The sequence below is a fragment of the Salvelinus alpinus genome, chromosome 36 (assembly GCF_045679555.1).
Source record: "Salvelinus alpinus chromosome 36, SLU_Salpinus.1, whole genome shotgun sequence".
Classification (NCBI taxonomy): domain Eukaryota; kingdom Metazoa; phylum Chordata; class Actinopteri; order Salmoniformes; family Salmonidae; genus Salvelinus; species Salvelinus alpinus.
The window spans coordinates 18,593,792-18,655,570 of NC_092121.1; the positions used below are offsets into that span (position 1 = coordinate 18,593,792).

A 61,779-nucleotide genomic window follows, 5' to 3' on the forward strand; every position below is an offset into this window, starting at 1 on the left:
GCTTTGTTGCCAATATGCACAGCCGCGCACAATAATATCACCTTGCTGGTGCTTCTGTCTGCTTCGTCAGTACCTCTGTCAGCCTGACTTGCCCTATTGTCTCTGTCGGCCTACGGCTGCTAGATGCAACTACCGCCAGGCAGCGAGGCTGCATTAACGCCAGCCCTCCGCAGCGGCGGTCCAATCGGAGAGCAGAGCGAAGCAGCAGCGGCGCGACATAAGGGAGGGAGGGGGTCTTGTGTCTCCATGCAGATACCCAACATTCTCTTTCTTTGCGCAAGGGGAATAAACAACAAGTAAAAAACGAGTGGAGCAGATATAATGTAATGTATTTGAGTAATATTTGACCCAGGACGTTTAAATAGCCTACAAATGTGTGTGGAACAGGTGTTGGCATCAGCAGGTGTCAAAATCAAATCAAATTGTATTTGTCACATGCGCTGAATACAACTGGTGTAGACTTTACCATTATTTGCTTGCTTATGAGCCCTTCCCAACGACGCAGAGTTAAAAAATAATATAGAAAATAGAAACACAAGAGGAATCAACTAAAATACATGAGAATGGAGCTACATACAGGGAGTACCAGTACCAGATCAATGTGCAGAGAGTGGGTACATATGTACATGAAGGCAGGGTAAAATGACTCGGCATCAGGATATGGACAGGTGGACAAGTGATTGACAGGTCAGGAGTTTGGACATAGGCTTTTGAAGTGATACCAATTATGGATGCTTTAGTGCAGCAGTCAAAATGGCACTGAAAGCATTCCTATTACATTCTAGACCACCATGTCCCATGGGACAAAGAGTAGCCACAGCATGGCATTTGAATTGTCAATGGCAAGTTCTGAATCAGAATGTCACGCCCTGACCTTAGAGAGACGTTTTATTTCTCTATTTGGTTAGGTCAGGGTGTGATTTGGGGTAGGCATTCTATGTTGTCTATTTCTTTGTTTTTGGCCCGAGTATGGTTCCCAATCAGAGGCAACTGTCTATCGTTGTCTCTGATTGGGAATCATACTTAGGCAGCCCTTTTTCCCACTTTCTGTTGTGGGATCTTGTTTTTGTTAGTTGCTAGTTTAACGCTATTATACGTTACGTGTCGTTTATCTTTCTTGTTTTTTTGGTATTCATTTAATAAATTCAAAATGTACGCCCACCACGCTGCACCTTGGTCTCATTTCGACGACAGCCGTAACACAGAACAAGGCATGCATTTAGATTGTCAAACTTACTCAAGGAATGAATAAGTGATTCAAGGATATTATTTACATAACAAATGTAATTTAAATTCACAGACAGGCAGGTCAAGCAAGGTTGACCCATAGCAGGTCCATGTCAGAGGCAACCGTGCAAGACAAGTGATCATGAGTGTGGAGTGGGAGTAGCCTATAGTGGTGGTCTCAGAGAAGATGTCTCTGAGAGAGTTTGATTCAGGGTGACAGCAGAATTCTACCATGGCAAGGCAGTAAAGTATTCTCACAGAAAGATTACAGTGTACTGCTGACCGTGATCTGCCCTGGCAGCTCTTTCCATCCTCAGTGGTTCTTCGTTACATTGAACCAGTGTAAAGCTGTGACTATGTGGAGTGAGCCAGAGACTAGAGTCTGAGAGTAGGCCACTTCATTGCTGAATAGGCTAGTTCAGAATTTCCGATTTTGCATTGAATCACGTTCTCACAATCAACATTTACCATTATTAGTATATTGCAAATTGCTGGCATGTGAGGGTGGAGAATTGGTGTGCTGTTCATTTGTAGATAGTAATGCATGCATATTTCAAACTATTGTGACAGGTAGGCAATTGCATCCACTCACATTTTTTTTCAAATGCACTAAATCAGGCTGTGAATGTGACCAGAGTACTGGAGAACATGTGCCAGAGGAAACGGCAGTAATTTGTTATATTTCTATGAGTATCCGTTTAGAAATGGACACAGAGGACAGGCTACTCACTACGTGGCTTATTAGAATCCCTTTCCGCTGCACTTCTAACCGGATTGCCTCCAGAACATTTTGGTTTGGTCTGATTCATCCTCATCTGAGCGGGTCCAGACGCAAGACCTGATCACAGCAGTGGATTGGTATTCTTCTGGGTTTGCCTCAAGTGAAAGACGGGATGATTTCTCCAACTGGCAGTCTGGCATAGCGGGACAGTTGTTAACAGGCCCATTAGACATGCACGCGTCAGCAACCGAAAACATACATTGATTTATTTGGAGGCATGGGCTTGAATTATTATTTGTGTCATAACATAGAGAGAGAGAACGAGAGAGAGCGAGAGAGAGAGAGAGAGTGTGTGTGTGTGTGTGTGTGTGTGTGTGTCGGGTGGAGGGGGGGGGGGGGGGTGAAGGGGAAATTACTTTCCATTGTGGCACACTGGTCTCTGAACATCAGAGAGCACTCATGACATAAACATGCAAATTAAATGTGATGAATGGAAATAAATTATATGACACAATAGTAACAGATTGTGTTGACAGTCTGAATGTTCTCTCCATCGATTAGTATAAAGGACTCATTTTCTCCTCGGGTCCTCATCATGACAGTTTACTAAAACCCTCTCGGTGTCCCTCTGTGCAACACAAACAACTAACTTATTGAGCTGTAAAACATACAAATGTGCCTTGGATTCAGAATTCTGTGTGAAAATGTTCCAATGTTGTGGCAGACGGCTGCTGAAATATACCTGTTTTCCTGAGCACCGTTAATTAGATGGCTGTTGGCTGATTATCATGGCTCCCTGTTTAAATGCATTGTTTGATCAATTCCCCTGGAGCTGGAATAATGAGGTCCCAGGGTTCTGCTGTAGAAAGCAGAGCACACACACACACACACACACACACACACACACAGACAGACAGACAGACAGACAGACAGACAGACAGACAGACAGACAGACAGACAGACAGACAGACAGACAGACAGACAGACAGACAGACAGACAGACAGACAGACAGACAGACAGACAGACAGACAGACAGACAGACAGACAGACAGACAGACAGACAGACAGACAGACAGACAGACAGACAGACAGACAGACAGACAGACAGACAGACAGACAGACAGACAGACAGACAGACAGACAGACAGACAGACAGACAGAGATAAAGAGAGAGAGAGAGAGATATTATAGCCATAATACGACATTTTAAATGTCTCTATTCCTTTGGAACTTTGTGTAATGTAAGTGTAATGTTTACTGTTCATTTTATATTGTTTATTTCACTTTTGTTTATTATCTATTTCACTTGCTTTTGCAATGTAAACACGTTCCCATGCCAACAAAGCCTTTCTGTAACGCTCGTCGGAAGGATGAGACCAAGGTGCAGCGTGGTACGTGTTCATGCTCCTTTATTAAAACCGAACACCAAACAGATCAAAAGAAGAACAACGAACGTAACGTCTTGAAGGCTACACAGAGCTAACAAAAAACAACAACCCACGACCTAAAGTGGCAAAACAGGCTGCCTAAGTATGATTACCCATCAGAGACAACGATAGACAGCTGTCCCTGATTGAGAACCATACCCGGCCAAAACATAGAATACCAAAACCTAGAAATAAAAAACATAGAATGCCCACCCAAATCACACCCTGACCAAACCAAATAGAGACATAAAAAGGCTCTCTAAGGTCAGGGCGTGACACTTTTGAATTGAATTGAATGGCGAGAGAGAGAGAGAGAGAGAGAGAGAGAGAGAGAGAGAGAGAGAGAGAGAGAGAGAGAGAGAGAGAGAGAGAGAGAGAGAGAGAGAGAGAGAGAGAGAGAGAGAGAGAGAGAGAGAGAGAGAGAGAGAGAGAGAGAGAGAGAGAGAGAGAGAGAGAGAGAGAGAGAGAGAGGAACACCTGCGGCAGTGGCACAACCTTGGCACCAGCACCAGCCTTCTATAAGTCTCACACACAAACACATAATCTCACACTAGCACACACCTGCTCACACTAGCTCACACTAGCTCACACGATCTCACACAATCTCACACCAGCTCACACAATCTCACACTAGCTCACATTAGCTCACACGATCTCACACTAGCTCACACGATCTCACACAATCTCATACTAGCTCAGACTAGCTCATACTCATCCACACATGCGATCTCAAATGCTGTCTTCACAGACAAAAACATAGGCATTCTCATAGGATATGAGACTTGGACCAGGGAGAAAATGTAACCTAGATATAGAGATGCATCCCGTATCCTCTCATCCATTCCATTTCATTTGGACTGATTTGCATGCCAGACAGACGCTGGCTGCTGTTATTCAGTGTGACTGACTGACATTGACTAGGTTTATTAGAGAGCCAGGCCGTCAAACAGCTGGGGCCCCTTCTTTGAAGGTTACTGTGGCAATCTCCCAGAGTGCTCCACACCCGACATGACATCCCCCTGGGCTGCAGCCCAGTGTCCTAATCTCTACCTCCCTCACTCCCTCGATCATTGCCTCCTAAACAACAACACCACTCAGACCTAGTGTACACTGCCCTTCCTCCTACATCTCTGCTCTGTACAGCCATTTCCTCTGAGATAGCCAGGCCTCATTTCTCTGAGCTGATGTTAATCTGTTGTTGTGTTTTCTGAACACTGTGTTACTCTTTCAGGGCTTTGGAAATGAGCAGAGGAAGATTGATGGGGTTATGTAATTAGGCCCTCTCAAATGGAGAGTTTGCATGGCAAGGGGAATTAGTCAGGGCCAGTGTGGTGGCAGTGTTATCAAAATGCCTAACAGCGACTATGTCAAATCAAATCACATTTTATGTGTCACATGCTTTGTAGACAACAGGTATAGAATAACAGGAAAATGTTTACTTTTGTAACGTCGGGAGAGTGATGGGTGTGGAGTCAGACGCAGAGAGCAGAAGGTAGATGGGAAAAAAACGCTTTAATGTCCTCAAGCACAGTAACAGGTACAAACATGGGTGAAGCACAAAACAGGCGCAACAAACCCAAAACCACTGTTACCAAAATACCGGACAGCAAAAACCCAAAAGTCAGCAAACACCACAAACGTCAAAATAACCACAAGCCCGCACAAACACCAGCGGGCTAAACGAACTTAAATAACACCCATCCCAAAACCCCAACAAGGAACAGGTGAAAACAATTAGACAGACATAAACGAAAAGGAAAAAGGGATCGGTGGCAGCTAGTAGACCGGCGACGACGACCGCCGAGCGCCACCCGAACAGGAAGGGGAGCCACCTTCGGTGGTATTCGTGACAACTTTGATAACAATGCAGAGTTAAAGATAAGATACAACATTTTATACAAAATTGAAATAGGGACACAAGGAATAAATACACAGTTAAAAAATAATACAAATAATGAGTAAAAACACATGGCTATATACAGGGAGTAGAAAATAACATGGCTATATACAGGGAGTAGAAAATAACATGGCTATATACAGGGAGTAGAAAATAACATGGCTATATACAGGGAGTAGAAAATAACACAGCTATATACAGGGAGTAGAAAATAACACGGCTATATACAGGGAGTAGAAAATAACATGGCTATATACAGGGAGTAGACAATAACACAGCTATATACAGGGAGTAGAAAATAACGCGGCTATATACAAGGAGTAGAACATAACACGGCTATATACAGGGAGTAGAACATAACACGGCTATATACAGGGAGTAGAAAATAACACGGCTATATACAGGAAGTAGAAAATAACACGGGTATATACAGGGAGTAGAAAAAAACATGGCTATATACAGGGAGTAGAACATAACTGTCAGGACCCGGTGCGAGAAACAGTCACTAAATCGGCAGAACCAGGAAGATGAGGCAGACACAGCAGTACTAGAGATGGTGGTTTAATAAAAAATAGATATCTTCCAAAATACAAAGAAAATCCACAAAGTGGTAAAAACAGCAAGGGAAAAAACAAACCTTAAAAGACTAATACAAAATACAAAAGAACAAAACCAGAGAACCTCTGGAAAATCCAACAAGAGAAAAATATATGTTCACAACAAGGCTGGGGCTGGGTGCTAACATACAAACACTGAGCAAAGAACTGAGGAACACACAGGGATTAAATACTAACAAGGGAACGACATACAGGTGCAAACAATAATTAGAGCAAGGGAAAAACAAAAGGTACAAAAAAGGTGCAATGGGGACATCTAGTGACAAAAAAACAGAACAGTCCTGGCCAAAACCTGACAATAACACGGCTATATATAGGGAGTAGAAAATAACATGGCTATATACAGGGAGTAGAACATAATGTGTGTCACGTTCCTGACCTTATTTCCTTTGTTTTGTCTTTATTTAGTTGGTCAGGACGTGAGCTGGGTGGGTATAGTCTATGTTCTATGTTTCTAGGTTAGGTTTGTCTTATTGGCCTGATATGGTTCTCAATCAGAGGCAGGTGCTTTACGTTGTCTCTGATTGGGAACCATATTTAGGTTGCCTGTTTTCACTATTGGTTTGTGGGTGATTGTTCCTGTTCGTGCGTTCATGTGTTCTATGTTCACTAGTTCAGGACTGTAGCTTCGTTGGTTTTCGTCTGTTTATTGTTTTTGTTCGTATTGAAAAGTATTCCAATAAATATGGAAACGTACCACGCTGCGCTTTGGTCCTCCTCTCTTTCCACCGACGAAAGTCATTACAATGTGGCTATATACAGGGAGTAGAACATAACATGGCTATATACAGGGAGTAGAACATAACATGGCTATATACAGGGAGTAGAAAATAACATGGCTATATACAGGGAGTAGAACATAACATGGCTATATACAGGGAGTAGAAAATAACACAGCTATATACAGGGAGTAGAAAATAACATGGCTATATACAGGGAGTAGAACATAACATGGCTATATACAGGGAGTATAAAATAACATGGCTATATACAGGGAGTAGAACATAACATGGCTATATACAGGGAGTAGAAAATAACACCGCTATATACAGGGAGTAGAAAATAACATGGCTATATACAGGGAGTAGAACATAACATGGCTATATACAGGGAGTAGAACATAACATGGCTATATACAGGGAGTAGAAAATAACATGGCTATATACAGGGAGTAGAACATAACATGGCTATATACAGGGAGCAGAAAATAACATGGCTATATACAGGGAGTAGAACATAATGTGGTTATATACAGGGAGCAGAAAATAACACGGCTATATACAGGGAGTAGAAAATAACACGGGTATATACAGGGAGTAGAAAAAAACATGGCTATATACAGGGAGTAGAACATAACACGGCTATATACAGGGAGTAGAAAATAACACGGCTATATACAGGGAGTACCAGTACAGAGTCGAGGTGCAGGGGTACAAAGGTTATTGAGGTAGCTTTGTAATGTACATACAGGTAGGCGTAAAGTGACTAGGCAACAGGATAGATAATAGACAGTAGCATCAGCATATGTGGTGAGTGTGAAAGTATGTGTGTGTGTGTGTGGTGTCAGTATGCATGTATGTGCATGTTATGTGTGTGTGGGCGTATGTAGTGTGTGTGTGTGTGTGTCTGTGTAATATTATTAGAGTATTGAGAGGTTAACTGGCAACCTGCCATCATAGAGTTCAACATCAGAACCCTCTTTTTCCACTGAACCATAGAACCGCAGGGATCACCCCAAATCTGATGGGGTCACAAATTACCAGTAACAATCCCCAGCCTCTGGAGGCGCCCATTTCCGCTCTTTTCCACCAAACAGTGACTGTAGTGGGGCCTAAAACAACAATGTTCTGGGCTGTGGTATGTTTGATTAAAGCACCCCACCCAGTACAGTATGTTATGGGAACACAGGAAATCCACTGGATTATGTAACTGGCCTGTTATAATGGTTTCTGTCAGCCTCTCAGGCAGAATCAAATCTATTGATCATACCTGGGCTCTATTGTCCAAACCTCTAATGTGTGTAGAATAAAAGCACAGTCGTGAAAAAGCTTTCCTGTTCACTCTTGTTGTTGAACAGCTGTCGTGTGGCATATGCATTCGAAACAGTGGAGTTAGCAGCCAGCTAGCTGCCCACTGAGGCCGAGGAGAGCTTCACGTGTAGCCGACACTACACTACACTGACGCGTGCAAGTGCACACCAGGAGAGAGATGTAGACCTGGACACTCTGCTGTCTCTTCTTTATGAACAGAACTGTGACGACAGCAGCAGCTGATCATGACGTGCAAACATGCCTTTAATTAGTTAAGGTTATTGTAGTATTCTGGGATCATGGGAGCCAATCACAACAGCTTCATGACTCAACAACAAGGGTATATTATGAATGAAAATATGACTCAGTTTGTTTGTACATTATTGCATTTGTTTTAAAAACACCTTGGATTTATTTGATCCAACGCCATGTCTTTGTGCTGTGTATATGTGCATGTATCTTTCCAAGTGCATGTGTGTGTTACGTGTGTGTGACGTGTGCCCGTGTGTGTGTTAAGAAATACAGCATGTCTCCGACAAACCTGCGCTCATGGGTATTCCCACGACGTGCCGTTCCAATCCTCTGACCGGCGCTCTGATGCATAGCTCACCACACAGAATATTAACATTGTCTTATTATCAAGGAACTGCAGCACCAGCCACCGCCCCTCCCTGTGAAAAGGGGGATTATGGATGCTCGAGCCAGCCAGGGGTAGGAACTAAAGAGGGAGAGAGACTGTATCACCACTGCAGTCCAGCTATTCCCAGTTCATTCCACTCAATAGAGGCTGATGTGTATCTGCCACAGGCTGACCTCCTGTGGCTGCAGAGCCAGGGAGAGGAGAAAGACAATAGGTTTTTAATTATCTCAGTGGAAACCAGCCTTGAACGTTGGGTTTTCACTCTTGCTGTTTGGAGAAACGTGACAGTGATTTAATGACCAGAACCATTCAGAATGTATTCTGAATGGTTCTCTTTCAGCCGACACGTACATTGATGATGCACATCAAAGACACAAGGCAAACTGGCTGTCTTGATAGAAGTTTGGCAGTAACATTTTCTCAGCTAAAGTACTCTCTAAATAACCAGTTGCAAATGTTCAGCAAGTGTGAAATTCAAGTCTGTCTGCAGGCTGCTGCTGCCAGAGTACAAAATATCATGAAATCCTGCATCTCCAAATGTAACCAATAAGATTTCAAATAAACATGACACATAAAGAGCTCTCAACTCATCTCCAGCAGAGCAACTGAACAAGTCAGTGAGTCAGAAAGTCACCTCAATGAACCAATGAACCAATCAGAATATATAATAGACAGGTTCACCTAAGGATTGCACTGACTATGACGCATCTGCAACCAAATATAAACCAGAATTTTAATGCTTTTTGACATGATGACGCACATACAGTGGGGCAAAAAAGTATTTAGTCAGCCACCAATTGTGCAAGTTCTCCCACTTAAAAAGATGAGAGAGGCCTGTAATTTTCATCATAGGTACACTTCAACTATGACAGACAAAATGAGAAAAGAAAATCCAGAAAATCACATTGTAGGATTTTTAATGAATTTATTTGCAAATTATGGTGGAAAATAAGTATTTGGTCAATAACAAAAGTTTATCTCAATACTTTGTTATATACCTTTTGTTGGCAATGACAGAGGTCAAACGTTTTCTGTAAGTCTTCACAAGGTTTTCACACACTGTTGCTGGTATTTTGGCACATTCCTCCATGCAGATCTCCTCTAGAGCAGTGATGTTTTGGGGCTGTTGCTGGGCAACACGGACTTTCAACTCCCTCCAAAGATTTTCTATGGGGTTGAGATCTGGAGACTGGCTAGGCCACTCCAGGACCTTGAAATAGTTCTTACGAAGCCACTCCTTCGTTGCCCGGGCGGTGTGTTTGGGATCATTGTCATGCTGAAAGACCCAGCCACGTTTCATCTTCAATGACCTTGCTGATGGAAGGAGGTTTTCACTCAAAATCTCACGATAGATGGCCCCATTCATTCTGTCCTTTACACGGATCAGTCGTCCTGGTCCCTTTGCAGAAAAACAGCCCCAAAGCATGATGTTTCCACCCCCATGCTTCACAGTAGGTATGGTGTTCTTTGGATGCAACTCAGCATTCTTTGTCCTCCAAACACGACGAGTTGAGTTTTTACCAAAAAAGTTATATTTTGGTTTCATCTGACCATATGGCATTCTCCCAATCTTCTTCTGGATCATCCAAATGCTCTCTAGCAAACTTCAGACGGGCCTGGACATGTACTGGCTTAAGCATGGGGACACGTCTGGCACTGCAGGATTTGAGTCCCTGGCGGCGTAGTGTGTTACTGATGGTAGGCTTTGTTACTTTGGTCCCAGCTCTCTGCAGGTCATTCACTAGGTCCCCCCGTGTGGTTCTGGGATTTTTGCTCACCGTTCCTGTGATCATTTTGACCCCACGGGGTGAGATCTTGCGTGGAGCCCCAGATCGAGGGAGATTATCAGTGGTCTTGTATGTCTTCCATTTCCTAATAATTGCTCCCACAGTTGATTTCTTCAAACCAAGCTGCTTACCTATTGCAGATTCAGTCTTCCCAGCCTGGTGCAGGTCTACAATTTTGTTTCTGGTGTCCTTTGACAGCTCTTTGGTCTTGGCCATAGTGGAGTTTGGAGTGTGACTGTTTGAGGTTGTGGACAGGTGTCTTTTATACTGATAACAAGTTCAAACAGGTGCCATTAATACAGGTAATGAGTGGAGGACAGAGGAGCCTCTTAAAGAAGAAGTTACAGGTCTGTGAGAGCCAGAAATCTTGCTTGTTTGTAGGTGACCAAATATTTATTTTCCACCATCATTTGCAAATAAATTCATTAAAAATCCTACAATGTGATTTTCTGGATTTTCTTTTCTCATTTTGTCTGTCATAGTTGAAGTGTACCTATGATGGAAATTACAGGCCTCTCTCATCTTTTTAAGTGGGAGAACTTGCACAATTGGTGGCTGACTAAATACTTTTTTGCCCCACTGTACATGGATAGTGTGGTATCCAAAACATGGCCTCAATTTAAACAAAGTAGAGGTTTGTGTATTTGAAGTGATGTACTGCATTGTGCACAGTGTCCTTCATACAGTATGTTCTAACCACACCACACACTGCCTTGGTGAAGCAGTCTGCAAGTAGCTCCGTACACAGACAATACTACTCCTAATGCAGGAGACCAGATGGGATGAGCCACTCTCTAGTCACAGTAAAAGTCAAAGTGGTTCAGTCTCATCCCTTTAGCAGTGAGGCTCTCCAACCCTCTGACCGTCCTCACCATCGGGGCAGCTGGCTGAGGTCTTCGTGTTCCCTAGCTTTCTGCCATGCTCTCTGTCCTCACCTCCACTTGCAGGCCAGCACGCCATGCCACCCTGCTTCCACTCTCTGCTGCCTGCCGAATCAAAGCGACAGGATTAAAAGCTGCTCCTCCTTTTTCTTCAAGCTCTTATTTATTTATATCCACAGAGGGAATGCAGCAAATTAAATGTCACTTTGAACTGACTTCAGAGGGCGGTTTTCAAAGTGATCTTCGTTGTGCCATAGCCCCATGATTAGATCCAATATCAATCTGAGAGAGTCCATTAGACTGAGCTGTTCTCTGTGACTGTTCACTGCTGAAGGGTTAACTACAGTGCATCTCCTCATTTGAGGAAATTGATAAAACGTTGTGATTTAATGCAGTTATAGTTTTGAAATCTCATTAAATGATCAGATGATGTCATCCATATGAAACGTCTATGTACATTGTCCATATTTGTATTGTGTAATCATAATGGGACTGGTATTTGCAAATGTGGCATTTTTCTTTTTCTATAAATAACTGAAAATACACAGTGCCAAGTTGTTCTCAGTGATCAGACAGCATATTTGCTGTTGGGTAGTACCACAGGAGTCATCTGAGGATTGGAAAAGGAACAAATAGATTCCCACCAGTCTCATAGGCCCTACAGGGATTAAAGCTGACTGTTATTTTAATTTTATTTATTTAACCCCACAGTAGATCCTCACCTTTTAATTTAGTGGGATATAGCCCCTGGTGGCCTCGGACGTGAAAGTGCTACCCACTTGCATTGTGTATCTTCATGCCAGCCTGTGTGTTACTGAACTGAAGAGGACATGAGCAGCACGCCACCTCTCCATCACACTCTTCCCAATCCTCCTCTCTCTCTGATCTTCTTTTTTGCTCCGCCAAGTCCCACTGTGAAGCTGCAGTAGTTGAAGTACACAAAACATTAAGAACACCTGCTCTTTTCATGATATAGACTGACCAGGTGAATCCAGATGAAAGCTATGATCCCTTATTGATGTCATTTGTTGAATCCACTTCAATTAGTGTAGATGACGGGGAGGAGACAGGTTAAAAAATGATTTTTAAGCCTTGACACAATTGAGACATGGATTGTGTATGTGTGCCATTCAGAGGGTGAATGGGAAAGACCAAAGGTTTCAGTCCCTTTTAACTGGGTATGGTAGTAGGTGCCAGGCACGCCGGTTTGTGTCAAGAACTGCAACGCTGCTGGATTTTTCACCCTAAACAGTTTCCTGTGTGTATCAAGAACGGTCCACCAACCAAACGGCATCCAGCCAACTTGACACAACTGTGGGGAGCAATGGAGTCAACATGGGCCAGCATCCCTCCTGGTAGAGTCTATGCCCTTATGAACTGAGGCTGTTCTGAGGGCAAAAGTGGGTATATAAGGAAGGTGTATTTAATGTTTCATATACTCAGTGTAGAACAACAAACCAGTCACCAGCCACCACCAGGACACAGCCAGTTACCAGCCATCACCAGGACACAGCCAGTCACCAGCCATCACCAGGACACAGCCAGTCACCAGCCACCACCAGGACACAGCCAGTCCCCAGCCATCCCCAGGACACAGCCAGTCACCAGCCACCACCAGGATACAGCCAGTCACCTGTCACCACCAGGACACAGCCAGTCACCAGCCACCACCAGGACACAGCTAGTCACCAGCCATCACCAGGACACAGCCAGTCATCAGCCACCACCAGAACACAGTCAGTCACCAGCCATCACCAGGACACAGCCAGAGCAACTTTACTAAGAAGAGACTGACTGAACTCAGAAACACAGCACAGCGTCATAATGCATCACAGGACAAGATATACAGCAATTAGTCTCACTGTCAAAAGAAGCACTTCCCTTTTGTCTGGAGTTTGTTGTGCACTGCACTGCAGGCTAAAATTGACATACAAAAACAATGCCCTTGAACAATATTGCAGACACTCATTGCACATTTATACTGCATGAGGATCATATTTGCATTAATTACATACAATACATAATGGACCAAGGATAGTCTAGCAGGGGCATTAGTCTAGATAGTCTTTAGTCAGGTGCATTTTGGAATGAAAGATTAGTCATAATCCTGGATAGCAATGGCTTGTGGGAGGTTGCTTGTGCTTATTCTCCTGCGTAATGTTCTCTTTCTAAAGCTGTGTTACATCAACTTCAATGATGCCTCCCTGAAAATAGGCATTGGATATATCCCTTTGTTTTCTACTGCTGTTGGCCCCACAGTTGGTGATGAATTGATTTATGGTTTGTGGCATAGTCAGGGCTCCTGAACATGCTGTGTTCAAGAGAGTTTTGTCTGACTTTATTTTTGACTGATGTTCAAAAGCAATGACCTGCTGAGGTTCACTGTTCTCAGCGAGGCACTGGGTGTTATTGGCAAGTGAATTGGCACTGCCCTGCTGCTCACAAATCAAAATGGCTTTGTGTCAAAATCAAAATGACAGCTATGGTTCAGTGGTTATTACAGACAATAAATGTCATTATAAATTAACCAAAACAACCAAAACTGAACTAAAAGTTAGACTAAGATGATGATCTGGAAACAAGTGAGGAGAAACCCAGACAGAGGTGAGCGGATGCTCCATCATCTGAGTCTGGTGATAAGGTGCCCACCGCCAGCTGGGATGAGGATGTGGAGGAATGAGAAGTTGCCTGCCAACCAGCTGGGAAGAGGAGGTGGAGTAATGAGAAGTTGCCCGACAACCTGCTCTTCAGTACAGCCACGCAGCGGTAGGCAGTGCTAGGGCATCACAGGGCAGCGCAGTGTACAGGAACACCCACTGAGCCCATGCTGGCCTGGAAGTAACGCTACACTGAGGAGTCCAACAGAACACAGCAGCAGAACAGAACACAGAGACAGTGTAGGGGTGGAATACCAACTAGTTCCACAGTGGCGGCGAGTATTGAACTTCACTTAACAAAACAAACACTGTCTAGTACTTTGGTTTCCACAGTGTCTCTCCTCTGCCAAATAGATTATTCCCAAATAACCTTTTAGAGGTTAAAGAGTTTTAGGCTGAAGTCAGGTGGATAAGAGAGCTCAACATAGATTGGTGGCACCTTAATTTGGGACGACGAACTTGTGGTAATGGCTGGTGCGGAGTTAGTGGAATGGTATCAAATATATCATACACATACTCATTCTTTTTCTTCAGTCCCACTGCCACAGTGTCTCAGATGCAGCCTGCCTTCAGTGTCTACAATGTCCTGCAGCCTGCATACAAAAGAATACAGCCGTGCCATGAATAGAGAAGCTTGTTTCTTAAATCCCTTCACATGGAACCAGAGGCAGAGCTGCTGCTATGCTTGAGTCCTCCACCACTACAGCTGACAGTACCTTAGCTCAGAATGGGCGTTGACGCCAGGGAGTAATCTGACCATGTGTCTCGTCTCATGTTCCTGAACATGCAGGGATCTGTGGACTTCTCCTGTCACCAAGAATGACAAAATCCCTAAGATCCTATTTATGTCAGCTGGATGCCTTGGCAGGAGCCAGTCATTCTGTGATTACATAAAACAGAGAATACATGGTCTCTTAAAACAGCCCTGTGGATAAAGAACAGGGTATCACAGTTTAGGATCATTATAACACGACACTACAGTGGTAGGCTTGATTACCAACAACGACGAGACGGCCTACAGGGAGGAGGTGAGGGCCCTCGGAGTGTGGTGTCAGGAAAATAACCTCACACTCAACGTCAACAAAACAAAGGAGATGATTGTGGACTTCAGGAAACAGCAGAGGGAGCTCCCCCCTATCCACATCGACGGGTCAGTAGTGGAGAAGGTGGAAAGTTTTAAGTTCCTCGGTGTACACATCACGGACAAACTGAATTGGTCCACCCACACAGACAGCGTTGTGAAGAAGGCGCAGCAGCGCCTCTTCAACCTCAGGAGGCTGAAGAAATTCGGCTTGTCACCAAAAGCACTCACAAACTTCTACAGATGCACAATCGAGAGCATCCTGTCGGGCTGTATCACCGCCTGGTACGGCAACTGCTCCGCACACAACCGTAAGGCTCTCCAGAGGGTAGTGAGGTCGGCAGAACGCATCACCCGGGGCAAACTACCTGCCCTCCAGGACACCTACACCACCCGATGTCACAGGAAGGCCATAAAGATCATCAAGGACAACAACCACCCAAGCCACTACCTGTTCACCCCGCTATCATCCAGAAGGCGAGGTCAGTACAGGTGCATCCAAGCAGGGACCGAGAGACTGAAAAACAGCTTCTATCTCAAGGCCATCAGACTGTTAAACAGCCACCACTAACATTTAGCGGCCGCTGCCAACAAACTGACTCAGCTCCAGCCACCTTAAAAATGGGAATTGATGGAAATTATGTAAAAATGTACCACCAGCCACTTTAAACAATGCCACCTAATATAATGTTTACATACCCTACATTACACATCTCTTATGTATATGTATATACTGTACTCTATATCATCTACTGCATCTTGCCATCTTATGTAATACATGGACCACTAGCCACTTTAAACTATGCCACTTTATGTTTACATACCCTACAGTACTCATCTCATAGGTATATACCGTACTCTATACCATCTACTGCACCTTGCCTATGCCGTCTGTACCATCACTCATTCATATATCTTTATGTACATATTCTTTATCCCTTTACACTTGCGTGTATAAGGTAGTAGTTGCGGAATTGTTAGGTTAGATTACTTGTTGTTATTACTGCATTGTCGGAACTAGAAGCACAAGCATTTCGCTACACTCGCATTAACATCTGCTAACCATGTGTATGTGACTAATAAATTTGATTTGATTTGATAATGTAACTAGCAGTTGATGAAAATGCTGGCATCTAGTGGTAAAGAGATGAATAAACGATATGAACAAGATTGAATGTTCATTATTATTTGACTATTGACTATTATATAATATTTGACTATTATTATTATTATATTATTATTATTATTATTATTTGACTATTATATAATAACACTGGCTTCAAATAAAATATGTTTCACTAACGTTCATAACAAGTCTACAAATTATAGCACAAGTATACTATAGGCAGCCATGAAAAAAGTATGAACTATATACTCGTGAATCTACTATCACCTACTATCACTTACAGACTCCGACTCCTTTTTGGCTTTGTGCAGATAACCTTTTAATGGTCATGCTTGTCACCTCCCTTGGCAACGTGTCAACATGGTGCCTAGCAAGATTTCCAGCAAGCAAAAAGTAGGATAAGGCTAGAAGACATTATGCCGAAAAAACATGAGGCCTCCAAACGTAAAAATAAGTAAGTAGCTTGTGACTTTTGTTATAAGAACAACTTCGAAAACAATCTGTTATATTTCTCGGGCAACGGCACAACCGCCAGCCTAAAATAATTAATGGAGCTGCATTGAAAATATGGTGGAATATTCGAAGTTCATCACTTCAGAAAAAATATGTTTTTATGCATTGTCAACAATGCTAAACCAATGGACATATTTAATTTCACATGACAACATTGTAACAACACACCTCGACAGTAAAATCACAGTAGGCCTACTTTACTTCCAACAGGGGGCGTTGTAACACAATATGTTGCTATACACTGAGTATTCAGAACAGCTGATCTTTCCATGACATAGACTGACCAGGTGAAAGCTATGATCCCTTATTGATGTCACTTGTTAAATTCACTTCAATCAGTGTAGATGAAGGGGAGGAGACAGGTTAAAGAATCATTTTTAAGCCTTGACACAATTGAGACATGGATTGTGTATGTGTGCCGTTCAGAGTGTGAATAGGCAAGACAGAAGATTTAAGTGTCTTTGAACGGGTATGGTAGTAGGTGCCAGGTGCATCAGTTTGTGTCATGAACTGCAACGCTGCTGTTTTTTTGTTGCACTTAACAGTTTCCTGTGTGTATCAAGAATGGTCCACCACCCAAAGGACATCCAGCCAACTTGACACAACTGTGGGGAGCAATGGAGTCAAGATGGGCCAGCATCCCTGTGGAATGCTTTCGACACCTTGTAGAGTCCATGCCCTGACAAATTGAGGCTGTTCTTAGGGCAAAAGGGGTATTCGAGGGGCCGCTCTAATAATGGAAATGCATGTCCTCAACGATGGTAGGCAGGTGAGATCAGGTGGGAACATTCTCGCTAATGAGAGGGCAGATACGCGTGTGTAGAATTTTCCTATGAGCGTGTGCTTGAGTTTCTATAGATTTTTTCCATCTTAAATTTAAACCAGATACACTTGAGGGTATACTGGTATATCAGTCTGGATATTAAAAGAAGATGTGTTTGTGCCCTGACATGTTTCCTTTATACCAGAATGACTGAGACAAGGCTTTTTCATGGTTGCCTAAGTGGTTTCATTTGTAGATTCTCTTGTGTTGATGTTTCTCTTTTATCAGCAGTAATCAGATCAGGTCATGTTTTTCTTCCTCTAAACCAGATTAAGTAAATGTAGAGGGGGGGGGGGGGGGGGTAGTCATCAATCCAGAGAAACTCCAGGGAGCGGTAATCCTTTGGCTCCCCTGTGAAATGAACACAAAGAATATGTGTTTGTGAAAGGGGAAACATGTAAACAATTGGATACTTTGATGATCTCAGACTATCTTTTTATCATTACCTAATGTTAGACAGTGTGCATTACATATTATAGATTGTCATGCATTGGGGTAAAACGTTTCATAGGTTATAGGTTATGAGGCAAGGTTTTAATGGAAGACTGGTAAAAATGTTAGGGCCTGACCATTCAGTATAACAGGCAATCTTTTAGTCTATGAACATCTGTATTGCTGTTGGCATCCGCTGGTGCTTTACTCTTGATCAGTTTCCAGACTGGACACTGCATTGCAGGGCTGACTCATATAGTTCAAAGTTATTAGTCTTCTATCTGCTGTTGCTCACCACCACCACCACCACCCCATGCACCCCTCATACCCCCCTCACAGCCACAGTCTGTGGGACTCATAGGTGCCCTCTGCCCCCCGGCCTGGTCTGGATATCTGCTGGGAGGGTTAGGTCTACAGTGAGCTGCACCCCAGACCCAGAGCTGACGTGTCCCCCTGAGGAGCTCTACACCGGGCTCCCCAGTCTCCCGATGGAATTTCCTGTGTCTGGGGGGGGCTGCCTTCTCCAACCCCAGCAGAACTCTCTCTCTCATGGAAGGGACTGAAAGGAAACCTGGGAGAGCAGTAACCAGCACACTCTGGCACTTGGTGTTTAACTAGTCACCACTATGTTGTTTCCTGCCCTCATTGTTATAGATAGGGAGGAAGGATGAGACATCGCAAACCATGGTTTGCCCTTTGTCAGTCTTCATTTCCCATTACGTCAGTCTTCATTTCCCATTCTATTTTGGTCAATGTCGAGTCTGTATCTAAATGAAAAGGTTTGTTGAATCACGACTCAAACATTGTACTATTAAAAGGAAAGAAACATATTTTGGAACCACCGTAACTCATTTCTCTTTGTCTTCAGAGCCCAGAGTGAGACACTGAAGACCAGCACTGAGGCCACCACAGATTCAAACACAGACCCTAGTACTGCGTCGTACCCTGGAACACCTATCAACCAGGACATAGTGAAGGAGAAGAAAAAGAAGACAGCTATTATACTGACCAAAGATGAGAAGAACATGGTATGGTGCAACACATAATACTCAAATATACACTACCGGTCAAAAGTTTTAGAACACCTACTCATTCAAGGGTTTTTCTTTATTTTTACTATTTTATACATTGTAGAATAACAGTGAAGACATCAAAACTATGAAATAACACTAATGGATACATGTAGTAACCAAGTGTTATACAAATCTAATTATATCTTATATTTGAGATTCTTCAAATAGCTATCCTTTGCCTTGATGACAGCTTTGCACACTCTTGGCATTCTCTCAACCAGCTTCACCTGAGATGCTTTTCCAACAGTCTTGAAGAAGTTCCCACATATGCTGAGCACATATGCTGCTTTTCCTTTACTCTGCGGTCCGACTCATCCCAAACCATCTCAATTTGGTTGAGGTCGGGGGAATGTGGAGGCCAGGTCATCTGATGCAGCACTCCATCACCCTCCTTCTTGGTCAAATAGCCCTTACACAGCCTGGAGGTGTGTTGGGTCATTGTCCTGTTGAAAAACAAATGATAGTCCAACTAAGCCCAAACCAAATGGAATGGCTTATCGATGCAGAATGCTGTGGTAGCCATGCTGGTTAAGTGTGCCTTGAATTCTAAATACATCACTGACCAATGTCACCAACAAAGCACCGCCACACCTCCTCCTCCATGCTTCACAGTGGGAACCACACATGCAGAGATCATTCGTTCACCCACACGCGTCTCACAAAGACACGGCGGCTGGAACCAAAAATCTCAAATTTGGACTCCAGACCAAAGGACAAATTTCCACCGGTCTAATTTCCATTGCTCGTGTTTCTTGGCCCAAGAAAGTCGCTTTGATGTTGAGATGTGTCTGTTACTTGAACTCTGTGAAGCATTTATTTAGGCTGCAATTTCTGAGGCCGCTAATTCTAATGAACTTATCCTCTGCAGCAGAGGTAACTCTGGGTCTTCCATTCCTGTGGCGGTCCTCATGAGAGCCAGTTTCATCATAGCGCTTGATGGTTTTTGCGACTGCACTTGAAGAAACTTTCAAAGTTCTTGAAATGTTCCATATTGACTGATCTTCATGTCTTAAAGTAATGAAGGACTGTCGTTTCTCATTGCTTATTTGAGCTGTTCTTGCCATAATATGGACTTGGTCTTTTACCAAATAGGGCTATCTTCTGTATACCACCCCTACCTTGTCACAACACGACTGATTGGCTCAAACACATTAAGAATGAAAGAAATTCCACAAGTTAACTTTTAAGAAGGCACACCTGTTAATTGAAATGCATTCCAGGTGAATAACTGACTAGGTATCCCCCTTTCCCTTTTACCTCATGAAGATGGTTGAGAGAATGCCAAGAGTGTGCAAAGCTGTCATCAAGGCAAAGGGTGGATACTTTGAAGAATATCAAATATCGAATATATTTTGATTTGTTTAACACTTTTTTGGTTACTACGTGATTCCATATGTGTTATTTCATAGTTTTGATGTCTTCACTGTTATTCTACAATGTAAAAATAAAGAAAAACCCTTGAATGAGTTGGTGTTCTAAAACTTTTGACCAGAAGTGTACATCAGGAGCCTTATACGTAGTACATAGTAGCAATGTGAGAACTCTCAAATGCACCTTGTGAGAACCTAGCCTGAAAGTGTTATGCAACATAGCACTGTGATAATGGTTTTGTGTTTCATCCCGTAAGGCCGCCTTAGAGAAAACCTGCCAGGCCTTTAGGTCCGACCAGACGGAGTATGAGCGGTTTCTGGATCACATGACTCTCTGGCTCCAGGAGCACCAGGAACAGGCAGTGGAGCTGTTCAGCCTGTGTGATACAGACAGCACTGGTACCATCGGCCCCGAGGACTTTGAGCTGGGTAATCCATCCCTCTTCTGGTCTGTTACACCCTCATTCCCAGCCAAATGACCCAATATCTACTGGAAAATCTATCTCAAAGCTCTCATCTGAGGCTCATGGCTGCAATTAAGGTATGTCAAAGGATTACCTCATAATGAGTCCAAATACTCTTTTCAATGCTAGTAGTTCACTCTAGCATGTTTCAGTGAGTTCCATTTGGAAATGTTGCGATGATTCTTTCCACTGTAGACCCCTTGAAAAGTTAGGTCAAATGTAACTGGCTGTTCTCAGCTCCTTTAAATGTAACATAAAGAAAACCACTGTGGCAAGCAACTACAAACCGTTTTATGAGACTCCCGAGTCAGTCCTATCTGAATGCCACTGACTGTGTGGGCTTTTATTGAAGATATATAAGTGCTTATGGTCAGTGTTCTGATTCAGACTGCTTAGAATGCAACCACTTGTTCATTTCCTGGAGAGCTTGTAAGTGGCCCTCTCACCCCCCACAGATAACAGCTCGTCCTGGGAAACAAAAACAGAACAATGTTCCTTTTGTCCTTCAGGCCTCAGACATTGAGTTTACTGTAAGTTTCTTCAGAAGAAAACATTAATCCTTCAGAAAGTTGGAGCCAAGGAGAACCAAGGAGCACAGTCAGCCTTAAATCCAACATTCAGGCCTCTTTTATTTATTTATTACAATTTTATTTAACCTTTATTTAACTCTTGGCTAATGCCTCTGTGGATAGAGCCATTCAATGGCTGATTCAGAGAGATAGCATCATCATTGGTATAAGAATCACTATCTAGGGGATTAGCACTTTATAATGGACATATAATAGCCACAATTTCTGTAGATTGTCTCTGGTATAAAAAGCAATAAGTTCAAATTGAAAATCCCTTACATCCTTAGGTATGACAGATTTGGGGATTCCATGTCTGCAATTTCAGCTGGATCTGCTGTCTCAGCTACTGAGGAGAGGCAACGATGGGGAGATTGATTACAGGGACATGAGCAACCAACTACAGAGAGTAAGGTAAAGCAAAATCAGCATTCTATTCAAATCAAATCAAATTTTATTTGTCACATGTGCCGAATACAACAGGTGTAGTCATTACAGTGAAATGCTTACTTACAAGCCCTAACCAACAATGCATTTAAATAAAAGTAACAAATAATTAAAGAGCAGCAGTAAAATAACAATAGCGAGGCTATATACAGGGGTGCTGGTACAGAGTCAATGTGTGGGGGCACCGGTTAGTCGGGGTAATTGAGGTAATATGTACATGTAGGTAGAGTTATTAAAGTGACTATACATAGATACGTAATAACAGAGAGTAGCAGCAGTGTGAAAGGGGGGAGGGCAATGCAAATAGTCTGGGTAGCCATTTGATTAGATGTTCAGGAGTCTTATGGCTTGGAGGTAGAAGCTGTTTAGAAGCCTCTTGGACCTAGACTTGGCAGTTCAGTACAGCTTGCCATGCGGTAGCAGAGAGAACAGTCTATGACTAGGATGGCTGGAGTCTTTGACAATTTTTAGGGCCTTCCTCTGATATCGCCTGGTATAGAGGTCCTGGATGGCAGGAAGCTTGACCCCAGTGATGTACAGGGCCGTACGCACTATCCTCTGTAGTGCCTTGCGGTCGGAGTCCGAGCAGTTGCCATACCAGGCAGTGATGCAACCCGTCAGGATGCTCTCGATGGTGCATCTCTAAAACCTTTTGAGGATCTGAGGACCCATGCCAAATCTTTTCAGTCTCCTGAGAAGGAATAGGTTTTGTCGTGCCCTCTTCACGACTGTCTTGGTGTGCTTGGACCATGTTCGTTTGTTGGTGATGTGGACACCAAGGAACTTGAAGCTCTCAACCTGCTCCACTACAGCATCGTTGATGAGAATGGTTGCGTGCCCGGTCCTCCTGTTCCTGTAGTCCACAATCATCTCCTTTGTTTTGATCACGTTGAGGGAGAGGTTGTTGTCCTGGCACCACATGGCCAGGTCTCTGACCTCCTCCCTATAGGCTGTCTCGTCATTGTCGGTGATCAGGCCGACTGTTGTGCTGTTGTGTCATATGCAAACTTAATGATGGTGTTGGAGTCGTGCCTGGCCTTGCAGTCATGAGTGAACAGGGAGTACAGGAGGGGACTGAGCACGCACACCTGAGGGGTCCCCATGTTGAGGATCAGAGTGGTGGATGTGTTGTTACCTACCCTTAGCACCTGGGAGCGACCCGTCAAGAAGTACAGGATCCAGTTGCAGAAGGAGATGTACAGTCCCAGGGTCCTTAGCTTAGTGATGAGCTTTGAGAGCACTATGGTGTTAAACTCTGAGCTGTAGTCAATGAATAGCATTCTCACATAGGTGTTCCTTTTGTCCAGGTGGGAAAGGGCAGTGTGGAGTGCAATAGAGATTGCATTGTCTGTGGATCTGTTAGGGGGGTATGCAAATTGGAGTGGGTCTAAAGTTTCTGGGATAATGGTGTTGATGTGAGCCATGACCAGCCTTTCAAAGCAGTTCATGGCTACAGACGTGACTGCTACTGGTCGGTAGTCATTTAGGCAGGTTACCTTAGTGTTCTTTGGCACAGGGACTATGGTGGTCTGCTTAAAACATGTTGGTATTACAGACTCAGACAGGGAGAGGTTGAAAATGTCAGTGAAGACACTTGCCAGTTGGTCAGCGCATGCTCGGAGTAAACGTCCTGGTAATACGTCAGGCCCTGCGGCCTTGTGAATGTTGACCTGCTTAAAGGTCTTACTCACATCGGCTGCGGAGAGCGTGATCACACAGTCATCCGGTATAGCTGATGCTCTCTTGCGTGTTTCAGTGTTACTTGCCTTGAAGCGAGCATAGAAGTAATTTAGCTCGACTGGTAGGCTTGTGTTACTGGGAAGCTCTTAGCTGTGCTTCTCTTGGTAGTCTGTAATAGTTTGCAAGCCCTGCCACATCCGCCGAGCATCGGAGCCGGTGTAGTACGATTCGATCTTAGTCCTGTATTGACACTTTGCCTGTTTGATGTTTCGTTGGAGGGCATAGTGAGATTTCTCATAAGCTTCCGGGTTAGAGTCCCGCTCTTTGAAAGTGGCAGCTCTACCCTTTAGCTCAGTGCGGATGTTGCCTGTAATCCATGGCTTCTGGTTGGGGTATGTACGTACAGTCACTGTGGGGACGACATCATCGATGCACTTATTGATGAAGCCGGTGACTGATGGGGTGCACTCCTCAATGCCGTCGGAAGAATTCCGGAACATATTCCAGTCTGTGCTAGCAAGCAAGTCCTGTAGCTTAGCATCTGCTTCATTTGACCACTTTTTTATTGACCGAGTTACTGGTGCTTCCTGCTTTAATTTTTGCTTCTAAGCAGGAATCAGGAGGATAGAATTATGGTCAGATTTGCCAAATGGAGGGCGAGGGAGAGCTTTGTACACGTCTCTGTGTGTGGAGTACAGATGGTCTAGAGTTTTTTTTCCTCTGGTTGCACATTTAACATGCTGGTGGAAATTTGGTAAAACTGATTTAAGTTTCCCTACATTAAAGTCTCCGGCCACTAAGAGCGCCGCCTCTGGATGTGCATTTTCCTGTTTGCTTATGGCAGTATACAGGTCATTGCGTGTGGTCTTAGTGCCAGTATCGGTCTGTGGTGGTATGTAGACAGCTATGAAAAATACAGATGAAAACTCTCTCGGTAGATAGTGTGGTCTACAGCTTATCATGAGATACTCTACCTCAGGCAAACAAAACCTTGAGACTTCCTTAGATATCGTGCACCAGCTGTTGTTTACAAATATACATAGACCGCCACCCCTTGTCTTACCAGAGGCTGCTGTTCTATTCTGCCGATACAGTGTAAAACCCGCCAGCTGTATGATGTTCATGTCGTCGTTCAGGCATGACTCGGTGAAACATAAGATATTACAGTTTTTAATGTCCCGTTGGTAGTTTAATCTTGCTCGTAGGTCATCGATTTTATTTTCCAATGATTGCATGTTTGCCAATAGAACGGATGGCAGTGGGGTTTTACTCGCTCACCTACGAATTCTCTGAAAGCAGCCCGACCTCCGCCCCCTTTTTCTCCGTCTTCTCTTCATGCAAATGACGGGGATTTGGGCCTGTTCCCAGGAAAGCAGTATATCCTTCACGTCGGACTCGTTGGACTCGTTAAAGGAAAAAGCTACTACCAGTTCGTGGTGAGTAATCGCTGTTCTGATGTCCGGAAGTTATTTTCGGTCATAAGAGACGGTAGCAGCAACATTATGTACAAAATAAGTTAAAAAATAAGTTACAAACAACACAAAAAAAACGAACAAAATAACAGTTGGTTAGGAGCACGTAAAATGTCAGCCATCCTCTCCGGCGCCATTCTACACACACGCCATTCTCAAACATTCTAGTGTGGATGTTTGAGCATGTTTGTATTGGTTTCTATTGATGTTTTATCATTCTGTTTGAAAGAGTGGAGGGTAAGGATGAGAGAGAAGAGAATGATGTTCCCTGCTGTTTGGAGATCACTAGAGAGAAGCTACAGCCCAGTCCTAACTGTCAGCTAGGATTGTGGAGCCCACCACCACCTGAGACAAACAGGTAAGACATTCACATACAGTACATACTGCACAAACAAGAACTCAGACATACAGTATCTATACACACAGAAATACTCATGCTACAGTACATCACCCAGACAGGTCCACTTAAAATTAGCTCCCATTGAAAATACATGTCAGCCATTTATGTTTACGCTGAGGTTCAAAGTCGCCTGTGTAAAATGAGGCAAAGCTAAAGGCCAACAATTTGTACTCAAGATGAATTGTTTCACAAATTCTTGTGGTTCAATTGGAACAAACAAGCAGCACTGATGAACAGTAAATATGTAGGATATGCCCACAAATTGCTGCTATACCAAAACAGCCAGTCTGTGAGGTTAACCATGACAACCAACCCTCTCAGGACAACGCTATTTCTGACCTTGTAACTCTGTGATCAGCGTTAAATCACTTTGGGACACATCTCATAAAGACCTTGCATTGCACAGTAAGGAGTATAAAATAGCATAGCTGATCATAAGAGACAGTATATTTATCATCCACCTATTCTATTTCCAAACATGTTCCAGGTTCATTCTTCTGAGTATCAGACTTATACCATTTGACTACGGAGGAGTCCATCCAGGGAGCTTTGAGGTGGTGCTTCCCAGGAGCACCAGGGTGTCCAGCCTGTTCAGGGTGATCGAGGAGCGGGTTGGGATCCAGACCACCAGCCTGCAGGTGTTCAGAACCAGAGTTCCCTCCCAGGAGTCCTTCCTACCGCCAGACAGCTCTCTGGGGCAGTGTGGCTTCACTGGAGGCCCTGAGGACTCACCCAGACAGGCAACACTGTTCTATGACTACAGGCTGGAGTTAACTGACTGCCCCATCCTCAACTGTGACCACTACTTTGGTTCTAAGCAACCTCAGATTGGGGAGGACTACTTTGCATCAAGGCCTGTCTAGGTGACCTGTATAACTTATAGTATCAGCTGTGTAACTTACTATATCAGCACTTTTTTGATGTACAGATTTCTCTTTGTGTGACTAGCACCATGAAGCAATTACAGTTGATAATTGGCTGTGTTTAGCTAATTATTAAATCTGATCATTAAAAGTGCATTAATGTCAGCGTTATACCAGGGGAGAAAATGGATGACTTGGGCAGAACACTCCTTACAATCAGTAGCTTCTGACATAGTTTTGTGTTTACCTGCAAGCATGAAGTATGCAAAGTGTGAGATTGCCTTTTTAATGCCAAAACAACCATTTTCCTATAGGCCTCAGGGCACAGTGGAGAACCCTGGGGTGTGTCAAATTGAGTGTTGTAGTGGAAAGTGCTGCTCTAGTGGAAACCAAAGGGCACTATAAATGGCGGCTCTTGTGGTGGCCCACTAAAGCGTGTCTGCCCTGAGTGAGACACACCCTTGGTTTCCTGCTACCTCCCCCTGTTTAAAAGCACTTGGTCAACAGCTGGAGTTCTTATTCACCCCAAAGTGTGCCGTTGCTTTATTTGGCCTTGTTACGTCCCACGCCGTAGAGTGTTCAACCATCTGGGGATGCAGGTTGTACCGTCTGTGAGGCAACAACCTCTATGGGTAGAAGGCAATGTAGGGAATAACTCAGGAATAACTCAGCTCTCATTTTGCATTAAAATCTAAATAACATTTATTTAATATGTTCAAAAATACTGGACAATATAAGTATAAAAAAATGGAATACTCTTATTTGTCATCAATAAAATTGAAGACTTAACACTGTTAAGAGAGATAGTTCACTTAAAACTGTCATAAAGAGTAATTTGTTTATAAACATTTCATAAACAGTCATAAGTTAGAGTGTCACTGTCACCACATGGGAAAAGTCAGAGATGTTTAGCAGTGAGGTTTTGATACCTCCAGGAATCTATATTAGATTATCACTGAGATCCACTGAAATGCCTTATAGATAACCATAGAGTCCATGACAACCTTCCGTTATACTGTAGTGCTTCAGAAAGTATTTCACTAATAGCACTTCCGTAAATATCCAAAGTATACAGCCACTACGACATAAGGATGAGTCATTGTTTTTACTCAAAAAATACATTATAATTTACAGTTCTATAAAAAAAATTATATTTGCATAAGTTCTTATGGGTTTTGGCATTTGTAAAGCTGAGCAATCTTCAGACAGAATGCTGTGCACTATCCATTTGTAGTCAGTAGATAGTGGCCTTGAAGACACAAATAGCTCAACCCTGCTCACAACAACTGCCTTAACCGCTGTTCTTCTCTACTCTCCCAAACCCAGTGTTTTCTGGGTACGAAGGACAGCTCACCATGCAGATTTATTCACATGCTGACAAGAAAAGGGGGCAACAGAAAACACTTCTGCAAAGCTGTCTGGACCATGTTGTTGATACACATGTAGTGTTTGAATTTGAATTTGCATTCATTCAAAAGGGGTGCTTCAGAGAAGACTTGAGCAATAGTGGATTCAGTCTAGTGGTTTCAGCCTCCTTTGAGTGCCCTCCTGTTCATTCTATGTACAGTAAAGCTTAATTTAAAATACTCAGTGAGGAGTGATTATACACCAAAACAAAATAAACAGTCAAGTGTCTTGCATCCTTTGGCTGAGGAACACGTCTCGTAAAGTACTGACAGACAACTAAGCTCCTTAGTTGGATAAAGAGAGAAGATTAAGCTCCCTTCTGAGAGTCAAAGGTCACATGGGGAAGCCTCCAATGAAACCTTCCTTCCACTCAGCACGTGATCACTGAGCTCTTCCCCGTTGATTTGGACTCGTTTTTGGCCACCAGCAATCTGAGGGCATCCCCAGATGAATGAATGAGCTCTCTACCACTGTGACGGAGAGAACGAGAGAGAACATCAGAGGGTGTGTTACAGAGGGAACGACACTACTCTATGTTGTGTTTTATAACTCTTATTACCTAAATAATATCCAGTACTGTATTACAACTTCTTAATCAACACAGGGTGGTAAAGACCAGTCTCCATGTTACACTACTTACATGTGGTATTCCATGCCCACCAGACTGATGCCGTTCACAGCCAGGATACGATCTCCCAACCTCAGCTTCTGGCACTGGGCGGCTGGGGACTCAGGTACCACTGACTTGATATAGATCCCAGTCATCTTCAGAGGTGTTTTCTACACAGGACACAAGAGGATGCAGGAAGCGTTGAGGTTGGGTCTGAGGACATGCTGTACCTGCTCTATAGCATCATTACAGGAACATCTCCGCTGTTTCATCTCTATCCTACAGGGGGCACCACATGTTATAGAATCCTCCACAGCAGTACACCTGCATGCATATACATGAGTAGAGGCTTTCACAGACCAGACACGTTTCTGTTATGAATTAAATGATGAAAAAAGCACTTTAGTAGAATTCGAAGCCAAAGGCAGACATTGGAATGAGGGTAATAATAACCATTGCAGCTGCCTATTGTGCAATAGAGGAGTCTACCGGTTCTTATAAATTACCTTAGTGTTCTCAATGTGGTTCATGGCTGACTTCAAAAGGAGGTCAACACATTTACCACATGTTGTACACCTGTTAGTAAACCCAAGCTTAAGCCCACACCCACATACCATAACCACACACACACACACACACACACACACACACACACACACACACACACACACACACACACACACACACACACACACACACACACACACACACACACACACACACACACACACACACACACACACAGTGTTGGGGAAGCTACTCTGAAAATATAGTTTTCCAAGCTACCATTTACTTCACACTGGAAGAAGTTAAGCTAAACTAAAGCTACCCTTAAGAAAAATATAGTTTACTGAACTAAAGTTACTTTGAAAAAGTAGTTTACTACATTCAAACTACTTTGTGAAAAATGATCATATGTAAATCTGAAATGTCATAGACAACAAATTGCCAGAACAGAAAACCTTGGGGTCATATGTTAACAGAATGTGTAATTGAGTTTATTGAACACAAAAACCGATGTTCCAAGTGAGAATTAGGCAGCTCTGATGCTGCAGAAGAAAGGAAATGATTGCCTACTTCACCCATATTTTATTTTAGCCCCCCAAAAAGTATATATGGAGGTAGTTTAGTGCCTAAAATAAGAGGTTAAATACATGTCAAAAAATAGATCAATCGTTTCCTGATCTTTCTTATATCTCTCAGACATAGGACAGACACTTCTGAACAAATGTCCTTTTTATTTTTTGGGGGACTATCTGGTCCATGTAGTGAATCTGTTATTCAATGTGTTTCTATGGGCTAATAGCAGCAATGACAAATTCAATGTTTCGTTAAAAAAAAAAGTATAATTTCTCAGGACACCTTAAGGGGTCTTCAAATTCAAAATCAAATAGCTAAATGATCCTTGGTATTGCCATCTTAAAACAATTCCATATGTTAGCTTAGTAGAACCCCCCCTCCCCAGGCTTAGACAGGGCTATGACTCTACAGGATTACATTACTAGTTGAACTACATGTAGTTCACTATTCCCCAACACCGCGCACACACACACACACACACACACACACACACACACACACACACACACACACACACACACACACACACACACACACACACACACACACACACACACACACACACACACACACACACACACACACACACACACACACACACACACACACACAAACACGAAGTCCCACATAGGCTCAATAACTCTTCTTGCTATCTGTAGTTGAGATCTACGTCACAGTTCAACTCATCATTCATTTAAAGCTAGATTTCCCTGACTTTGATGCATGATGATGTAACACAGTTAATCATGGGAAATATGTAACCTTTAACTAATTAACCTGCGACTATGAGGTTTGAACAGCCATGCAAGGCCTTATATTAGGATGTCATAAATCACATGACCAAATAAGAGCCACACGCCCCTCGCATCGACAAGGCTGTCACTTTGTACAACCAGGCACAGACAGAATGTTAGAGCTTTTTCAAGTTTCATTGATTTCCCCATGCAGAGAGATGAAAAATAAGAAAGGGAGGTAGAGAAACAAAAAGGAAGATGAGACTTGGGTGAAGGAGATGAACAAAGGAGGAGGTGGAGGAATAAAGACAAGGATTTCACCCACCATTCCATCCACCAGTGCCAGGCCTAGACCATGAGGTCCTCTGTGTAGCTCCACAGTAAACACTTCATCCCTCTCTTTCTCCTCCTCTTCCTCCACATTATCTTCCTCCACATTCCCATTCCTTCTCTCAGAACATTCCCTTGGGCAGCTGCCTGCTGAGGAGACACAAGAACACCCCACATTAGACACAGTATCCAATCCCACCTTAACTCTGTTTAAAGTTCTACTTTTCCTGTTATTGTGGTCCTTTTAATGAAATGATAAAGAAATCATATCACTGTGGCAATTTGAGACAGGGTTGACTTCAGGAGAAACCATGAAAGTAGTGTCTGGTTCCCCTTTGGTTTTCCCTCTACAGTACCTTCTAGGGGTCTCTGTCTGTCTGTCTGTCTGTCTAGTCATATGAAAGAGATGTTCACAATACTGGGCTTGTGGTGAAGTCCAGAGGCATTAGTGTTATACGGATTATTATTTCTACCAATAGGAATATATATGGATCAAAGACTGGAGGTTCCTCTGAGCTGCTCCAGAGGGACACGCAGTTGGTTTGACCTCCTCAACATACATATAACTAGAACTGATATTGAACACAGATGTTGCATTTGGACTCCATTTAAATATCATGTCAAGTCTGAGTGCTATAACACTGTGGGGAGTCCACTAAATGCATAGACGTTGTAATGAGAACCATACAGAACCCCACTGAGAACAAGCTCTAAAGCTTTGGGGCCTTGGGAAAGCCCCCCCCCCCCCCCCCCGCTCTCCCCTGGTGTCCCCCTGCTCTCCCCCGGTCTCCCACTTGTCTCCCCCTGCTCTTCCCTGCTCTCCCTGCTCTCCCCTGTCTTCCCTGCTCTCCCCCAGTCTCCCCTGCTCTCCCCCTGCTCTCCCCTAGTCTCCCCCTGGTCTCCCACTGCTCTCCCCCTTGTCTCCCCCTGCTCTCCCACTGCTCTTCCCTGCTCTCCCCCTGCTCTTCCCTGGTCTCCCACTGCTCTCCCCTGCTCTCCCTCTGGTCTACCCTGCTCCCCCCTGGTCTCCCCCTGCTCTCCCCTGATCTCCCCCTGCTCTCCCCTAGTCTCCCCCTGCTCTCCCCTGATCTCCCCCTGCTCTCCCCAGGCTCTCCACTGGTCTACCCTGCTCTCCCCTGGTCTCCCCCTGCTCTCCCCTGATCTCCCCCTGCTCTCCCCTGGTCTCCCACTGCTCTCCCCCTGGTCTCTCCTGCTCTAACCTAGTCTCCCCCTGCTCTCCCCTGGTCTCCCCCTGCTCTCCCCCAGCCCGAGCCCATCTGCCCCCCATGCAGCACCTGCTCTGGACAATGCCTGTCCCGATTAAGATTCCACGCACCAACCCAACTGTAAATTCCCATGACGGGTCAGCCACTGATCTTTTCTCTCCTGACATCACCACCTCTCTGTAATTCTTGGTACAGATTAAAGGATTAGCAATGCTACCAAAATAGCGGTAAGTTACCGTCAGAGCCCAAAACCACCGAGGTTGAGCAGAGAGCAGGAGCACTCTATGGGACTGGGAGGCCACAGTAATACATGGTGGGAAGCTATGGTCAATGTCATAACCAGGGAAATAACATGATTAGAGAATATTTCTGTGAAAGTGGGTAATGTTCAATAGTACATCATTTTCATAACAATATCTTAGGTTTATGACAAACTATTAAACCATAGACAAGGGCCATTGATCGTAATGAGTTCTGATTATGATCAACAAAATGGAAGCTTTAGTAAAGCCCTATTTACACACAACCACACAGGGGGTCAGGGAGCTTTAAGCACGCGGTAAGCACTTACACACAATCAAATGTTACACAGAGCGTTTGTCTCTGATTAAGAGATGAGGGAACTAGCTGGTGTTAATCAACAGGAAAGGCCAGGAAAGGCCATGGGCTTTTATTATCTAACCTGTTGTTTGGATATGACCTGGGACTGTGGTATCTGAAATCAGAAATTCAGGATTCTCACAATGTTTTAGATAAAGTGGCATCAAACTCATAGACTCACTCTCTTTTGCTAGGTGTTTGACTCAATGATTGTATCCCTTGAGAAAAGTCAATGTACTGTATAGGACAGGTGTACTAGACTACTATTTGAGAATGTCCGGCGGTCACACACATTTCCTAGGTGGCAAAGGTCCGGATAGGTATTGTCATTTATCGGTGTAGTAACAAACCCCCACCTCCCAACCCATGCGACCTCAAACTGTTTAAATTGTACACAGCCATATTGCTGGCGGAGAGAAAATGTTGTCAGTTTAAACCTCGTTTCCTGCAATTCTACGCATTTTGACGTTTTAAAGCTAATTTCTTGATATTCTACACATTTTGACATTTCTGTGTGTTCATATGATACCTGAGTAACTGAACAAAATCAATGCGGGCCGCTGGTGTTGAGGCCCCTGGGCACGTAATCTAGCCATGATAACTACAAGATTTAGATATCTGGTTAGTCTAATTTACCCATCTAGCTAACATGGGCTAGTAGTAAGTCACTCAACATCTCTGACAGGTTATAAATAGCTCTCTAAGGTCTGTCAGTGACTGACATAACAAGAGGAAAACTGTCCATGCACTACCAAATTTCGAAATTGCACTTTTGCATTCTACAATTAGAACTCTCAACAGCAGTAAGTTGAAAGCCCAGCTGAGTTCCTAAATACAATTACACATACAATTAAAATGTAATTTCTGTCGGGACCCACAGTCCGTATTGACCCCGTTCTGGGTCTTGATCCGGACCGCGGTCCGTCTGTTGAGTATGGCTGGTATAGGAAAAGTGTTACACATTGTTTGAGACATCGCTAGAGAAAGCTGACCTGCTTTAGGGAGGGGGCGTCATTGTTATCCCTGGAAGTTAACCCTGGAAGTTTCCCTCCCAGTTACGGAATGAGATGTTTAGTCCTTTCCTCCCCGTTCTCAGGTCAACTCCTCCACCACAGAATAAATCATAACCAGAGAGCAGTCACTTTCCCTTCCCATCCACTCCTACAGATGACCTCATGAGCAGAGCTTCAAAAAATAATAGGCCTGACGAGAAGATGGCCTTTCCTCTAAACATGGAATCCACCCTACAGGGAGAACACGACCTTTACACAGCCAGAACAATGACCTGTAGTTTCTGTCCAAAGTCAATAGAGTTGAAGGGATGAAGGGAGGATGAGGGCTCTCCTCCTCCTCCCGTCATATCAAGCACCTTGTGTCAACCTGGAGCCACTGGGGACAAATATGCACCAGGGTCTCCCGGGTCAAGCAGACAAATTCTTCCTTTAATGGAGCCTGTCAATCATTGGTGGGTTGATATTACGAGGGAGGCACTAGCGACCTAACTCCAGGGGTTAGGTACATGAGCCACAGTGTGAGCCGAGGTGCCTGTATTTGCTGTGACAGGAGTTTTACATCACTTTAATCAAAACCAGCCGAGGGAGGGAAAGGCCATGAAGGGATCCTCTGTTATTCTTTGTCTTCGTAATTCATCCAAGGTGATTGAGACAGGATCAGTTTCTTTTAGGATTACTATATACAGTATGTGCCCCCCACTGTTACAGCATCATCAATCCTCTGTTATGATTGGTCAATAACACACTTCAGCTGACACATGGCTTTTTATGCTTCTTTTCTATCTTTCTATCTTTTGTATTGTAACTGGATGCTCTGTATGTAGCCCGACTGTATGCCATAGCCCTCTGTGTTACCTTTCCTGTGCTGCCGTACTGCTCCCTCCTGCAGGTCTGCCTCCAGCTCAGACTGAGACAGCTCCATGCCCTGGGGGGTGTTGGGGGGCGTCAGCAGGCAGGAGGGGTCCAGAGCCAGGCTCTTGTGGCATCCCAGGTCAGCCTGGCCCCTCCTAGGTAGGGCGTTCTGCAGCTCCAGACTCTTCAGCTTGTGGGTCAGCACTGCCTCTGCCAGGCAGCAGCTTAGGTCACCATGAGACCCCCGTGCCTGAGGGGGCGCCGCAAGGCTCAAAGATTCCACCTCTGCCCTGAGCGAGGGGCAGGGAACTGGGTCAGGGACCACCACTGTGACAGAGGGCGAGGAGCGCGAGGTCGCAGACTTGGCGTCTGTAGCTGTCTCGCTGAGTGCCTGAAGGGAGGGAGAAGTCAATAAAACAGAGATGGAAAAACATCAAAGTTAAAATGTCTCATTTACTGAGCACCACCAGTCCAGGGCTACCACTGGCCTCTCATTAGATTGTATATTTGTAAAATCTGGGTACACAGAGTCAGAAGGTCAGATAGGTGGTTACCTGCTGTGTTGTTTGACTGGTGGGGAGACTAAGGATGAAGTCCTGCAGACGGCCGAGCTGCTCAAATAGAGCGGGCTCCGTGATTGGTTTACCCAACTCCAGGTGGAAGGTGTTGCTAGGCAGGATAAGGGGAGGGTGGTTGTCGAAACTCTCCAGGATGTCAGCTAGAGGAGGAGGGAAATACAGGACATCATTAAAGACAGAAGATGTGACTCAGAAGCTCTGGAAGAGCATTCTCACGGTGTACACTACATTATTTATACTTGTTATTTCCTTTTACTTCATTGACTTAATTACGTCTGATTTGTAGGTTAATCCTTTAGATTCTCCAGTTAAAGAAAGACGGTCATGGGCTCTAGGACAAGATAAAGTTCCCCCCAGGGGGTGCCAGCGGGAGTTGGGCTATTCACACAGAAGAGGTGAGGTGACAGGGGACAGAGAGGGGAGACAGGTGCCAAGTCCTATATTGAGAGGGGTGGATTTGAGAGTTAACTCTGTGGTGAGACTGATTGGGCTGGACAGGGTTCTCCTCTCTAACCTCCCCCCTGTACCCATGCTCCAATTTAGAGTTAGACTGGGACAGGCAGACAGGATTACTCTGGGGAACACACTCAGCCACTCTCAGACACAACAGGGAATAGGCCTCTAGTTACTAATACCCTGACTACACCGCTCGCGTCGCGTTGCAAAATAAATTTAGAAATCTATGTTATTCAATTATAGCACCCACACTGCTCGCGCGCGTCAACGAGCGTCTGCGTTGCCAAGGGCTAAAATAGAAGTCCTTTCTATTTCTGACGCAGATTGAGCTGCAAGTCCTGCCTCTCCCATCTCCTCATTGGTTTGTAGAAGCAGGTACCCACGTGTCATCTCCTCATTGGTTATACCCACGTCGGTGATTGAAAGACGAACTGTGTTCCTGGTCGTCGTGGTAATACTATGAAAGTTTAGATGCCAATCACCATATAAGTTCAAAGATGAAAAAGCCTGGAAGGAGGAGAGATGACTAGAAATGATTCGGTTGACCATTTTATGTGTGGATGAATTGTCGGAGTAGAGGACCTTGTGCATTTCAGGTAAAATAACAACTCAATGTTTATATGCCAGGACAAATTAGCTAGCAACAGCAAGCTAGCTAAATAGGACAAATTAGCTAGCAAGTGCAAGCTAACTAGCTAAATTTCCATAAATGTTTCATGCTTTTCGACCTGTCCCCAAATTAATGTAATTGGTTCAGAGTTTGCTGTAACCAGTCATGATCGCGTTTGGTGTAGGGGGACAAAATAAATTTATGAACGATGGCGCAAGCGCGCAGCCGGTTTGGATTCCGTATAACCCTATCAGGGCATGGGCGACAGTCGGATCTGATTGAATCTTGGCAGAGTGAGTGTGTGTACACAAGCGTACAGACTACATAGGCTATGTGAATTTGTTTGTCTCCAAGAAACACGTGTGTTTGTTTCAAAATATGGTTTATACACGTGAACGCGTCTGTGTGTCTGTTTGGCTACCCGCCGTGACTCTGCTGTATCTGTGTTCCACTCACTGGTCCTGAGGGCAGCCTCTGCCTCGTCTGGCGAGGGGTTCCAGTCTGCAGGACAGGCCCTGCCTGGGTTATACTCCCTCAGCATGTGGTGCAGTTGGGCTGGGTTCAGAGGCATGAACTCAGTCCTCAGAGAGCTCCATGATGCCTGAAACACACACACACATATGTACACTCACACGTTACAAGAATATCAAGGTACAGGCACAAGGACCATGATACAAGGAATATGATTGCATATTTCACAAAAGAGTAAACATAGCATCATTTAAATGCAAGAGCTGGCAGAGCTGTTTGATGTCATTGTTGTTAGTGAAACTAAAAATGACAGGGTAGCATTTCCTCAGTGTGGTTTATTTCCACACAAAGCTATTCATGTACAAAATATTTCAAACCACAAATCTGTCCAAGTACTGTAATTGCATATTTGTGTCATTCCAATGACAGATTATGTGGTGATGAATTCATTAGGAAAATAAATCTAGGACTGTAAGTAATACTTGTCGTGCCAACCTCTGTCACTGTCTGTAGTAATACAATTAACACACACACACACACACACACACACACACACACACACACACACACACACACACACACACACACACACACACACACACACACACACACACACACACACACACACACACACACACACACACACACACACACACACACACACAGAGAATGGAGAAATGTTCAAATGCTTGATTGTGGAAGTCAATGTTCCTGAATGTCACATTTTCCATCTATATGACTAAACATTGATGAGTCATAAACGTCAAGCGTCAGATGTCATCAGAAGATGTGCTAATTACAGCGTCTAGATTGCTGTATGTGTTATATGACTATGAACAACCTGGTGTTTGTTATCCTCTCAGTTGACCTCTCTCTGGTTAGTGGGAATAAACACACAAGAGACTTAACCTTCAACTATTTCCTCATTCAGTCAGACACACCTTGGAGAGCTGAGGTGTTTTAATGACTCAGTAACTAACCAGAAAGACATAGGTGAATCATTTCAAGATGACATCATTGGCATAGAGGTGTTATTGGTATGCTGACAGGCATTGTGTAGAATATATCAGACCATATTTACCCCAGCCTTGTATACCTTCCTTCCTCAAATGAGCACACCCTCTTTGTCGCATGACAGCACAGAGGCTGGCCAGAAGGAGGAGTTATGGGAATGTTTATAAGCAATAGTGACTTATGTTTTACATTATTTTAAGTCTATATTTTCTACATCTACTATTTGACTTGGTGTATCCCAGTCATAAGTGGCATAACATTATGGCATCAATGACACAATCTTCCTAACTTTGTATCGTCAGTAATTACTGGAGAATGAGAGAGCTCAGCCATAACAAAACCATGCCACATCACTGGTCATTTACCACGTCCCTCACTCCCTCGAGCCCAGAACTCCAGATGGAAAACTGAGAATATGACAAGGGTGTGTGCTCCGTTTAACCAACCACAACATCTGACCTCGTGCCATGGGAGTGATCCATACACAAAACCACCAGCCTCCTAGCAACCGTCCCCACGAATAGAGGAGAGAGGCAGCCTTTGACTGAGGGGAGACTGGTTCTACTACTGGGGAGCTGTTTTGGGGCTGTTACCATGGCTGCCTTCTGGTTAGATATTGAGAACAGGTGTTGTCTCATACTGTATTAGCCCCTTATGGCTGTGGATTGAAGAGTGATGCTACACTGTCAGTCTGGTTGCACTGGGTCTCAGCAGGCTCCTTTCTCCATTCCTGGTGAATGAGTTCCATCAAAATAAAATCAGATCAAGAAACTATAAACTCTGGATCTAAATTAAATATGAGGGCAGCTGCAGGAGAAAATACAACTTTCTGACTGAATTTGATGCTTTAGGGCTGTGCAAACTGTGGTTTTAAGATAAAACCCACAACTATCCATAACAACAACAGTGCTGTAATTGGGATGAGTAGGAGGTGATTCTCTCATGTACTAACCCGGCAGAACATTGCAAGACCATGACGTGTCCACAGCCTTCCTGCAGCCCCTGGACATTCATAAGATGAGACATACAGTAGTGTGGGCATGTCACGGCAGAGTTCACTCTTTTCTTTGAAGGTGACAGGGCTAAAGCCAGCCTTGTGTCACACACAGACTGGCAACAGGTTTTCCTTATCTCCCTTATCTTTTCAGGTGTCATAAACATGACCAGAAACAGGATATGTGTGTGTGTGTTTAACATTTGTTTCTTCACTTATTTTTTTAATATAACTTTATTTAACTAGGCAAGTCAGTTAAGAATAAATTCTTATTTACATTGACGGCCTACCCCGGCCAAACCCGGATGACGCTGGGCCAATTGTGCACCGCACTATGGGACTCACAATCACGGCTGGGTGTGATAGAGCCTGGAATCGAACCAGGGACTGTAGTGATGCCTCTTGCACTGAGATGCAGTGCCTTGGACCGCTGCGCCACACGGGAGCCCCTTAGCTGGGTTGTTCTACAGTGGGGCAAAAAAGTATTTAGTCAGCCACCAATTGGGCAAGTTCTCCTACTTAAAAAGATGAGAGAGGCCTGTAATTTTCATCATATGTACACTTCAACTATGACAGACAAAATGAGAAGAAAAAATCCAGAAAATCACATTGTAGGATTTTTTATGAATTTATTTGCAAATTATGGTGGAAAATAAGTATTTGGTCACCTACAAACAAGCAAGATTTCTGGCTCTCACAGACCTGTAACTTCTTCTTTAAGAGGCTCCTCTGTCCTCCACTCGTTACTTGTATTAATGGCACCTGTTTGAACTTGTTATCAGTATAAAAGACACCTGTCCACAACCTCAAACAGTCACACTCCAAACTCCACTATGGCCAAGACCAAAGAGCTGTCAAAGGACACCAGAAACAAAATTGTAGACCCGCACCAGGCTGGGAAGACTGAATCGGCAATAGGTAAGCAGCTTGGTTTGAAGAAATCAACTGTGGGAGCAATTATTAGGAAATGGAAGACATACAAGACCACTGATAATCTCCCTCGATCTGGGGCTCCACGCAAGATCTCACCCCGTGGGGTCAAAATGATCACAAGAACGGTGAGCAAAAATCCCAGAACCACACGGGGGGACCTAGTGAATGACCTGCAGAGAGCTGGGACCAAAGTAACAAAGCCTACCATCAGTAACACACTACGCCGCCCGGGACTCAAATCCTGCAGTGCCAGACGTGTCCCCCTGCTTAAGCCAGTACATGTCCAGGCCCGTCTGAAGTTTGCTAGAGAGCATTTGGATGATCCAGAAGGAGATTGGGAGAATGTCATATGGTCAGATGAAACCAAAATAGAACTTTTTGGTAAAAACTCAACTCGTCGTGTTTGGAGGACAAAGAATGATGAGTTGCATCCAAAGAACACCATACCTACTGTGAAGCATGGGGGTGGAAACATGCTTTGGGGCTGTTTTTCTGCAAAGGGACCAGGACGACTGATCCGTGTAAAGGAAAGAATGAATGTATCGTGAGATTTTGAGTGAAAACCTCCTTCCATCAGCAAGGGCATTGAAGATGAAACGTGGCTGGGTCTTTCAGCATGACAATGATCCCAAACACACCGCCCGGGCAACGAAGGAGTGGCTTCGTAAGAAGCATTTCAAGGTCCTGGAGTGGCCTAGCCAGTCTCCAGATCTCAACCTCATAGAACATCTTTGGAGGGAGTTGAAAGTCCGTGTTGCCCAGCAACAGCCCCAAAACATCACTGCTCTAGAGGAGATCTGCATGGAGGAATGGGCCAAAATACCAGCAACAGTGTGTGAAAACCTTGTGAAGACTTACAGAAAACGTTTGACCTCTGTCATTGCCAACAAAGGGTATATAACAAAGTATTGAGATAAACTTTTGTTATTGACCAAATACTTATTTTCCACCATAATTTGCAAATAAATTCATTAAAAATCCTACAATGTGATTTTCTGGATTTTTTTTCTCATTTTGTCTGTCATAGTTGAAGTGTACCTATGATGAAAATTACAGGCCTCTCTCATCTTTTTAAGTGGGAGAACATGCACAATTGGTGGCTGACTAAATACTTTTTTGCCCCACTGTATATGGTGGTCTCTGTCTTTATGTCTCTAACTAGCCCACAGTGTTAACTAACTGAACCACCACCAGATATGTTAAGGCTCAACTTCCCCCCAGTAAACAGGATCCTCCTTTCAGTGGATTACAGAGAGAATGGCATGCTTCAGGAAGGATTAACTACTCAGTGGCACACAGTTTAAAGCTACAGGCATCAACAACGTGGGATTTAAACATACATACAGTGAACCTGGCCGTGACCCCACTGTCCGAGGATGTCTCAGGGGGTGTTGGGATATGCAAAAAACACATTTCAATTCACACGTATATAATACACACTTGTACATGTGTGAAACAGGATAAATATAAGCACCCACCTAATTATGAATTATTATTATGTCTATTTGTTTAAGTTCTTGGTGCAAGGACTGCCTATCTTGGCAAAATGTGCATTTTCTTCATCAATAGATGAGAAGTCATTGCATAATACGAGATGTAGAGGACAATTTGGTGGGTAAAAATTACATTGTTTCCAAGCATTCTTTCCCCTCTCCCACAGCTCAGGCTTTTTTAATGATGTCATGTGGTGGCGCGTGTGAGTTCCACTCAGCTGACATCCGTCAGTGAAAATAAGCTTTCAGCTCTAACATTTTCAATCTGTTCCATACCTTGTAAAACACCTGTGTTCTACAATGGATACATTCAGAATTGCTATAGTGGACGAAAATGTTTCCATCTGGATGTTGTCATCACACCGATAGTGTTAAGACCATACTTTGTCTAACTTTTCTCATAACATCAGAAGTGCGTATCGTACTACTGTACCTGAAGCCTGCAGTATTTTTCCAGATCTGATAACTGGTCAGGGCAGTGGAATGTTTAGTAAGGTGCTATAGAGGTATAAAACCAACAGCCTGTGTACACACACCTTTCCCACAATAAGTGTGACAGTGAACAAACAACATCTCTCACCCCACAATGGCCCATTCAAACTATACTCGCAATGTTATCATCTTATAACTACTTCAACAGTATCACCTCCATCAAAGACAACATGCATTTCTAAGAGTCAAACCTAGTTAGCAACGAAATGTAGGGAAACAGAGTTTCAGTGATGATTCATGAATGTTTTCAATGTTTTGCCAGATTTTCCTAAATACTTCCCAAAGGTTTCCCACTCGAGGCATGTTCGGTATGCCAATAATCTCCCGTGGGCAGATTCTGCATGTAGACCCAAGAATCTGCCTGGACTGAATGGGATCCCTGTGATAACGAACTGCAGTAGTTTCAGTCTTTGGGTTTTCGTCACTGGTTATATGGACATATCAGGATTGAACGAAGGATGGGCTTAAACTTCTTGGCTACAAGTGATTCACGCGTGGCCCACACAGATCGGAAAGGGGGAGGGGGCTTTGGATAAGAGTTTATTTTTGCGAGGGTGGAGACTTTGCAAACTGCTGGAACTCACAATTCCTAACACGTATAGACCCAGAAGTAAGTCACGCAGTTGACCAAATGAATAATGCTTTTACTTTTGGGTTAACAGAGATTAGTGTACCAATAGTAACTGAGACACTTGGTGATGTACAGTCTAATACACTGTAAAATACCATTTTGATACACTATATTTTCAGACTGCATTGGACATCTTGGCTACAGTGTTATTTAGTGCTCTGACTCAGCATACCAAACCAAAACAGGAAGTGAAAATAAAGGAAGTGCCCTCTGACCTGTAGTAGGTTCTCCTTGGGCGTTGCCAGCAGATTGACAGCAGCAGAGAGCTTCTGGAAGAAGTCCACAGCCAGGTCCCCTAGGCCCATCCCCTGTATCCAGTCCATCAGCAGATCCAGGTTGGCCCTGATCTGGACCCCTCTAGACCACTGGTAGAACCCACCTCCAGAGCCTGCAGAACAAATCACTACTCAGACATGCTCATGTAATTTCGATCATAGCTATTGAGTATAATAAAACTTCTATAAGATGCAGCATGCTAGCAGATACCCATAGACTTCCAGTTATTGCACTAACGCTAGTTAGCAGTGGCTCATGAAACTATCTCTAACGGTCTTCATAGTGGACACAGAAACATAAAAATGGTATCCACAAGTTAATCTTACTCTGGGGAAAGTCCAAATCCCGAAGTATCCCATTAACACATACCGTATGTATTTTATGAGGATACTTGTGATAGGACTTTGAGGATATTAAGACTTGATCCTACAAAACCCCATGGATGAGAAACAGAGCATGTTGGAGGTCTCACCTCTCTCCATGAGTGCGTTGAAGAGGGATGCGTTGGTGAAGAAGAAGAGGTAGGCGCAGATCTGCGAGCTGATGTCAGAGTGCACCTGGAAGGCGTTGAGCAGAGACAGCGCCTCCTTCAGGACATCCAGGATGCCGCTCACGCCCTTGGGCACACGCAGCTGCCCGCTCTCCGAGAACGGGTTCCCATCCAGCAGGCCTGGCAGTGCCGAGTACATACTCTGAGGACAGAGAGAGGCATGCTAGAGGTGTTAGTCACAGCTACAAGACTTTACCTCACTGTACCATAGTCTAGCACAGCACCTCTCTGAGGAGAGAGGGAGATAAGAAACCTTAGAGTCACAGCTACTGTACCCAGTACCACTAATACAGAAAGTATACTGGACTCACTCATTATATATTGCTCTTTAAAATTCTCACTTTATCAGCCATACTCTCTATAAAATAAACATTAATCAACATGCGAAAATGTGTTGACAGATTCAGTAAACATTAATCAAGTGGAGTGGAATCAGTGACTTAGTCAACAGGGCTATGCCCACTGACCCTGAGCTCCCTGAGCCAGTCAGAAAAAAGTCAGAGCCCAAGGAGGAGGGGTTACAGAAAGCCAGACAGGGACAGAGACACTTCCCCTCCAAAGGGGGATCGCCAGGGGCCTGATAGCCAGGGGCCTGAGACTGTCCAGTCTTGACACTCACCATTGTTAACAGTGTACCATACACAGTCCTGGGAATCACATTGATAACACTGGTGCCACTGGCCATTCCTGACAGAAACACAAATGTTTCCCAGTGACTCAACCCCGCTCTGCCCCCTCCAGCCTCCTGATAATTCCCATAATAAATAAATGCCAAGTATCATAAACTAGCTGATAATAGCCCATGCTGTTGACTACTAAGGAATGGTAATACCAGTGAGTAATAGGCATGAGAATGAACTTCTCCTGAAGTGTTTTGTCTCATGGTTGGTTGTTCCACCAATTAGGTGTCTTTTGAGTAGTGTTGTTGAAAAAAAAAAAACATTTATATTTCACCTACTTTTAGCATTCTGTCATAAACAGTACATGTTCTTAAAAAACATTTTTTCCAACTCAAGAGGTTAAATAAAAAATGGACTATAGTAAGTGCCTATTAAGTGCCAAATAAGGTAACAGGGTTGACCGTAACAGGGTTGACCATAACACGGTTGACGACTTCATCTTAAATCATCCATAAATCCCCTTGTGACAGGGGGAATCGAAGCTTGTTTCATGCAACAGGGAGGGGCAATTGAATGCAAGCTTCACTAAAAATATATATATATTTAAAACATATCTAGCCTGTCTATGCTCGACCTGCTCAGCTTTCCACCACAAAACACCAGCAAATTGCCAAAGACTACAACCAGCTCACCTGCTTTTACACTATGATTTGACTGTTAGTTTCTTTTTATTTGCACTTTGAAAAAGGAATAGTTTCCCCATCTTTAAATGAGAGTTCAGTTCATGTAACAGGGTTGACCAGGATACTGGCAATGAGGCCCTTTATCTACTCCCCTAGACTCAGATGAACTTGTGGAAACCATTTTTATGTCTCTGTGTCCAAAACGAAGGAAGTTTGTGGTAGTTTCGCGAGCCAATGCCAACTAGCGTTAGCGTAATGACTGGATGACTGAGGGGTTTCTACTTGCATGCATAAAATGAATCACTAATCACATGAAGGCCAAAAAGATAATTGAAAAAAAATGATCATCAAGGACAACAACCACCCGAGCCACTGCCTGTTCACCCTGCTATCATCCAGAAGGCGAGGTCAGTACAGGTGCATCAAAGGTGGGACCGAGAGACTGAAAAACAGCTTCTATCTCAAGGACATCAAACTGTTAAATAGCCATCACTAGCACATTAGAGGCTGCTGCCTATATACATAGACTTGAAATCACTGGCCACTTTAATAAATGGAACACTAGTCACTTTAATAATGTTTACATATCTTGCATTACTCATCTCATATGTACAGTATATACTGTATTCTATACTATTCTACTGTATCTTTAGTCTATGCTGCTCTGACATTGCTCGTCCATATATTTATATATTCTTAATTCCATTCCTTTACTTAGATTTGTGTGTATTGTTGCATATGTTGTGAAATTGTTAGATATTACTTGTTAGATATTACTGCACTGTCGGAGCTAAAAACACAAGCATTTCGCTACACCCGCAATAACATCTGCTAAAGATGTGTATGTGACCAATACAAATTGATTTGATGATCTTCAGGAAATATAACTAAGCGTTTACAATGATGGTGAAAACTTTGATAAATGTTGATGTTAAGTGGGTTAAGATCTTCCTAGAAGACTTCTACACACAGGATGCACAGAGGGACATGTCAAAATGCAGAATTCTTTATTCATATTAAAAATCAGATTTATTGAATTTTCCATGTGTTCTATACTAAAGGGACCTTCATTTAATGTAATATTTGTGTACAATTTCCACTTTAAATAGCAAAGGGACGCAAAAGGCACTCACTTCGTGGAACGACCCACATACTGGTCAAGGTAGAGGAAGGCTTTCGCAGAGCAGGAAAACAAGCAGGGAAACCTGTTTCCCAACAACAGTTCAGTGCCCAACAGTTAGTGGTTGTCTGGTAGAATGCAACGTGTTTGAAAAGTTGTGCTGGAGTTACTACCCTGACGTCATTGCTCATTTCGTGCATGGGCGGGTGGCGGGGAGGGATTTGAAAATTCAATGGACTGAGTAAAGGAGCACGAATAGAGCTAGATATAGGACTCATCTTTGTATCTGTGCCATTATAGTGTCGGTGACAGCATGGGCAGCTCAATTGAGGCTATCTCCATTTTAAAGTAGCACATTGTCTTCTTCTTCATTGGCTGATTCCTCCCTACCCAGTTGACTACTTTAAAATGGTGGAAGCCCTCAATGGCAATGTCCATGTTAAAATGGGTTATATCCATGAGGAGGCTCTGGGTGAGTGGAAAGGGGAGAGGGGAAACGAGGTGACACTGAAACATGTACAGCTCCACTACTTTTTTTGCTATGACCATTGACCAATATAGGGCCCTGGCAGACCACAATCTGGTAAAAGGTTTAACATAAACAAAACCCTTGTTCTATGTTTCAACAAAATAAACTTTAAACAGGCACATTCTTGCTTCCGCCAAAAGTGAGAAGGACCCAAACAAGAGGAAGCCAAGTTCTGACCATTGAGCACTAAATAAGTAAAAAATACTTTGAGTCACAGTGCAGAGATCCTGGCCTCCTCCTCCTCCCTTCTCCCCCTCTTCCCTCCTCCCCCTTCTCCACCCTCCTCCTCCCCCCTCCTCCCTCCTCTGACACAGCTCTCTGCCATTGTTTTATTCCATGACATCACCCCTCAGCCAGCCAGGTCAGCAGGCACGTATCATGACTAAGACAGACACACAGAGGCTCTGAAAGATCATAAAGACCTGCCTGTTAAATCCCAATCACCATACATACATTCCTTCAACCACAGGTCACTAGATAGATTAGAGACCAGTTCCGCAGAGCTACAGGTGCTGGTTAGGTATTAAGCTGAGATTGGCCGAATGAAGGGAACTGGGGATCGTATTCTCCAGTACAGCATTAAATGTCCAACTGTTTTAGAATATAAACAAAGTTAAAACCTTATTTTGAAGCTAGTGGTAGCATGTCTGAGAAAACATACATGTCTGTGGGTGTGAGCTTGAGTAGTTTGTTGACAGAAATAGGGTCGAACTGGCACAAAAAAGTGTCACAATTCATCTAAGGTATAGACTTGGCCTGTGTCTCTCACTTGACCCCAGAATGTGCAGTGAGTACCCCGCCCATCCCTCCGTGTGGTGTGTCTATGTGAAGACAGCCCCTCTGTTCCTGAGCAGGAAACAGACTTTTGGAAAAGGCCACTACTCTGCCCTGCTTCTCCACCGGACTACAGCTGCTTCCCTGACTACTGCACATCCAACCACCACCAAAACAAAGCCTGCTTTCCCCTGAGCTCCAGCGGTGGCTGTCTAACTAGAGCCTGGAACTATTGGGGGGAAAAATGCCCTTCCCCTCACCATGTCAAAATGTAAATGTACCTGTCAACAGGGAAAGTTGACAGGAATGTGTAAGCTTTCTCTTTTCAATGGTTTCTGTCATGAAACGGAAATCTAGGGACAGGAAGAGGTGGTCTCGGAGTATACAAAACAACAGCAGCACATACAATCCTGTTCCCTGTTCCCACCCATGCCGGTGCTCCCTCCCATCCTGGAACAGTCATCGCCAGGCACCTTCGCCATGGTAACGGGTGTTTCCAGTCGACCGTGTTATTGGGTGTCTATTGCTGGTCTCTGGGTTACTGTGGCAGTGATGGTGCTCTGTTAATGCCATAGAATTAGTTATAGGGCCCAAACATAGGAAACTCCAGTAAACCCTGCCTGGGAGTGTCTTCCTGGGGCTCACTGTTGAACAGGATAGACATTTTGTTGCTCTCTATAAACATTTCAAAAGACTTTGGAAATACCCTCGAAGTGGATTTACAGAGTATTAAAAAGATGATAAGCAGTCCTTTATTCCACTGGAAAAGATGATACTATCTGACACGCCTATCCTTACTGAGAGAGCCAGAGAGCGTGTACATGTTTCCCCTGGCTTATCATGGCTTATTGTCTGGCATGCTACCTGCAAACGGAGAATGGTGTTCATAAGGTCTCAAGTCCTGCTTCTCGTAGTCCACAGGCAAAAGATGGCTTTCTATTTGGGCTGTGCAAGGTTTTCTGGAGCAAATAGTCAAGGATGTTATTATTTGTGTACATGTGCGGTGTGTGTGCTAATTGTGTGTGTGAGGCACGCGTCTATGTTTGTGTGCGTGTTGCATGCATGGCATCTATTGGTGAGTGAATCAGTGGAAGCTGGTGAGGGGAGGACGGCTCATAATAATGGCTGGAACGGAGCAAATGGAATGGCATCTACAATGTATGATTATAGTATGTGTGACTATGCACTGACCTTGGTGAGGTAATAGACAGACTGCTGGAAGGTGAACATGATGACCTCCTCCAGGACTGTCATGGCCTCCTCACTGGCAGTCCTAGTGGACCACATCTCTGACTCCGGCTCTGAGCCCTCCTCCTCCTCTTCCTCCTGCCTCCAGGGCAGCAGCTGGGGAACGTCATGCTGGATGAAGTGCAGCAGCTCAATGGAGTTGGCCATCCACAGCACCAGCGGCCGCAGGCCTGGGATCAGCTCCTCTATGCTCAGCAGCTGCACATCCTCTGGCTCCTGCTGGACATCACTGAAGCTCCTGCAAGGGGAGACATATAGACAGGTCTGAGTTCAGTCCAACAGCCAACAAATACCCTGTACTGGGTGAATGGCACTAAAAGTGGCTTGCGAGTGACTCATATTTTACAGCATGTCTCTATTCCTTGGAATGAATGCTAATTTAAACCATTACATTTGATTTCCATGTGCAATTGAGTGAAATATGAAATTAAACATTCATTCTTAAAAATCCTTCCTCCTTTCTCAGCAGGCAGCCAAAGCACAGCTTTGGAATACAGTGGACCTGCAATAATGTCCCATAACATTAAATCATCATGAGATATCATTTTGACTTCATACACTTCAATGGGCGGCATACAGAGAAGTATGAACATCAAGAGACCATGACTCCTTCTCAGCTTCTTATTCTGTAAAGAAGTCACTGGGACATGTGACAATGAGAGAATGCTATATGTGTGTACTACACATCCCTCCCGGAAATTCAAGTAGCATTGTTGTTGGAATGTAGTGGAAGGCAGTAGCATCATATTCTAAGACTCCTGGCTCTACATAGAGTCGGTATATGACTCATAGCAAACACTAAAGTTGAAAGGGGTGTTAGTGTCAGAGGCAGCAGGTTGCCACTGTTCTTCACCCTGTTGTCATCTTTGCTGTTCATTGTTAGCATTTCTGGGGCAGGCTGAGTGATTGAGGTTGGAGAGGCTGCTACTCACCTTTCTGGTTGGATCACAGCAAGCTCCTTTGTCTTCTCCTGCAAGAGGACAGAGATAAAGACAACATTAATTTCAAACCAGCAGCAAGCCTATCTAAATGATATTCCATCCTGATGTCACCTTTGATTACATTTCTTTACAGAACCCTTGAGACACACAGTATGTTGAATTCATAGGTTCAACGATCCAAGGTTTATTTGTGGCGTGATGATATAAAAGGTCAATCGTTTGACTGGAGAGAGTGCATTGTTTTTGTGCATAGTGGAGGTGCATAGTTTTACTCACCCACATGGTGAGCTGGATCTGACTGGCTATGCGGAGCAGCAACCTTCGGAAGTGTGTCAGCTGGAACGTGGTGGCTGAGTGTTGGATGGACAGGCTCAGCAGGAAGGCAGGGGTCAGTTTGGCCTCGTCCCCATTGGGGTCCACCATGACCAGGACCTCCTGCAGGACCATGTCCTCCTGCTCCAACTCATAGCTCAGCGATACCTCTCCACCTTCTGGGTCCTTCCACCGAGGAGGAGCCGGCTTCCTCTGGACCCTAGGCCATTTCATGGGGAGGGCGGAGCCACATGATTGACAGGAGGATGACACTCCCACTCCTCCGTCATGGGCGGGGCAGAGTTGTTTCATCCAGAGAGGGGTCTGTGGGGCCCCTGGGTCGGCGGTAGGGTCCTTAAACATGAACAGGTAGTGTCGGCCCAGACCCACCAGGTCCCCAGGGGTCAGCTCCACCTCCTCCTTCAGGAGGAAACCATTCCGGGTGACGGGGGCGCCGTGGAGGGGCTTCAGCAGCGTCAGAGTCCGCTTGGTGTCACCCGGGGAGGAGTTGGTAGAGTCCAGGCGCCTGACACAGCAGTGCTGGGGAAGAATGTCCGGGGCAAAGAGGAGGACGTCCACCTTGAGCCTTTCCTCGTCCTCTCCGTTACAGTGCTCCCTGCAGCAGCCGAAGATGGTGGTGGTGCCGCTCATCAGGTAGATGACAAAGTCCTGCAGTGTAGAGGAGGGGCAATGGAAGGTCAACCAGCAGAATCCATGAGAATGACTGGCGCATTAATTAATGTACTGGTTCCAGTTTGCAATATGCTATGATCATTAGTAACTACTATGTATTAACTACACTGTAATTACACTGCTCCTGCCTAGTACCTAACTACAAAGTAAGCGCATGCACTTTGACACCACAATACAAAGTGCAAATAAAAGACCTAGGACTTTAATTGAGAAGTTGTGTAATGGTTTGGAGATTGATCAAGCAAGCGCATTAGAGGCGTGTGTTATGTGAGGACAGAACAGATCCAGGATAAGCATGTACTGGCAGTGTGGTGGAGGGACAGGAATGGAAGGGCTTAGGTGTGAAACCAGAAGTCCATGTTAAATCAAATCAAAGTACACAGATTTGCAGATTTGTCTTTTTTTATTTTTATGTGTTTATTAGTCACATGCGCAGTGTTGCAGATGTTATCGCAGGGTAGTGAAATTCGTATGCTCCGAGCTCCAACAGTGCAGGATAAAAAAGAGAAGTGAATTAGACAATAATAATAATAATAATATTTTATACACATTTACAACTGTAGCAATGATAAATGTGGGGGCAGGGTAAGTGTCCGTTTGGGGTGGGGGGTAGACTGTCCATAGAGGGAGTAGCAAGGGGGAGTGAGAAGTGGATGAAACAATCACTTTAAAAAAAAATACACACATAATCTCCCCCCAAAAAGAAAGAACGAGCAATATCATATAAAAATACACTGAGTACAAAACATTATGCTCTTTCCATGACATAGACTGACCAGGTGAATCCAGGTGAAAGCTATTATCCCTTTTGACGTAAAATCCACTTCAATCAGTGTAGATGAAGGGAAGAAGACAGGTTAAAGAAGGATTTTTAAGCCTTGAGACAATTGAGACATGGATTGTGTATGTGTGCCATTCAGAGGATGAATGGGCAAGACCAAAGATTTAAGTGCCTTGAACGGGATATGCTAGTAGATGCCAGGCGCACCGGTTTGTGGCAAGAACTGCAGCGCTGCTGGGTCTTTCACGCTCAAAGGTTTCCTGTGTGTATCAAGAATGGTACACCACCCAAAGGACATCCAGCCAACTTGACACAACTGTGGGAAGCTATGGAGTCAATATGTGCCAGCATCCCTGTGGAACGCGTTCGACACTTTGTGGGGTACCAACAAATTAAGGCTGTTCTGAGGGCAAAATATTAGGAAGGGTTCTTTTTTTTATAATATGTTTATTATTTTCCAATAAAAATAAAGTAAAAAAGACAGCAATACAAACAATGACACTCATTGTACTGTTGAATGGGATGGCCAATTTAGAGGACAAAACAAAAGTTAACTCACACATACACAAAATAAAACAAAATCCTATTAGGTGGTACATGTATAAGAAGACAGCATATAGTCATTACAAGCAGTGTAGTTAAGCCAAAAGTAAATATTGAGTGTAGTACAGCACAGAGTAGCAGCAGATCGTCAGCCCAGTTATGAAGCGGGACTAGACCATTTATCCAGTATCGGCTGACATATTTTGTAAAACACTGGACTTCTATTGGAGGTGTTGTATCGAATCTTTTCCATATGTATTACATTCCCTAAATCCCGTAACCACATTTCAAAGGTAGGTACAGTCTCCAATTTCCAAAATTGCAATATGAGCCTTTTGGCTAATAGAGTACAAAGAGAGACAGCTTTCCCTTCCTGGTTATTCCCATCAACTGTACCAAACAGAGCGATCAATGGGTCTGGGGCTAGAACTCTATCAAAGGCCTTAGATAAGTAATCAAAAATGAGAGCCCAGTAAGCATGTAATTTAGGGCATGTCCAGAATAAGTGGGTCAACGTCCCCTCATCCTGCTTGCACCTCTCACACAGTGGTGAGGTGTCCGGGAGTATTTTATGCAGTTTTACTTTAGAGTAGTGTAACCTGTGTATCACCTTAAACTGTACAAGGTTGTGTCTGACATTCACTGAACTGTGGTTTATATTCCTGAGAGCTTCTATCCAGTCCTCATTTGAGATTTCTGAACCAAGTTCTTGTTCCCAAGCCCTTTTAATGGTGTCTGTGGATACCTCTGTGGGCCTGTAGCACATCATACAGTCTAGAGACCGACCCTTTTGAATGGGGTTTGACAAGGATCAAGCTATCTAATGTAGGACTATTTGGCTTCATGCCATACTGTGGGATATGTGTCCTTAAGAAATTCCTGATTTGGAGGTATCTGAAAAAATGTGTTGTTGGCATGTTGAACTTTGCCTGTAATTGTTGAAATGAAGCTAACTGACCATCTATGTATAGATTACCAATTGTTGTGAGCCCCTTCTCCCTCCACTGTGAAAACACCACATCATCCAATGCAGGGTGGAAAGCATGATTCAGGCTAATCGGGCTGTCCATGTAAACAGTGGGTATGTTAAGAAAATCCCTAATCTGTTTCCAGATCCTAAGCGTATGACAAATGACTGGATTGGAGTCATAAGTGGATTTTTTCACATATGATGGGCTATTAACAAGTGCAGGGAGTGAGGAACGTTGACAGGAGGCCTGCTCGATCAAAAGCCATGAAGGCATATCCTTCTGTCTCATCGCAGGTAAACTTTCCCTCCAGAAAGACACAATGTTCAGATTAGCAGCCCAATAATACAGTTTGAAGTGAGGAAGGCCAAAGCCCCCCTCTATCTTGTACTTGCATAAATGCTTCTTTGCAATTCTGGCTGCCTTGTTATCCCATAAAAATTGAGTTACTATTGAATCCAGTTTCTTAAAATAGCTTTGTGGTATGAAATTGGGTAGACATTGGAAGAGGTAAAGAAACCTGGGTAGGACAACCATTTTAATAGGGTTTATACGACCAACCAAGGAAATAGGCAGAGTTTTCCAAAAATCTATATTTTGTTTAAGCTGATATATTTTCATGTCCCAATTCGCTTTTAGGAAGGGTTCTTAATGTTTTGTACACTCAGTATATGTGGGAACTCCTTCAAGACTGTTGGAAAAGCATTCCAGGTGAAGCTGGTTGAGAGAAGGCCAGTGTGCAAAGCTGTCATCAAGGCAAAGGGTGGCTACTTTGAAGAATATGTTTAACACTTTTTTGGTTACGACATGATTCCATATGTGTTATTTCATAGTATTGATGTCTTCACTATTATACATACAATGTAGAAACTAGTAAAGATAAAGAAAAACCCTTGAATGAGTAGGTGTGTCCAAACGTTTGACTGGTACTGTATATTTATATCATTTCAGGTCCTCAGTGATGTGCACGCTGAGGAAGCTGGAGCTTTTGATCTTCTCCACTGCAGCCCCGTCTATGTGGATGGGGGCGGGCTCTCTCTGCTGTCTCCTGTAGACCACAATCAGCTCCTTCCTTTTGTTGACGCTGAGGGAGAGGTTATTTTCCTGGCACCACTCCGCCAGGGCTCTCACCTCCTCCCTGTAGCGCTGTCTCGTCATTGTTGGTAATCAGGCCTACCACTGTTGTGTCATCAGAAAACTTGATGATTGAGTTGGAGAAGTGTGTGGCCACGCATTCATGGGTGAACAGGGAGTACATGAGTGGACTGAGCACCTCTGTGGGGACCCTCTGTTGAGGATCAGTGTGGGGGAGGTCATGACCTTCTAACATCACCCGTCGCTCGGTCATCCGTCCCAAGACTATTAAAGACAATTTATGCTTGATCTGAAAATGTAGTCGGAGGCTCCATATGGAGGGTGTGTCGCAATTGCGGAGCCTCCAGAGGCATGCAGAGCCAAATCAAGCTCCGTACCGCATCGCACCTCTCAAATTCTGTAACAATGCGGAGGGCTCCTTATAGCTCCGCATTGACATGATTCGTTGACGGTAGGTGGGGGCGGTACGTCATGTATAAACACAAACTCACTCCCTTGACAACTTCCTTCACTATAACACTGCTCTGCTCCGCTAAGATCAAGTATGAAAGCCCTGACGTCTGCGGAGGCTGCATCGCAGTAAATGCTGTACGGCCACTTCAGACATCGGATTGACCATGCAGAGCCTTTCAGGCAGGTCATGATACTGTATCAGCCACTGAGCAGTGCGTGCGAGCACATACACTTAACTAACTAAATGGTTAGAGTCCCTGGCTATTCAAAGCAATATTCAAAACAACCTTTATTTATTTTCCTGCACATGATATCTGGCAGAATAGATCAAACTGTCTAGGAAGGGAGTTAATAGCTGTGAGTCAATGTGAATTGCGACTACACTGACCTGCACTTGAACAACAACACTTACAAGGAAATCAAATCCACTACAGCTCTCATGGTTCACAGGCGACTAAGTTCAGGAAAATCTGGTCTGGAAACACAAAGACACTTTCGAAAATAACTAGTCAAGCCTGACAAAAACTATTTCATTTATGGAGCTGGAACATTTCTATTCCATAGGACTGATATGAACAAACAAACAGAGAGCAGCAGCGTTTCCTGTTTCTAGGAATGGGCCTGGCTCTCTGGCTCTCTGGCCCTCTGGCTCTCTCGCACTCTGGCTCTCTCGCACTCTGGCTCTCTCGCACTCTGGCTCTCTAGCTCTCTGGCTCTCTAGCTCTCTGGCTCTCTCGCACTCTGGCTCTCTCGCACTCTGGCTCTCTCGCACTCTGGCTCTCTCGCACTCTGGCTCTCTCGCACTCTGGCTCTCTCGCACTCTGGCTCTCTCGCACTCTGGCTCTCTCGCACTCTGGCTCTCTCGCACTCTGGCTCTCTAGCTCTATGGGCCCTCTGGCTCTCTCGCACTCTGGCTCTCTCGCACTCTGGCTCTCTCGCACTCTGGCTCTCTCGCACTCTGGCTCTCTCGCACTCTGGCTCTCTGTCTCTCTGGCTCTCTAGCTCTCTGGCTCTCTGGCCCTCTAGCTCTCTGGCTCTCTGCTTAGGCCACAGCCTGCCACTCTCACTCTGGTTTTGCATTGAAATATCCAGAATGTTTTGCAGAAAACATAAAAGTGCAGAAAAAAAATCTGTCACCCACAGAAATCTATTTTTGAGAAGAATATTATAATTTTTTGTTGAATGTGCAGCTTTTGTGCCTAAATGTGCATGTGTGTTCTGGCATGCACGAGCCTGTGTGCAAATGTGTAGACTAGGCATGTGTATGTGACCATCCACTGAGTTTGTTTAGACATTACAGTGTTCCTTCTGCTCTATTCTCTAATACTATGTACCTTTAATCAGGCCTATCTCCACCTCCACTGCAGAGCCAGCAGGGCTGAGCTGAGCTGTGATTGTGAGCACAGTGTTCCTTATCTATTCAACGAGCCCTGACGAGAGACAACACATCCCAGTGTGGGAACTCTACTGCTGGGCCAGGGCCAGCTCCTTTGTCCCGCCTCTCCAGTACATGACCCAGGCTGGCCCACTCAGTGTGTGGACACGAGGATCACCTGTCCACAACATGCCGGTCTACTCAGACTCTGCTTGAGCTCGTGGCTCTGAGCCCAATACTCTGAGCCCATTGTAATCCAGCAGCAAGACTCAGTCTCTCGCTGTCCCTGTTATAGCATCCTCACTGTAGCTAAAGCCCTCTGCTCTCTGCTCCTCTCTCTCACTGTCTCTCTCTGTTTCTGGGGATTTTAACCCCAGGTCTTAACCTAAGAGGTTCAGTGGGAGCCTCTATAGTGTAGTGGAGTATACTTGTTTACACCTCAGTGTCTCTGATAAGCCTTTCGTCACAGTGTTTCTGCGACACTGCCAAGAGACACTTGAGAACCTTGAAAGGTCTTCAATGGAGCAGCCACCCGGCTCAACCAATTACAGCTGCTGCTATCTGGCTGCCCAGGCCCTCTGTGAAGGATTTCAGCATGACATCTCTCTGTCGCAGCAGGACGCATTCTCCAACCATACAAACCTATTCTGAGCCTAACTATTCAAGAACAGACTGACTCTTATCTAACAAATTGACTTCAGCTGTGTAAACTGAAGCCAATCCTTTCATTAAAGTTACTCATCATTTAAGTTAATCAATAATCCGATAGACAAACAAATGCATCTGGGTTTAATGTATAACAGTGGCAACAGCTTCACTTTCCAGTTTCCCTACCTGTCTGTAGCTGTATCCCTGCAGCAGCAGGAAGTAGGGGAAGTCAAAGGGCGGGTGGATGGAGTACTGGGTGGTGTTGTCGTCACTGCTCTCCGTCTCCTCCTTCTCCATGCCCAGACGCAGGGCCTCCTTGTCGGCCTCGGCCTCCGGGTCCTCCCTGATGAGCTGGGCCTTCTGCTGGGCCCGCACGGCCTCCTTCTCCATGGCAGACAGGTCCATCTCACTGAGACTCCTCCACATCCCCAGGCCCTCCACATCCTCACCACTGCCGTCCATGAACAGAGAGGTGACCCGCGAACGGCCCTTCTGGAGCTTACGAGCCTGGGCGTTGATACCTGGGGCAGAGAGGAGCACGGGAGAGAGGGAGGATGAGACTAGATGCAGAGAAGTGATTATTAATCATGTATTCATAGTTTATTACAAAATCATTGATTGTGTCCTGATATAGTCAATGTAACATAAACGTCATCATCTATGCATAAACGGAAAGTTCACAGTATGCTAAACACTCAATAAACTATTAGTGGAGCCCTCCATCAAATCATTCCAGTCCATCACACACCACCATATCATAATGTCTTACTGAGTTGGCTCTCAGTCAAAGCAAACATAGAAGGGGAAGGAGAGGAAATCTGGAGGGGTAGTGAGAGGTGTTGTCCTCTATCTGATATCAACAGGCGTTCCTGGCTGTTGGGCTGATGTACCGCAACATAAACACTATTCAGCTCATTTGGAGCCATTAAGCACCATGAAATGTCCAGAGAGCTCAGCTTCACACCCAGCTAACAGCTCCTGCTCCCAGGCCTTATCAGCTGTGGAAGTGGGCGTTCTTCCACATTGTTCTGCCACACTGTGTCAGGGGGGCTGGTCAGGCCTGCAGGGGGGGGGGGGCAACTTCCCCCAGCTTCCCCCAATCAGAGTGGAGAAAAGAGAGTGGAGGGTGATGTGGGGTTTGATGAAAACTGAGAATCACAACAAATGCATGTCAAAGTCAACAGGACCACACAGTGTCCAGTGTGCAGGAGGCAAGCTCTGATGGAAAGAATAACATGTGGAGCGGTGGACACATTCAGGTCCCAGCAGAAAAAGCTTATCCAGCCATAGCCAGTCCCCTGCCCTGGGGGCTTCAGAGGGACCTGTTGGGACCCTGTTGTCAATACCAGATAAGAGAGAGGGGACACTCTGACCTTGTCTACCCCTCACTGCAGCTTTTGTTTTTCTCTGACCTCTCACTTGCCTGCCATCTCCCCTGCTCTGTCTCATGATACGCTGGACAATGGATTCTATTACCCTACAGTTAGTGACAGAGATAGGAGATCCAATGCCACCCCAACAGAGACAGAATGATTACCTGGGCTTTAGGTTGTTGTTAGGGGGGTCACTGAGCTGCACCTGTGTGGTTGACATACCTGCTGTGACGGTGTCGGTCTCTTTAGCACTCTGTTCCTCTACGCTCACTCTCTTCTGGATCTCAAAGCGTCTGGAGAAGCCTTCTTTGGGTTTCCATAGCGACTGCAGCATGAGGGGCTTCTCGTGGTCACCCACGACTCGAAAGCACTCTGTCTTCCATTGGTGGTCTGCTCCGGTCTGGCCAATCACGTCGCACAGCACATATCGACTGGGATCCTCTTTCTCCAGACAGTATCTAAGCAACGATAAAAGAGGTCCAGTCAGAATACCATGATAAGATCTAATTCCTCCTGAAATAAAATGGCGTTGAGATCATTTGGGTAAAATATCCATATCACCAGCTTTAAGTGATTTGCAATGGTTCACACTATATTAGGATGAGCAGTATTGCAGTCCATGCCATTCAGCCTTGAGGAATGTTCCCTTTCAGCTTGCCTGTTTGCACTGAAGCTAATGCTAACAAATCACATTATGCCAGTGGGCATCCCTAACCCCTCACCTCTCCAGGGCCTCTTTGACAAGTTCCTTGGCACTGGAGCGAGTCGTGGCCAGCACACTCTTGTAGTTGGTTCCCTGGCAAATGTCGCTGCCAAAGATCTTTAGGATACCTGGGGCAGACATCTGACTGGACAGCTCAGCAGGGTCATCTGCAGCCTGCAGGTCCCCCGCCATGCTCCTGCCACCTGGGGCATGCCCCTGCCCACTGTCACCCCGCAGGAGAGGGCTCCGGTTGAACACCGTCGACAGTCTGTTGTTGTGACGCCGGATTTTGTTCTTGGCCGGCTGCCTCACGCCTGTACTCTCTGCTGAATGGGTGGTGCCATCCGAGGTGCTGGACCTGAGAGAGGGAGAAATGGATGGATAGATGGAGAGAGAGACAGAGAGAGAGAGAGATAAATAAGAGACAGAGACATAGATAGTGACAGAGTGAAACAGAGAGAGCAAGGCAAAGATGTAAATGAAAGTGAGAGTTCAAGAGAGGACACCAAATGAATGGGTAATTAATAAGAGGACAGTATTTCGGGCACCTCTCTACAAATAAATTACATTTCTATTGAAGGCCATAAGTCCATTAAAATATACAAAATCCCAGGCAGCTGCATGTAACAAAACTGAAATCCAATTCTGCAAAATAAGGGTACTCCATTTTAAATACCCACAATGTAGACACACTGGATATAAATAATAGGACTTACTGCAGGGATCCATTGCTTGGCTTCCTCCCCAGCTTTGCCAGGCTCTTCTTCGGGGAGCGGATCAATAGGCCCACTGGAAAGTTGAGGGCTTGCTTGGATACATGACTACTTCGTTCCTCCGAAATCATCACGACTTTGTTCAGATGTAGGCTATATTATATGTCAAAGTGCTCCCTATAAAGCACGGTAAGGCACTATTCTCAAAATAAACTATTTGTGACAAATATACTCAGTCCATCGTGGTATTTGACACTGGAATCCACACTTTCTCATGGTGATGAAGCCAACTAAGAATTTGTCCGTTCAGACAGTTTATTAACTTCTGACAGGTTTTCGTAAAGAAGCACGACGTGGAGAAAAGTTATTCTCGTCCAGTGGCATTAGACATCAGGCAACTTCCAAAATACACTCGCTTTCAAATTACAGTTATATTCCCGAATTTCCAACTCAACAATATCGACTGTAATCCGTTCGATACAATTGTTGCTGAATTGTTTCCATGAACAGAAGTTAGTTGGTCAGAATCAGATACAATGTATCCACGTTCCGGACAGCCACAGCGCTAGTTTAAAAAGCTTTTCTCTTATAAAAATAAATAAATACATCCAATGTGAATTACTTCTAATAAATGATCCATTTCAGATACTTAACTGGACTATTTGTTATTCGAAGCACCTTGCGAATCTTGACCTGTCTGCTCCATGCCATCTCTCCTTATCCCGTTAGGCGCATTGAACAGTTCAGTGCCCAACACTTACTGGTTGTCTGGTAGAATGCAACGTGTTTGAAAAGTTGTGCTGGAGTTACTACCCTGACGTCATTGCTCATTTCGCGCATGGGAGAGTTGTGGGGAGGGATTTGAAAATGCGATGGACTGAGTATAGGAGCACGAATAGAGCTAGATATAGGACACATCTTTGTATCTGTGCCATTATAACGTCTGGGACAGCATGGGCAGCTCGATTGAGGCTATCTCCATTTTAAAGTAGTACATTATCTTCTTCTTCATTGGCTGATTCCTCCCAACTCATAGGAATACCTACCCAGTTGACTACTTTAAAATGGTGGAAGCCCTCAATGGCAATATCCATGTTAAAATGGGTTATATCCATGAGGAGTCATCTATCTTTCTGGATGGGCGCACCCATATGGAAAGTATCAAACACATCAAACATATGTAAACCACATGTTTGACCTGTTCCATATATTTCATTCCAGCCAGTACAATGAGCCCGTCCTGCTATAGCTCATCCCACCAGCCTCCTGTGCTGTACATGTACCGCATCAACTCAGATGCTCTTCTTGGAAGTTTTGCTCTATGCTAAGGGCTCCATCTAGTGGCTAAAATATTTTCATGACCAGAAAGCGTCTGACACTGGTGTCACACACACACAATCACACATGCACATGCAAGCGTGCACACACACACACACACACACACACACACACACACACACACACACACACACACACACACACACACACACACACACACACACACACACACACACACACACACACACACACACACACACACACACACACACACACACACTACGCCGCTGGTTGGTCACAAACGGATGTGAGTGAGTGTGGAACCTGCAGCTGTAGATGAGGAGGTTTGGCTGGTTTGCTGACATAGTTAGGCTGGGGATTCAGGCCAAACAGTGTTGAGTCTATTGCAAAATCCCAATTAAATCTTCCTCCTTGTAAGAACCTTCCAACCTTCCACGCTCACATACTGTACGTAGGTGGATATATCCTTTATGGATCACTAGCTAAGAAAAGCGTTATTGAATATTTGACTGATTATGATTAATCCGACTCATTGGACAGGGAGCTCACCTCCCCCTAACCACCACCTCTTCTTTATAACTGATATGCAGCAACTGTTTTCATAATGAATCAGTCAAATATTCAGGCTTTTCTTGGGTCATGATCCATAAAGGATATATCCACTCATGTAAAGTATTCAGTGATGGAGGGAGTACCCAATTGCATACTTGAGTAAAAGTAAAGATAGAAAAAAAAAACACTTAAGTAGTACATTAAAGTATTTTTACTGAAGTACTTCACACCACTGAAAGTATGTGAGAGTGATGATGGAAGGTTCTTACAAAGAGGCAGCTTTAATAGACATTTTGCAATAGACTCAACACTGTTTGGCATGAATCGCGGCCTTAAAAGCATTAAAATAGTAAAAGCAAGCTAAGCATTCATTTAAAGTATGCTCGTATTTTAAATGATTTTTTTGTTCCCTTTTTTGTTCCCTTTTTATTCCCTTTTCATAAAATTAGTTTGGCATTTTCGTAGAATGCTGTAGATTTTGTTCAAGTAAGAAAATGTATTTTCAGTACAAACATTAAAAAAAATTTAAAGAAAAAATTACATTTCCCATATAATGGATATATTGCTCATCATAGAATCTTTGGACGAACCTGCAGGGACCAGAGTGTAATTATGTTGCTACTGCAGAGTGATACAAAAATGTATTATAAACTGGGTGGTTCGAGCCCTGAATGCTGATTGGCTGACAACCGTGGTATATCACGGGTATGGCAAAACATTTATTTTTACTGCTCTAATTACGTTGGTAACCAGTTTATAATAGCAATAAGGCACCTCTGCATTGCGTCGTGCTTAAGAACAGCCCGTAGCCGTGGTATATTGGCCATATACAACACCCCCTCGGGCCTTATTGCTTAAATATAAACCAAAAGCTCTGTAAATAAATGGGAGAGTATTCCCTTCTTCATAAATCTACTGTAGGCCTACATGTTTTGTTCAGCTGGATGTTTTGATCAAATCCATTAATTGGAAGGACATTGATATATACTAAATCCTTGATTATGTTGTTTATTTTTATTAACTATTTGTGTTGTTGAGTATTGTTTCACATTTGATTATATTCTTAACATTAGCAAAAGTGAATAGAAATATGTCCGATTACAATAGGACTTTTATACCCTACCTGCCTAGCAATAAATTATGCTGACACACCTCTTTCTCTCTAACACTTCATTATGTTGCGTTGACATTGTAATAGGTGCTGTCGTAAGCACTGTAACATTGCAAACTGTAAATTGTAAACTACAGTTACATGGCAGGCTGTAACTATAGATTTTCACACTTCCAGTGCAATACACCGTAGTCACTATAAAAAGAGGTTGTGCAGTTTATCATAAACGTACAGTACAAGCCAGATGTTTGAAAGAGAAAGATCATCTATACTACTTAGTCCAAAACTTTTCCCCTGTTGCTACTCTGGTTCTGAGGGTTGAATCGTGCTAAGCTGAGGGCCTGCAGGTGCAGCTATAGACTGAACCCTGGGGGCTTACACATTACTTCCCCATGTCAACTGAATTTCATGTTTACTCTGCTGTCCATTCACATTCCTTCCTCTGCTGCTGTCACAGCTGAACAATGTTTTGTGGAATTTCATTGCCAACTATGCTGACTTAATCTGGTGATCTTTATTACAACTTTACTACAACTGGTGTGAAAAAATAAAAGAGGAGTTTGAATAGTCATTTCCACTCTGTGAAAAATAACTTGTCATTTACATCTAGAACATCAAGTGGACCAAGCTTTAGAGTCAGCAAGAAATAATATTGAACTAGAAAAAAAGAGAGCAAAACCACGCTGTAATCTCTATGGGT

At 44.2% G+C, this 61,779-nt stretch overlaps 2 protein-coding genes and 1 long non-coding RNA gene across 4 annotated transcripts in view; 1 reads left to right on the top strand and 2 right to left on the bottom strand.

Annotated features, from left to right (window-relative positions):
- Positions 1 to 129, bottom strand: part of LOC139564973 (serine/threonine-protein kinase SBK1-like) — a 13,509-nt gene extending 13,380 nt beyond the window's left edge. The window contains exon 1 of the mRNA XM_071384927.1: positions 1 to 129. This exon is cut by the window's left edge and continues 139 nt beyond it. The gene's annotated coding sequence lies outside the window, so the exon portion shown is untranslated.
- Positions 130 to 21,643: 21,514 nt separating this feature from the next.
- On the top strand, positions 21,644 to 27,949 carry LOC139564945 (uncharacterized). The gene is made up of 3 exons (XR_011672846.1): positions 21,644 to 24,896; positions 25,162 to 25,290; positions 25,820 to 27,949. It is a non-coding gene; the product is annotated as an uncharacterized lncRNA (long non-coding RNA).
- On the bottom strand, positions 26,873 to 58,894 carry LOC139564944 (ras-associating and dilute domain-containing protein-like). Of its 2 annotated transcripts, none has more exons than XM_071384885.1 (15): positions 58,121 to 58,894; positions 57,424 to 57,762; positions 56,924 to 57,159; positions 55,515 to 55,849; positions 48,737 to 49,441; positions 48,452 to 48,489; positions 47,463 to 47,757; positions 42,468 to 42,687; positions 41,935 to 42,107; positions 36,148 to 36,292; positions 34,602 to 34,765; positions 34,051 to 34,438; positions 30,352 to 30,503; positions 28,243 to 28,382; positions 26,873 to 28,072 (listed from the first exon to the last, which is right to left on the bottom strand). In XM_071384885.1, exons 1-15 carry the CDS (start codon positions 58,246 to 58,248, stop codon positions 27,973 to 27,975), a joined length of 3,558 nt encoding a protein of 1,185 aa, XP_071240986.1. In that variant the 5' UTR covers positions 58,249 to 58,894; the 3' UTR covers positions 26,873 to 27,972. The 2 variants fall into 2 exon arrangements, with proteins under 2 accessions (XP_071240986.1, XP_071240985.1); XM_071384884.1 differs by having other exon boundaries at positions 30,352 to 30,506; positions 58,121 to 58,893.
- Between the last annotated feature and the right edge of the window lie 2,885 nt (positions 58,895 to 61,779).

Coding starts and splice junctions, on each gene's coding strand:
- LOC139564944 (XM_071384884.1), bottom strand. CDS start 58,248: ATGATTTCGGAGGAACGAAGTAGTCATGTATCCAAGCAAGCCCTCAAC. Junction 36,293..41,934: donor CCAAGGAGAACCTACTACAG/GTCAGAGGGCAC, acceptor TGTGTGTTTCAG/GCATCATGGAGCTCTCTGAG. Junction 28,073..28,242: donor GTGGGCATGGAATACCACAT/GTAAGTAGTGTA, acceptor TCTCCGTCACAG/TGGTAGAGAGCTCATTCATT.